General features: G+C 44.0%; 1 protein-coding gene across 6 annotated transcripts; it reads right to left on the reverse strand.

Annotated features, from left to right (window-relative positions):
* Nucleotides 1-5,447: 5,447 nt before the first annotated feature.
* LOC147430186 (dual specificity protein kinase YAK1 homolog) lies at nt 5,448-54,509 on the reverse strand. 6 transcript variants are annotated; one of them, XM_086494692.1, is made up of 19 exons: nt 53,967-54,509; nt 24,245-24,444; nt 24,007-24,160; nt 23,812-23,921; nt 23,384-23,453; nt 23,046-23,128; nt 22,886-22,964; nt 22,759-22,799; nt 20,013-20,135; nt 17,357-17,501; nt 17,102-17,219; nt 16,940-17,022; nt 8,224-8,298; nt 7,999-8,073; nt 7,072-7,892; nt 6,799-6,975; nt 6,455-6,711; nt 5,969-6,375; nt 5,448-5,890 (listed from the first exon to the last, which is right to left on the reverse strand). In XM_086494692.1, exons 1-18 carry the CDS (start codon nt 54,081-54,083, stop codon nt 6,314-6,316), a joined length of 2,790 nt encoding a protein of 929 aa, XP_086350818.1. In that variant the 5' UTR covers nt 54,084-54,509; the 3' UTR covers nt 5,448-5,890; nt 5,969-6,313. The 6 variants fall into 6 exon arrangements, with proteins under 6 accessions (XP_086350818.1, XP_086350816.1, XP_086350817.1 ...); XM_086494690.1 differs by having other exon boundaries at nt 7,072-7,913; XM_086494691.1 differs by having other exon boundaries at nt 5,965-6,375; nt 7,072-7,913.
* Nucleotides 54,510-72,089: the final 17,580 nt, after the last annotated feature.

The following is a 72,089-nucleotide window of genomic DNA, read 5'->3' on the forward strand; positions in this document are numbered from 1 at the left end:
GACTGGCTAGCCTCTCCTCTCGTCAGGCTCTCTCTGTGTCTGCGTAGCTCGAGCAAAAACAAACCCAAGCATCTCTGATCCTCGTATTGCATGACTCTAGAGAATGGTCCAAAGCCCTCTCTGAACAAGCAATGGAAGTGGCCTCGTATCTCGTAATAGACGGGGTAGTGGCATGTGTAGTGCAACTCTGTCTCAGGCTCGATGTCACACAGGGGGCATGTCCTGGCCTCTGTTGGTACTCCGTTGTATCTCCCAGTCTCGATCCGCAGCTGGTGTGAAGATGTGTGCATCTGGCCGATAGCACATCGTATCCCATGAGACAAGTGGGCGCCCATGTATCTGGGCCTCGTCACAAAACCATCAACCGTAAGCTGGAGGAGATGCTCTCTGTAGAAAGCCATCTTCGCGCCCACCTCCTATGTTGGTTGTATCCATGTCCTCCTGGTGTGTAGCTGAGTCAAGTCCTGGTGATCTCGGACTGTGTAAGAGAGAGAGAGAGAGAGAGAGAGCCCACCTCCCCATTTGATGAGCCTGGTCGATCCATGCTTGTACCTCCAAGATCCACCACCGGCAGGGGCAAAGCTCAGCCATTCATAGCAGTTGACAATGATGAGATGATAGCTATAGAGCGACAAATGTGATGAGCGAAGGACAACATGAAGATATTAGAGCAATGGTAGCTACCGAGTGATGGTGGTGATGAGCGGCAGACAACATGGAGGTATTAGCAAATCCAAAATAGAAATGAGGGGATAAAGTTTTGGTAATTGGGGTGGAGTTGAAGGATCAGGTGGAAGGAGAAGTCAATGACCTTATAATAATTAGGAGGCATCCATGCTTTGAGTTGCATCTGCAAGTTGGACCTCTTTCTCATGAATTGGCTAATCTATAGTTAATTTCTCCAAGGCTCAAATCATGTGCACGATTTTATGCATGCTCGTGCTTGTTCCTCGCCAATTGTTCCATGCAAGCACGCGCATGAGTAGTTTTGCTCATAGAGTATGTAGTTTAAAATGTTTGAAAAGCTTGAAGTTTTTGTTGCTGCAAGCCTTAGTCAAATGTTTGAACCATGTGATGTGAGTGTTGGTGGTGGGCGTTTTGTAGCTAAGACGGCAATAGGCTCTAGCCTTATGCCCTTTATTAAGGTAGAGGCTTACACTTTCGAGTCCATTATGTGCCTAGAGGAAGGCTGAGGTTCGAACTTAAGTTTGAGCTACTCATGGTCTTATTGTCTTTGGACAAGATGGAGGCTCAAATTTTTACTTACAAACTTGGAGCAAAGAAATGGCTCGAACTTAAGTTCGATCCTCATGTCCCTTACATACCTCATGAGGCTCGAACTTAAGTTCAAGCCTCATATCCCTTACATACCTGAAATAAGGCAATTGCTCAAACTCAAGTTCGAGCTTCATGGCCCTTACATACCTACAGCAAGGAATGGCTTGAACTTAAGTTAGAGCCTCATGTCCCTTACATACTTGAAATAAGACAATTGCTCAAGTTCGAGCTTCATGGCCCTTACATACCTAGAGCATGAACAAGAGATTAAGTTTGAGTCTCATGTCTTTACCTATGGGTTTGGAACAAGGTAGAGGCTCGAACGCTTCACCCTCCTTACATACCTAGAGCATAGTCCCAAGAGCTTGAACTTTAGCCTTGCTTTAGGTATTAAAAGGGACATATAAGGCTCGAACTTAAGTTCGAGCCTCATGTCCTCTATGTATTTAAGTTTGAGCATCATGTCCTCTATGTACCTAGATCAAGGTGTAGTCTTCAACTTACCCCTTCTGTACCACTTAGATCAAGGTTTATGAATTTTGAGTCCTATATCCCTTAACTACCTAGACCGAGGTAAAGGAGTTGTAGCCTTGTGTTGACATGTATCTAGAACAAGGTGAATGCTTCAGTTATACTCCTTACATACTGACATCAAGGTTAGGGCTCAAATTTTGAGTGTGCTCATCATGTCCTATTGGTACCTTAAACATGGTGGTAGCTCTAGCCTCATGCCACTTATGTACCACCATTCAATACCTAGTGAAAGGTGAAGGTTACACAAAGGGGCATAGAATAGGGGCACATAGGGGACATGAGGCTCAAGCACAATGCCTAGCAAGAGGTAGAATCTTATAGTAAACATTGACTTTTTTATTAAAAAAATGAATATATTCCTTTAAGAAGCGTGCCCATTATACACCCAAGCATTCTTCGTATATATTAGTGAGCAACGACAAAAAGTGAGGGTTGAACATAAGTTTGAGCCCCTACTCATTTACTAGTGTCTCATGTTTATAAGGCACAAAGGTTCTACATAAACACCCATTAGGTCAAGCTTAGCAAAAAATTATTGCAATTTTAAGTCCCATTTTAAAAAATGGGACTTGAATAATTCCCAAATTTCATAAATATGTCTTATAGGCAGATTGCCACCCTTCTAGTACTCACTGGATGCACCATCTTACTCTTACACAGTCCGAGATCACGAGGCTCATCTACCGGGACTTGACTCAACTAGACACCAGTAGGACATGGATATAGCCAGCACATGAACTAGGCACGAAGATGGCTTTCTACAGAGAGCATCTTCTCCAGCTTACGAAGACGTATTTGTGACGAGATCCAGATACATGGACACCCACCTGTCTCATGGGATACAATGTGCTATTGACCAGATACGCACATCTTCACACCAGCTCCGGATTGAGACTGGGAGATACAGCGGAGTACTAGCAGAGACCACGACATGCCCCTTGTGTGACATGGAGCCTGAGACAGAGTTGCACTACACATGTCGCTGCCCCGTCTACTACGAGATACGAGGCCGCTTCCATTGCTTGTTCAGAGAGGGTTTTGGACCACTCTCCAGAGTCATGGGGTACGAAGATCAGAGATACCTGGGTTTGTTTTTGCTCGAGCTACGCAGACACAGGGAGAGCCTGATCAGAGGAGAGGCTAGCCAATCTTAGAGACGGAACACAGATTTCTTTAGAACGGACACTGGATAGCCGGAGGAGTTACTACCATAACAGAGCTCACATTTATCTCACAACAGAGGGACACTGATTGACCGAGCAATTGAGCTGGGGAGATCCAGATGCCCGCGATTGCAGAGGACTACACAACATCGACGGAGGCTGCATCAGAAGATTCAGATCACTTTGGCCAGGCATGCATGACGCCCGGTCAAACTATTGACCATGGAGGATATTGATGAGATTCGCCAACAGCGGCAGATGCTGGTGGATATCCTGTGATTTAGCTATTTAGCTATCCCAGCCAGCTGCTTAGTTCACATCGAACGGCTTAGGATTCCATAGTATCTTTATTTTGTTACTCTGACTTTGTATCAGATCGACCACATTGTAACTTTTTGGTCTCATAGGTCACTTTGGCCTTTTGAAGATGTTAATGTAAAATCTCTCTCTCTCTCTCTCTCTCTCTCTCTCTCTCTCTCTCTCTCTCTCTCTCTCTCTCTCTCTCTTTGTGTGTGTGTGTGTGTGTGTGTGTGTGCATTGGCCTCTCCTCTTAGCCATTGCAATTACTTGTTCAACAGCCCTTTCCATTGGATATTAAGCATGGCACTAATCACAACGTGAATTTTTTTCTTTTAAAGATCATTAGTAACGGGGTTTGAATTAATAGTTCCACTACCTATACTAATTGATAATGAAGGATTTAATAGTTTTGTATAGTTGCATCGAAATAGTGCTTCACTAGTATCATTATTTAGTTTTTTTTGCATAATTTCGACGTAGATTTTCCTGATCTTGTTGCAAAATCAAAGGCATACTATCAATTTTCTATTTATATGCACTTATTGTCCACTACATAAGCTTGACCATAGTCCTCAAGTTCAAATATCAGAGCTAAGTAGCTCACTGATTTCCAAAATTGTGTATAGACAGTGTGTAATGTGCAGTAGGTGTGGGAGCTACTCAGAAACTCTCCAATAATTTGAGCAAGTTGGCAACTTTGCCTTATTTAGTTAAAAACAAGAAGGGGGGATTTGGTTTGTCGTCATCTCAACCACCCTCTGCTTGTGCATGCTAACCCGCCTTCGTGTCGTGACTAGCTCATTGGCACACTACCAAATTATGTGTACACTGCACGCGCTCAACTATCTTGTCATCACCGCTGCAACCACAACTTGATCATACTATGCACTCTGCACACACGGCCAAACTATGCATTCTACGTGTGCCTGTATCTGTCTGTGCTTGTAAGAAGATCCCTCTCAAGCCGCATTGACCACATGATACCAATGTTGAGCGCATTGCCACGTTGCACTCTGCTCCTACATAACTATGATTAACTACCTTGTAAATCTTGCACATTGCAACCCAGTAAGACCTTTCTGTCACTACATAAGGGTGCACTATTATGGAAGGTATAAGAACATTGACAAGGTTTTCACATTTGGCAAACAAAAACAAAGGGTTATCTAATGTGTAAGCAATTGTGGTTTGTCATAAAACCACAAACTACATGTTTAAAGTAGAAACACGGCAAAGCCTAGCTCAACTTGCAACTAAAGACGAGCAAGCTCTTGGCGTCTTGCTCAATTTACTAGTTGACCACTTTGTGCACTATCTTGATGATTGCATCACCACACGCTAAGCATGGAACACCTTATAGACATTCAGAAGCTATTGCTAAGCGTTTCACAAATGCATTGAAAATGCAACTATACGGATTGGTCATGGAACCCAAGGAAGGTGTGTCTTCACTCATGAACATGCTCAAAAGCATCTGCACATGGCTAACTTATAACAAAAGCTCTATAGAAGATAAGATAAAATTTCTATGTTGTTAAAGGTTGTTACTTTGGGCAAATTGTGACATTGCTCAAAGAGAAAAGACCCCATGCCTAAAATTAAAAATGTCATCAACTCTCTTCAAGGGCACGAGAAGAAACTTACAGGTAGACACTAGAGGAGCTCTAATTGTCATCAACAATCGCTACATCAAAAACACCAAAAATAATTAAAAACACATTGTGGAAGAACTAGTCACCTTTCAAAATGTTGCTATGAAGTGATTACTTATCGTAATTGTGGTAAAAACAACCATGCTATAAAGTATTGTATATATCCACAACAAATTTAAATGTTGCCCCCAAGCCCAAAATGTGCCCGAGCAATGTGACCACATACATCCATGTGATTTAGCCAATATGAATATGCACTTGGTGTGTCCCATCATCCTTTATTGGGGTTCAAAATCCAGAATACCCTGATTATAAAGGCTTAGGGGTACCAACACGATGTGTTCCAAGGAAGCATTGCATGTCTAGAGACTTTTGCGTTTCGAGGGGGAGAGATTTGAATCCTGAATAGTAAAATGGCTTGTCCAAGATCACAGTTTTCTATTAACTGGTTTTAGCTTTTATCAATAAACATGGGGGCGCCCTAGCCACCACGATAGACCGTCATCATAACATGAAGAAAAGAACTAACCCAAAGACTTTCATACTTTTGTTGCTATTCTTTCATATACAATTACATATAGACATGCAGTTTCAAACTACAAATGTTTGCTATGCATTTGGTCATGCATATAAATATTATGTGCCAGTGTACATCGTGTGTATAGAATATTTCGTAAACTAAGGGATCTGGACAGGCATGATTCAGCTCATCAGCCTCCTCATTCAACGATAAAATCTCCTGCAAAAGCTGCCAACACTTCCACCACTGTTTCTTTACTGGTTCTAAAATGTCATGTGCTTAAGCTGATAAATCGTAATGTGCACCCATCTCTCGACTTGAGTTGCCAAGTAATAAGAGTATGTGTCACAAAATGATGGGACTTTTGAAAAAGCCTCTCACCAGAAATTGCCCGTTGATTTCCTTCATTACCACACTATAGGAGCTTTGCTGCAGTCTGAGTACTGCAATAAGAAATATATTTTCAATTTCCAAGAGAGAAAAAAACAAACAAATGACTTTTTTATGGTAAAAATACCTACTGTAGCCTTCTTTGAATGTATCCATGCAATGGTAGATATCATCATTCAACAGGTGGAAAACAAGAAGCTATTTAACACGAGCTGCAAATCCCACGTCAGATAAATTTTTAATGGCTGGCAGGTACTGGGCATGGTCAGGATGCTTAGGCCAAACAATGCTCTTGATATTTGATGCTGAGTAGTTTGCCGTCCATTAAAATCTGGAACCCTTTACGGCATCACAAGCTGGACAGTGACAAGCTATTAACTCGAAATCAATCCCCCTTGAAAATTGCACTTGATACTTGATGATGCTGAGTAGTTCGCTGGCCATTTTAGTCAGAACCCATCCACGGCAATCACAAGCTAACTATTCTTTGTAGACAATGTGGGTGAGAAAGCCCCAGGCAACCCCACATTCATTGGCCCTGTTTAATTAACACAACAGAACTCGTAAAGCTTATTCGTACTGCCCTCAGAAGCCTCTAGCTCAAGAAAATTTATTACCTTGGAAGAAACTTTGGCTGCTGCCAAGATTCTGGTGCACAAAATGGGGCAGTTGTTCATAAAGGCTGAGATTAAATGATGAGTACTGATGTAACTGCTGCTGCTGCTGCAGTAAAATTTGTGTCGATTGTTGCCCAAGACGGCTGGGAGAAATATGCTGGGGGGCTTGATGAGTCAAATGCAAATGCCTCAAACCCCATCCATAGTCAGGAGTTACATGAGAGCCACCCTCCAAGTAAGGGAAATGGCTACTCTGTCTGCACAGCCAATTAAGAATAATGGCCAGTTCAAATCGAGCACTAAGTGAGTACTTCTATTCTGTAAAAGACCATTAGGAAATGCACCTGTAAGCAGAAAACTGTGGTCCATCCTGCCGCGTCACATAGCTGGAAGCTGTACCTCTAGTGGGATTTTCCACATTCAATCCAACTAGCCCTTCCTGTCCACTACGTTCTCCTGGAGAGATTTGAATGCTGCCATGCTGAGTCTCGGCTTCATCACTCTCTAGTAGCAAGTCCTCACTGCCGATGAGATACAGGTTCAGAAAAAATTGAGCATCCTTAACTTAGAGAGTTTTGCAATTTGTAATGATACACGAGTTGGGTTCTAATAAACACCTGAAATTCGGATCCCAATTGCTGGCTGATACATCGTCCCCTGCTGATTGAGCGTTTGAGATCAACGCGCCCAGTGAACCTGTTGGATAGGTTGGTGGTTTACTTGCTTGGGTCTGCTCTAAGACTGGGCCAGACATCATCTCGCTTCTTGCCCTTAATTGTGCTCCATGCTCCGAAAAGCTACGAGGAGAAGTCAAGGGGCTAGTGCCTTCATTATAGGAACTAGGGAGAGATCCCAACTTGTGAGCGAGCGTGTTTGGGTGAATGCCATTCCAGGTTATACTTGAGCTCTCAAAACCTCCACTTTGGCCTCCGGTGCCCACATTTGATGCAGATACAAGTGATCCGAAGCCCCTCCTCTTATTGAACTGCCCCAGTGCAGCTACCTTACCTAGAGAAGAAGCACCACCACCACTGCTACGGGCTGGTGAGGTGGGTCCATACCTGCCTGGAGACCCAAAGGATGGAGAAGATACTGACGAATGTTGAAGGTGAGAGGTTGGAGAAGTAAAATTAGATGGAGTAAAATTAGATGGGCTTACACCCAAAGACATTTCTAGAAAGTTACTTGATGGGCTCATGCCCAGATATGTATGCCCCACTCCTTTATTTGCAGATATATGACCCACATGCCGCCATGTATCTGGACTTTCTTCACAACATGGATGCAGTATTGCAGAGGGCGATTGATGGTTCAGAAAATCTCTAGAAGGATCACCAAAGCTTTCCACAAGACTATCACCATAACTCCCATAAGTTTCTGCACTACCATGGCTGCTTCCATAGGATAAGTGATGCCCATAATAATGTGGACTGCCAAACTGTGGAACCATGGCATTCACCTATTAAACAACTTATTAGAAAATCAAATACCTTGAAACAGAAAGATCATATGAAGAGTTTAGTACAGTACACCCAGTTCTGCACCTGGGGTGAAAGACCGGCACCGAGCCAATGACCTGAAACGGGATTATGATCCACATTCATTCCTTGATAGGTGGGCTGAACAGAAGATATTATGAGAAGCATTACATTCCGGAATGCATACATCCTGGTTAAAATAGCATATCATGGTTTGACTACCTATGAGTGTTTACCAATTTAGAAATTGCAACCCTGAGGATGAGAGAGCAAAGGATCCCTAGGACTTACCATCCGTGGAGCCTCCAATGGTGGCTGAAATGAGCCTGTAAATTGCCTTTGTGTCACAAAAGGGTGCTGTGCTGCCTGACAACAGAGATCTCTCCTTGTTAGCAGCTTCAACAAAATGAAAAAATAGATCTAAAAACATGGTATACTCTACATCGTTACAAGGCATTAGCTATGAACGTGAACCACAAAATTGGGCAACGACACTGAAATTTCTGGCTATTCAATAAACTAAACTTCACTTTTCACCATAGGTCTAAAGGTTAAGTAATAAGAGTAAGATTCAAGCTTGTGAAATCCAAAACTGACTATCTTTGGGTTCTGGCTTTCTGGCTTTTAACTAACCAAATACTAATTGACTTGTTGATATCTTTGCATGAATCCGATTGATAAGTGGCACAATATCATCAATCAAACACAAAAAGCTGCGGTGTCTGTGGATCTAGAATAAAGAAATAGAGGTAAAGCACAGTAGCAACATAAAAATTTGTATTACAGTTGGTACATAGAATGACGTTGTCAGGAGTTTTTTGGAGCAAGGGATTGCGCATATGTACATATACATGCATGGTGCATCAAATAAAGAATTGCCCATTTTTCAGAGCCAGGTGGTTACGTGGGGCCCACATGTGTACAGGTAGGACAGGGTGTACATAGTGCATCGATTTTCACTATTACCAGTACCACTGTGTTTTTTCTACAATAAGGAGGAGTTGGTAACGCATAAAACTTCTCGAGGAAGCTATCCGCAGGCCGACGACATGAGGTAAGCAGGTGCGTCAGATGGCATCGAGTGGCGTCAGGAGGTCGAACGGGGTCAATACTTGCACGCAGAGAAGTATGGACACGACGTGAGTGTTTTCTTGTGATACTTATGCAGAAAGGTCATCATGAGGACCACTTTTTGGGGCCACTTCAAGTGGTTGCGGGATGCATTATTTGGAAAAATTGAGTGCCAGGTGTGCGGATGATGCAAAAAGGTGACAACTATGCACTACGAGGTCAGTTTTTGGCCTGTTCGGGGTCCGTTTGAGGTCATCTAAAAGGCCACGGGTACCCAACTAATAAAGCTAAGTGTGGGAACTGAAAAAACGGAGAGAAGACCAGAAAAAAACGTGGAGAAGAGAGGAGGAACAGCCGCAAATGTGTTTTTGCTATTTTTGGAGCATTTTTTGGCCCTAAACTGCTCATCCGAGGTTGGATTTGAGCACTGTGACATTGTAGGGTGGGGTTTTTGGGCGTTCCGGACGCAATGGCGCTGTCCATTTTGCCAAATTCCTCACAGATTTTCTATTGTTTTTCTGTGTAATCTTCTCCGGTGAGTGAAGCCTCTGCTTAACTTTGTGGTTGTATCTGGTGTATTTCCTCAATACTGTGTAAACTATTTGCCCCATTGGTGTTGGGCTGAGCTTCATTGAGTCTAAACAACAGCAATTTGCCTCCTTTGAGTTGAATTGAGAGTGTGTGTGTGAGTGTGTATGTGTGAGTGTTGAGTGGGCAAGTGGAAAATCTCTCTTCTCACTCCGTCTGTGTGTTTCTTGTCTCGGCCAGGCTGGTTGTGTAAGCCGAGTGGTGCCCCATAATGTGTGTGTGTGTATCATCCCAAGAGTGTGTGTCGGGTCTTTTGAGCCATTTATGCTGTTATGCTGCTGAAATTTTGGCAAAATCAGAGGTTAAGTCAGGTGTGCCTTCTTGGGAGCTTCATGGTTGGCTTTAATGGATGATCAAAATGGCCCTCAATTCACTCCATTTCATTTAACTCAAAGAATCCAGATAAATGTTCATGTGTCCAGGAAGATTTTTTTCCAGCAGCGCATAGTCTTTATGTTCAGGCCAAGAAGATTACGAGAGATCTTGGAATGTCCTTTGCCTGTTGTAATTCCGATGATCAACTATGAAAACTCATTTGATGTGCATGTGTTTGTCCTTATCTAAAGTTGAGCTCCATTGAAGTTTCTGGGGATTGGGTAGTCAAAAGTTTTGGGTTCTTGCACGTGTGTTCAAAGGGGTTCTCAAAGCATTGTAACTTGGGTAGCCATGGCTTTCTCTTATCCGGAGTTTCATGGAAGAAGTGATGAAGATGTGGAAGATTTTTTGGAAAAGATGAAGGTTGTCTGCATCATGACCCTGCGCAGATGTTACGTCTTCTCCAAATTTGTTTGAAGAGTGATGCACGAGTCTGGTCCAAAACATTTGAAGAGGAGTTGCGTGCAGCGGATCCACCTGTAAGATCGAGTTGGGACAATCTAAGGCATGGGTTGAAAGTGGAGTTTGTGAAGATAGAAGATCCTGACAAAATGTGGCAAGAAGTACAAGGTTTGGTGCAAAAGGAAGGTGAGCCAGTAGATGCGTACATACGTAAGTTCTCATTGGCATGGGAGCGGATGTGCAAGGCCTTAGCACCACAGGTACCCCCGCCTGACATGATAAAGAAGGATAGGTTCTTGGCTGGTCTTTGGGAGAATATACGTTGGAGAGTGGAGCTAAAGAAGCCTAGGACATATGAAGATGCACTAGAGGTAGCATGGAACAAAGAGTGGAAGTTGAGGGAAATGAGCCAGTTAGGGGTGGAGTCTTTGCCCATGAGGTCTGAATTTCAGCCTATAGAGTCGTTACAAGGTCGCATGTCAGAGGTTCATCATGAACCAGTGGTTCCTGTTACTACTCAGGTTATGCCAGCAGTGGTCACTACATCGGTGCAAGATGGGCTAAGGCAAGACATGAGGCAAGTGGTAGATTTGATGAAGAATCTCAGCCTAAACATGTTAGGTTAAGTGGGAAATAATCGAGGTCGAGGGAGGTTTGCAAATCAGCCAGGAGGTGAAGAAAGGCCTAGGAATGGTGTTGGACAAAGCAATGGTAGGTTTTGGAGACAGATGCCCACATGTTATAATTGTGGAGAGTTGGGTCACATCAGCCCGCAATGTGATAAGCCACCAAGGATGGGGGGAGACATGTATCCATTGCCAAGACAGGTGCTAACTAGGTCAAATGATTATGGCATCGAAATTAAGGGAGACGAAGGAACCAGTGGACTGACCCAAGAGGAAAAGGGAAAGACAAAAGTGCTAAGTGTAGTAACCTTGGAGAAGGCATCAAAGCTAGAGGATACATTAGTGATGCCTATTGAGAAGAGGACCACAGAGGATAAGGAAGGAAGAAGTGCCCCAGGTCCTAGTAAGAAGAAAGGAAAGAGCCATGAAGGCGAGGATGTCAAGGCCAAGAGGAAAAGGAGAGCTCATCGAAAGTTTCATGTTTCAGATTTTCCACTAGGGGATGGGCAATTAAGCTATGACTTGAAGGAGGATCTGACGAGCAGGAAGGCAAATGTTACTTTTGGGCAGCTTATAGAGATGGTGCCTAAGCTAAAGCGACAATGGAAGAGGATGGTTAACCCAATGGAGAAAGAGCCAGAGAGAGGTTCAGTAAAGGTGTTGGCAATGGATGAGCTACCAGACATTTGTCCAATAGTAGATGTGTGGCATAAAAGGAAAAATTTGGGACAAGGTTATGTGGATGGCGGAGCCCAAATATGCGTCATAACACACTCATGCGTTGAGAAGATGGGTCTCACAGTGGCTGGGGTGTCAGGTTTTCGGATCAGATTGGCAAACCATCAAAAAGTAAAATGCTTGTGTTGTAAAGAGCTTAGAAGTGGAGGCATATGATGCAAAGGCAGTGGTTGATTTTCATGTGATGCCAACAGGGTTGGGAGCATATCCTATTATACTGGGCAGATCATGGTTACGTACAGTGGGAGCTGTTCAAGATTGGCGACATGGTACGATTAGCCTATATGGAAAGACAGGTACCAAGAAGCTTTATAATATGGACACAAGGAAACGATTAGAGGAGCTTTATGAAGATGAGGATGAGTCTAGTGATGAAGACTCTTCCACGGTGACAGATGAGGACAGTGATAGCACTACCAGCAGTGATGAGGATGCTGATGTTGCATTTCTTTTGATGGACAAAGAAATCCAGGAGTTTGGTTTAGTTGCATTTGCGAATGAGGTTGAAGATGAAAGTGAAGGGCCTTATGAAGTGATTGAAGGGCTGATGCAAACCAAGGTTGAGTTGTCAAAGAAGCAGGAATTGATGACACAAATGATCAGTGGAGACCTCTCAGCTATGGAGAAGGATATATATTTGCACATGCTGGCTAGTTTTCTTGATTTGTTCATTACTTCATATGAAGAGATCAGAGGGTTCAAGGGCGAAGAGATGCATATAGAGTTGAAAGAAGGTGCTAAGCCAGTGCGGCAAAGGCTAAGAAGGATGGGTCAAGAGAAAATGGAAGCCTTGCGAGAAGAGGTGGACAAGTTGTTGAAGGCAGGGTTCATAGTCCCTGTGGAGACCACAGAATGGGTGAGTCCAGTTGTAGTCAGTCCAAAGAAGGATGGGAAGTGGAGAATTTGTGTAGATTTTAAACCCTTAAACGCAGCCACTAAGAAGAACCCATATCCTCTTCCATTCATCGATCAGATCTTGGATTCAGTGGCAGGTTATGAGAGGTACAGTGTGTGTGATGGTTTTTCAGGCTATTTTCAATTGAAGATTGCTCTTAAAGACCGCACAAAGACCACTTTTATTACACCATGGGGCTGCTATTGCTACACAGTATTGCCATTTGGGTTGTCAAATGGACCTTCCTTCTATCAAGAGAGAGCAAATTGGGTGTTGGAACCATTCATTGGTAGTTGTGTTAAAGCTTTTATGGATGACTTCTGTGTTTATAGCAGTAGAGTTGAACACCATGAGAAGCTGCAGATGGTATTGGCTCGATATGATGAATATAGAGGACAACTAAATCCAAAGAAATGTCATCTAGCACAGCCAAGGGTGAAGTTATTGGGCCATATGGTGTCAGAAAATGGCATTGAAGCTGATCCAAATAAGGTTAAGTCTATTATTCTTCTTCCATCACCTACGAGTACGAAGCAATTGGCAACTGCTATACACAAAGTGAAGTACATAGCACGGTTTATTCCATTGTCTTCGCAGCTTCTTTATCCATTACAGCAAGTGGCAAATCATGATCCATTGCAATGGGATGACAAGTGTGAAGAAGTGTTTCAAGAGGTGAAAGAGGTGTTAGGGGGGTTGTCAGCCATGCAGGCTCCTGATTGGGAGAAAGTGTTTTATGTAAATCCATCAGTAGGGGATGATGCCATTGGAGCCATGCTATTGCAAAAGGGAAAGGGCAGCCATTATATGAGGCCACTGTATTGTGCAAGCCGAGTGAAGTTGGTAGCGGAGAGAAAGTTCTCGGAAGTAGAGCTAGTGACGGCCAGTGTAATATTTGCTTGTCGACGATTTCGTCATTATTTGCTACCACGGCCTTTTGTTTTCTTGACGAGTTATGCCTTTTTGCCACAGTTAATTAATGGTACTAACATGTCAAATGTGGTGAAGAAATGGGTAATTGAGCTGCAAGAGTTTGAGTTCTCTTTTCTAGTGGAAGATAGTACAAGGGCTACCCTAGCTGATTTGTTGACCTACAAGGAGAATCCCCTTATTGTTAAGGAAGAGGTGGTGAGAAAGGTAGTTGAAGAAGTGCCACAGATCAGCAATGCACATGTGTTGTTCTTTGATGGTTCATACAGAAAGAGCCATGATGCAGCTTCAGGGGGTATAGCACTTTATGATCCAGAGGGGAAGCTAGTATGCAAGAGAGGGTTCAAATTGGATGCTCGTAGTAACAATGAAGCTGAATATGCTACTCTGGAAGCCGGATTACACATTTGTTTGAAGCATGGGGTTCGAAAGTTGAGCATAAAAGGTGATGCCTTGTTAGTGGTGAAGCAAGTGCTGGGTGTGTGGAAGAGCAAGAACACGTCATTGAAGGAAATGTGCTTCAGAATTAAAGGCCTGTTAAAAAAGTTCGAAGCATGGATCATCAGACACATTGAACGTGCTCTAAATGGAGAGGCACATGAAGCAGCTCAAGGCATGATTGGGGAGCTATTTGTGTTGAGGACCACTTTACCTCTTTATCATGGCCGGGAAAGTTTGGCTCAAGAAGAGGAGTTTTTGCTAACAGGAATCATTCCAAAGGAGATTCAGAATTCTAAGAAGTATGGCTTTGTGCGTAGAGCATACAGGTACAAATTGATTGGTGATGTCTTATACATGAAAGGGACTGATCTCGTGTTGAGATGTGTACCTTGGCGGGAGGAGCTTTACAGAGTGTTGGAAGAGAATCATGAAGGCGCATGTGGTGGCCATTTTGCTCTAAAGATCACCTTGCATAAGATTTTGCAAGAGGGGTATGTATGGCCTAGTTTGCACAAGGATGTTCACCATTGGTGTAGGTCTTGCAATAGGTGTCAAGCATTTGGGAAGAGAGTGTTGAAGCCAGAGCTACGAAAAACCATTATGGCGTTTGATGTGTTTGAAAAGTGGGAGATTGATGCAATAGGCCCGTTACCTATCACAAGCAGGGGCAAAAGCTATATCTTGACGGCAGTGGACTATCTCTCTAGATGGGCAGAGGCTATAGCAGTAAAACAGATCACTGCAAAGGATGTGGCAAAATTTGTGTATGATGAAATATGTTGCAAGTTTGGGGTGCCATTAGAGCTACTTTCAGATAAGGGGCCAGGATTTAGAGCTAAACTGCTAGACTTCTTATGCACAAAGATGAAGATTAGGCACCAACATACCACTCCTTATTACCCGCAGTGTAATGGCTTAAATGAAAGATTCAATGGTGAGTTGGTACAAATTCTTTCTAAAGTGACAGAGCACCAAGGAAAGAATTGGGATTTGGAATTGCCTAGTGCATTATGGGCTTACCGTACTTCGGTGAAGACAGGTACAGGGTTTACTCCATTTCATTTGGTGCATGGAAAGGAAGCACTATTGCTTGTGGAGGTAGAGTTGCCTGCGGTCAAGATGTTAGAGAAGTTGCTTGGGCCGCCTAGTGATGCATTTAAAGAGAGGCTCTTGCAGTCACAAGAGGTCCAGTTGGATAGGATGAGCGCATTGGAGCATTATGGGCAGATGTAGGATAAGGCTTTGGCAAAGATAAATGAAAAGGTCAAAAGTAAGGGTATCAAGAAACATGACTTGGTTTTGCGCTACAACAGTAAGCTGGACAACACCTTCCAAAAGAAGTTTCAAATTAAGTGGGAAGGCCCTTTCAAGGTAGTGGAGTGTTTTCCAAATGGCACATATCAGCTGGCTAACCTGGATGGTGTTCTACATAAGTCAAGGGTAAATGGATTGCGTCTTAAATTGTATCATGCTAGATTGATGATGGTGGAGCAAGATGAGCTGTCTGTGGATCAAGCAGTGTTGGTGAGGGATGAGGAGACCTGTGATGCGGCGAGTCTCATATCTCTCTTTGCTGCTGCTGATCATGAATGATCTCGCAGACTAGGGGATGGGCAAATTATGTCAGGAGTTTTTTGGAGCAAGAGATTGCGCAATGTACATATACATGCATGGTGCATCAAATAAAGAATTGCCCATTTTTCAGAGCCAGGTGGTTACATGGGGCCCACATGTGTACAGGTAGGACAGGGTGTACATAGTGCATCGATTTTCACTATTACCAGTACCACTGTGTTTTTTCTACAATAAGGAGGAGTTGGTAGCGCATAAAACTTCTCGAGGAAGCTATCCGCGGGCCGACGACGTGAGGTAAGCAGGTGCGTCAGATGGCATCGAGTGGCGTCAGGAGGTCGAACGGGGTCAATACTTGCATGCGGAGAAGTATGGACACGACGTGAGTGTTTTCTTGTGATACTTATGCAAAAAGGTCATCATGAGGACCACTTTTTGGGGCCACTTCACGTGGTTGCGGGATGCATTATTTGGAAAAACTGAGTGCCAGGTGTGCGGATGATGCAAAAAGGTGACAACTATGCACTACGAGGTCAGTTTTTGGCTTGTTCGGGGTCCGTTTGAGGTCATCTAAAAGGCCACGAGTGCCCAACTAATAACGCTAAGTGTGGGAACTGAAAAAACGGAGAGAAGACCAAAAAAAAACGTGGAGAAGAGAGGAGGAACAGCCCCAAATGTGTTTTTGCTATTTTTGGAGCATTTTTTGGCCCTAAACTGCTCATCCGAGGTCGGATTTGAGCACTGTGACATTGTAGGGTGGGGTTTTTGGGCGTTCCGGACGCAATGGCGCTGTCCATTTTGCCAAATTCCTCACAGATTTTCTGCTGTTTTTCCGTGTAATCTTCTCCGGTGAGTGAAGCCTCTGCTTAACTTTGTGGTTGTATCTGGTGTATTTCCTCAATACTGTGTAAACTATTTGCCCCATTGGTGTTGGGCTGAGCTTCATTGAATCTAAACAACAGCAATTTGCCTCCTTTGAGCTGAATTGAGAGTGTGTGTGTGTGAGTGTGTATGTGTGAGTGGAGTGGGCAAGTGGGAAATCTCTCTCTTCTCACTCTGTCTGTGTGTTTCCTGTCTCGGCCAGGCTGGTTGTGTAAGTCGAGTGGTGCCCCATAATGTGTGTGTGTGTGTGTGTATCATCCCAAGAGTGTGTGTCGGGTCATTATAGAGGCGTTGGGTGTGTTTCCATCCCGCTCACAACGTTAGTGCACTCATCACACCATCTACCACATATCAAAAACTGACAATGCAGAACAAATTTTATCCCAGAAGTAGAAAACCACTGTCAGACGAGCGTAAAAAATAATTTAGGAACCAAATATCTTCTGTTAACACCAAAAATTGCACCCAAAAGCACAACCAATGCAACCTGGCGTGGCGTCCATCGCTTTGACGGATCAAAGTTAACCAGACCTTTGATAAAATCCAGAAATACAAGACGTTTCTGAACCTCTGAAAATGCCAATAAAACAAGCAATGATCATGTAGGAATCTTTGGATAACTGATTTAACATGAGCTCAGTGTGTCAACCTTCTTCAATCTCTTCTGGCTGCATGCCCTTTTTCATAGGATAGCTCAATATTATCATCTCCAAATCCCAATCTTCCGAAAAATAATGTTTTCCAATCGCAGGCCGTATTGTTTCCCTCTGCAACAAACACGCAAAGAATTGATTGAATGCAGCTTGCACTTGGACTACTCAAAACGCAAGCGGTCAGAATGTCAGACCTTGCAAGCAACTGCACCAATGCAACTGAAATCTGAGAACCAGTTTGTGTCACTAACCTTCTCATAATCTTCTGGAGATAGAAACTGATAAGCAGATCGGTGCCCCTCTGAATTCTCTGAATAACGAGAAGGTGCTCCTGTCTGCTTAAAATATTTGCTTGTATTTTTTGAGTTTTTGAGTATGTGATCAGGTGGCCTTCCTCTGCCAAAAAAGAAGTGACATTCAGCATTCAATACACATTATTGGCGAGAAAACCCTTGCACAAAGAAAACTTAACATATGAATGGGAAATGCCCTTGTTGCATAATTACGCCTCAAACTAAAGTGGCTCGGCCAATTGTCAAGACCTAGCTCCAACAACCCATGGGCCCTCTCAGGTTCAGCAGAGAGGCATAACAAATGTACAGCTTAATACACAACTTTATGATGTCATCAACGTACTAAACAGGAGAAGGGATGCAGAGAGACTGATACCATTGCTAAACATCAATTTAAGAAACAAGTACTATAAGACAGACTCACAGGGGGACAGGGGGACTGCCCTGTGGGACGGAGGGACGCCAACCCCGAACAGGAGACTGATGGGGACGGACAGGGGATGGTCGGAATCCCCTCTACTAGTGGGAACGCAGTCAGATGAGCATCCCGAGGACGGCCAGTTGTGAGGGACAGTGACAGCCTGGTAGAAAACGGCCAGCGGTCAGTTTTTGCAAGTTTTATAGAACTTTTTAGAGACATTGGGGGGCACTTTTGGGGGTCCCATGTGAGGGGCCTTAACCCACTTCCTTAGGCTATAAAACTAATGCCTCAATGTGCATTCTGGAAGGCTCCCAAGCTCAAGAGTCAAAGCTTCAAGCCTCTATGCTCAATGCTCATTGTGGCAGGTGTGTGTTTTTGTATGCAGAGTCCCTGTGAACCTGTTTCCCCTTCCCACGTGACTATGCTACAAGAGATTGGAGACAGATCAACACTATTCATAGTTTCATAACCAGTATCAGAGAGGAGTAAAGATACTACTAGAAATTCTTTTTAGCAAATCATTCATATAAAGACAACTATAAACCAGACTCACCATCTTGTACATTCTTTTGCAGCCTATACATTATGAGGTGTGAAATCGGCTGGCCATTTGAACAAGCGAAAAAAGCACTCTAGCCATCACCAACTGAACAAGAACAGCAAAAACAGAACTTGACGAGCACTACACTCAAGACACAGAGGAGCGGAGTTCCCCTTTCAGAAACACTAGCCTCCAAATCGGGTGCCCTTGGTGATATTTCTTTCTTATAGATCAACAGGAAACATATGTTCTATCTTTGCGCCAAGTCAGTTTTGCAACTGCCGGTTGCAAATAACAAAGCTTTCTGATTTTCTTTTGGGCTCTCAGTCGCTAAAAGTGGCCAGGGCGCCAATTGTAAATAGATTATGTGAGTGGGCTTACAAGGCAATTGCACACACAGTAGAAGAAGCCTGTGTTGGGCTGGCTGCTACATCATTAGTTTGCGTACACAGAAGTTAAAACTCAACCAACACTAATAACAGTTTGCCCCATGCAAGCATGCAAACATTAACACTACATAGACAGAAAATGCTGCAGTCCATCTCTTGGCTCACAAGAGAGAAACACATGACATAAAGTAATCACATGGCTCAACAATATGTCCAGCTCATGTACCATGCTCAACCATGTCACAATGTTTTAGCACATGAACGCCTAGTATGCCAGCCCACATACCCTCACTAATCATGCATTTCACTGTTAAACAGAGGATCCCTTGATATGCCAGCAAACATTTCCTAATGTCTTCCACGCCCAATGTCTTGCAATCTCCTCAGACGCCTAGCATGTAGCACAAAATCATTTCTTTGTCAAAATCCAAAGCGGCACAGTTTTTTCCTCCTATGTGCTCATCCCTCCTCAAAGAAGGCCCATGTGTGAGCAGATTATCCAAAGCCGTACAGCCATATTTAAAGCCTGCCTGGCCCTATGTTCTGAACCCATGTGTCTCCACCTATGCTCTAAAGTAGATCCACAGTTTGACCAAGTAGTGGGCAATTGTGTGGTCATGCAATTCTTGGGATTGAATCATGGAATAATAGTATGCTCTCTTCAGATAATTGAAAACCTCTCACATACAGCACATTCCCGTGCACACAACCAGCTTTTTGTTAAATAGCGTTTCCCCTGCTTTTCCAACCAAGCAGACTCCTTCAATCAGCAGCATTGAATGTCGCTATGGTTCAGAGCCTTTCAAAAGGGATGGACTGTATTCAACTTGAGTGGCAAGCACCAGCAGTGAACACACCAGGGACAGATAGTTCAGTACTGTCTGGATATTCCCTGCAGCTAGAGCCACCCAGGCTACAGTCTTGAACCTTAGTATTCAGAAATTCTCTCAGGACAATGGTCCTAAGGTTAAGGTTTGGGTTAATACGGGTCAAAATTTAGGGTTTGTGTAAAGTTGTAAATTGAATGGGGCTTGTTCCCAGAAATTTCATTAAATAATCTTGGTTTGAACTGCCTTGAGAGAAGTTTGTAGAGGTAAGTAAAGGCACAGCAGCAACTTTTTGTTGGGTGGTTCCTTCATAGCTCACATCAGCTGCACATGTTTAAGTGTGCAAACTGCTTCATATGCTGAATCTGCTCCTAGCAGAAATTCAGATAGACAAGAGTTCAAAAAGCAAAAATAGTTTGATATTAGCAACACTGACCGAAGAATATTCATCATGCGCTGAAGAAGGTCATACTGAGACTGAGCAGGAAAAAGAGGTAAGCCCAAGAAAAGCTCAGCAGCAATGCATCCAAATGACCACATATCAATAGCAGCTGTATATCTGTACCTTGTCAAGATTTTGAAAAGAAGTACAAATTGCAACAAACAGCCTCTACTTTAAAAATGAAGCAATAAGACCTCTCAAATAACAAATAACAGAGTTTCATCTACTTACATACTTCATATGGTCAAAAAAAATCTCAACTTCTGAATTGAAAGGGGCTAAATTTGTCTACTCAAGAGATTTTTAATCCATTCATGAAGAATAATCAAGAGAAGGTTTGATCAGCCTAGTGGGATGCAAGGTGGAGTCTAGTGGACTAGAACAGAACAACACATCCTATTGCAAGCTTCATAGGGACAAACTCTTCACCCAAATACTCAAACCCAAGGATAATTAGCATAGCTCTCAAGTGCACGTTCTACAAAAAAATTCCCTCTCTTCCACACAATCGCACAAGAGCTAAGACTTCAAAAGTAACAAGGAAACTCTCCACTTTGACCATATGGACTTTAAAGCAGTGATACAGTAGATCATACCAAATAGTGCTAATGACGATTCCTGATATCATAGAGAATATGATTCTGCCAGTAAGGCTTGTGCCTAATAAACAGAGATTGGAGAAGGACGGGGCTCTTGCGCTTGTAAGAAATTTATGTAACAAAGAAAACCCCTTCCCTCACTAACAATGGTCATGGGTGACAATGGCTACAGATGGTGCCTAATGATACTTGGATCCCTCCCTGGCCATGTTTTATTTGAGAGGATGTGTGCATGTGCGTGAGTGCATGCATCAAGATCTCCAGGCAGCACAAAGTCAAGGGGAAAACCAAATGGATCAGTGCAAGTACCGACATATGTACAGACATGGAGGGTAGTCAAGGGGAAAACCAAATGGATCAGTGCAAGTACCGACATATGTACAGACATGTTGAGGATGATGGATCCATGCAGTGCTGCACAAATCTGCCCAAGGCATACTGCAGTCCCAAACCGTAAAACTCTACCAAGACGACATCCTTTGATAACGACCCCAACTGACTAGTGGCACTCACCACCAAGACAACATAAGGCTTGACTACCTTGCACAATAATAAAGACAGCCCATACTGAAAATATTGAGTACTAAAAAGCTGAATCCATCACAAGGAGAGGGCCGCATTAAACTTGCATAGAGATCTTCGCAGCATCAGGACAAGCCAATGAAGACATAAAGAGAAAAACCACCAAAACTGGTTGAGGGGTCTCTCTTTGAGAAGGTCTTGTCCTTCTCGGTTGAAGGTTTGTATGCAAAATTCCTCGACATCAACTTGTTCTTCGACTTTGAAGATTTCTATGCAAAGGCCATGCAATGTGGTTATCATGACAATTGGCAGATTCTTTGTTTGAAATCACGGTTGCATATGCTCCTAGAGATGCTTTTACGCCCTGTGTTTTGGCAGCAGATTGTTGATGTATTGCCTGATGTGGATACTTGGATTGTTGGGGAGACTTCAACGATAAAGACTCACATGATAACTATCAGGCTGTTTTCCTCTCCGCATCTCACAGGTTGAGCATGATGCATGGGATAGATTTCTTCTTGCGATCTCGGCAATGGATGCCTAGCACATGCCTTCATTTACACGCCCTCGTGGCTCTCGTGGCTCTCTACATTTTTCATGGGGTTTCAGAAGCAAAAGCCGGTGCCTTTTAGAGCGCTATGACAGATTCTATATTGATGACTAGGCTGCCATGCGAAGGGGTGCAGATACATTACCCTCGAATCATGCTCCTATTTTATTGTGTTTTACTTTTCAAACTTGCTTGGCTGCACGTCGTGCATATCCCTGGCATTGTTCATTCTGACTCCTTGTTGAAAGAGCACCTACTCTCGCGATGAAGTACTCCTGGGGAGCTTGTTACCTTCTAAGCTCATTGTTTGTGGTTTGCTTCAGGGCAATAAACCTTGGAAAGTCTTTCTGTATCATGTTGTGGTGCACATGATTCTCACATATGGTGCGTTGGATGTAAGCAGCGCATAGGATAGATCTTTGAGGTCTCTTGGGATTGTTCCTACGACGTTGAAATCTCTCTTCTCTTCTATCCAATATATATTTATCGATGCTCCCTTGTCTCTTTCTCACTGCTCACCCTTTAATGTTGTTGGGGACAGATTTGGGCGATTCCTTACATAGAGTGAACTGGCTCTGTTCCTGCAAATTTTGCCTCTGTCTTCATCTTTGTATGTTTTATATTGGTCCTCTACAAAATGTACATTGTTGTTTAGTTGGGGTTCTTTGACCACCAGCATAACTTTTTTGAAAACTAACAAAATTACACATTAGAGACGGATCTTCTAAAGGCCGAACTTGGCCTATGAGACATATCAATGTACAACCGTGAGATCTCTGTCATCCCAAAAAAAGGTCATCCCAAAAACATAATGACAAACTAGATGGAAGCTAGAACTGGACCTGAACCAGGGTGACTGACAAGTATACAACAGCCATGTTTGAGGTTTGAGGTTTCCCAACAGTAACCCAATATAGCATTACCTTTATTTTATTTTAAAAGAATGAAACAAGCAAGAAGTCTTGATCGTCCAAAGTGGAAGATATGCACAAATCACCCTAGATGCCACATAAATATGTGTAAGTCGAATTAAAACTCCATGTTCCTGTGTACTACTTAGAGAGGATACTCATGCCCAAGTACAACCTCAGGGGAGCGATAAAACCGGCTCTGCAAAAGCGGAACCAAAGTACGTAGGTGAAAAACAGTTCCAGCTAACTAATATGTTGTGATCCACCAAAAATGTTAAATAGTACCTGGATGTACGAATAGATAGTTCGGTACTCTCTACAAGCAGATCCAAAATCAATAATCTTGAGTTCAGCTGATGCAAGACTGCACTACCAGAAATAGGAACTCCTCAAAAGCAGACCAAAAAATAGAAATGCAAAAAATGTGACAAAAAAATGCACCAACCATGTAGTAAGCAGAATATTCTCTAGTTTAAGATCACAATGAATTACACTTGCATCACGAAGAACTGAGAGTGCTGTCAAGATCTGCAGCACATCCCTCGTGTTACAAACCAAGAACCATATGAAAATAAAGGATGTGTTAAAAAAGAATGCAAAGTACCATATATCCTTCACAAAGACAACCTAGTTCAGTCAGTAAATTCTTAAAACAAGTCCATACTCTCCATTTGAAATCACTCTATCAAGGGTTTATCATTTTGCAAAATGTTGTAAATACTTTATTTCATAGTACTTAGCCTTAAGGCCAGCATGATTTTCCAAAGCATCACGTGAACATGCCTGTTTGGAAAAACTACGAATGAGGTTCAATGAGATTCCCCTGAGGTTATTGGCCCTGAGCAGCTCAAATCTAGCATAAATACACATAATTGGATCAGTCCAACACACCATTGAATAATTAAGCTTCAAGCCAATAAAGAGAAATGAGATAATTCAGATTGTAAGGATACTGCCAAAAAGAACCTAACTCAATGCAAACACCACATCAACCTTGCAGTTCTTGGGTGTTTCAGAACAGGGCTTAAGATAATATATAGAACGTTCACAATTAACAACTGTCCTTCTCACTGTAAAAATCCAATTGTGTTGCTTATTGATAACAATCTAGTAAGAAGCTGAACACCAATTTGGACCTATGCACAGATATTCAAACTGATAAAAAATCTTTTTAAATAAAAGCAAAACAGCTTTGCGACTGGAAAACTTACAGGTTCAGACCGAGCATTTCAAAGACCATGCATAGATGCTCCTTATACATGAAATGCTCAAAAATGCGCACAATGTGGTGCTTATCATCTGGATCATATTTTCCATTTAGCTGCAAACAAGTCAAACACATCCCTTGAGTGTCTCAAGGCCATGCAAGTTCATTGCTAACTTCTGATCAGCCAAGTAAAACTTACCAAATTTAAGATTGAAATCTCTACAATGGCTTGTTGCCGATATGCTGGGTGATTCTTTATGACCTTTATGGCCACAAAAGAGTTTACCTCGTCTCCCCAACATTTAGCGACTTGCCCAAAAGTTCCATGACCCAGAAGATCCTTGATAATGTATCTGCAAACAAGAACGCAGAGTATTTGCATCAACAGTATCAAAAAGATGTGGCTTACGACATCAACACCAAAAAAAAAAATCAACCTTCGGTTAGTGTGCTCATTAACAAGAACACCATTCACTGCAAGAATAAGATCATTGTTCTCATTGTCAAGACCTCCATTTGATGCAGGAACAGATGGATTCGTCAAAAATCTTTTGGGATTCAGGGTGTCTTCATAAGAAAATGATGCATTGCAACACTGAAATGTTTGAATGATATCCCTGGTAAGCTTGACCACAATCTGCACAAGAGATGCAAACCGAAAACTTAAATGACAAAACTGACTCTCTTCTCCCGAGTTTCAGTGATGCAAACCCCGAAAAGGGGTACGTATTCAGTAAATATAGACACAATAATGAAGACTTTTAAGTTTTCTTCTCTAACAAGGCATGTCATAACTGTACAAAGTCACACACCTAATACGATGCCCCCAACATATCCCAAACCTTAAAAACTGGGGATCGTTCTTGAACTCTGACCATGTCTCCTCAATGTGCACATTGGAGAATGTTATGTCCCGGTCATAGGAGAGGGGATCTAGTCTATGACACCGTCAGGATGGGGGTCTAGTGTTCGGGCAGACGTAGTGTGAAATCGGTCAGTGGGGCTGGTCACTTTTATAAAAGCGTAGATCATCGATCCCTACTGATAGAGTGCCAGTGGTTAGCCCGTGAGGCTAGGAATGTGCGAGGTCAATTGGAGGAGGTGAGGCAAGGTGGTATGGGACGCCCGGTCTTACAAGTGCAGACCTAAGTCCTCAGACGTTGCCCAGCAAGGGGGTGCTAGCGGATGGTGTTTGTGGTCGGCTAGTTAGTCTGACGCATGTCCATAGGCGGTCGAGGTAGCCAGGAGATCCTCCCTGTTAGTATGTTTCATGGTATTAGAGCCGGCTTGGCTACTGCGGGACTTGTGCACATCTATGGAGCAGTGTAAAGTCGGATAGTAATGATTTTTCAAATTTTACAGGAAAAATCAGAAATTTGACAATTTTAACTGCTGATTTTTTATAAAATCAGAGTGTTTGCAAGTGCTTGGGCTAATTTCTTAATAAAAATCAGTATTTGGAGTATGAGTTCCAATGTTTCTGAGTAAAAACCAGAGAATTTCAGGGTCTTTGCATGTGCTTTTGCTGATTTTTGAATAAAATCAGAAATTTCAGCATTGTATTGCTCAGTTTTGGTAGAAAATACTGGTTTTTTCATTGACCTTGCTAAATTTTTGCAGAAAAACAGCTAATTAGCCTCTCTCATCTGATGAGTTTGCTGAGAGAGAGAGAGAGAGAGAGAGAGAGAGAGAGAGATGAAATGAAATGAAATGTTATATTAACCTCTTCAAAAGGCCAAAATGACCTATGAGACCAGAGTGTTACAATGTGGTGGATCCGATACAAAGTCAGAGTAGCAAAAATGAAATGACAAAAGGATGAGGTATAAATACTATGAAAACCTAAGCTGGTAGGTGTGAAATAAGCAGCTAGCTGGGATAGCTAAACCACGAGTCACAAGAGATCCAACATTGGTCGCTGGCGGATCTCATCAATCTCCTCCATGGTCAGCAATCTGACCGGGCATCGTGCATGTCGGGCCAAAGTGATCCGGATCCTCTGATGTAGCCTCCGTCGATGCTGTGTAGTCTTCCGCATTCGTGGGCGTCCGGATCTCCCCAATTCAGTTGCTCGGTCGATCAGTGTGCCTCTGATGTGAGACAACAAGATTTGCTGCGGTAGTTAGCTCCTCCGGGTGTCCAGTGTCTGCTAAAAAGAAGTCTGTGATGTGTCTCTAGGACTAACTGACCTTTCCTCTCAGCAGGCTCTCTCTGTGTCTACGCAGCTCGAGCAGAAACAAACCCAGGCATCTCTAATCCTCGTACCTCATGAGTTTGGAGAGTGGTCCAAAACCCTCTCTGAACAAGCAGTAGAAGCGGCCTCGTATCTCGTGGTAGACGGGGCAGTGGCATGTGTAGTGTAACTCTGTCTCAGGCTCCATGTCACACAGGGGGCATGTCTTGGTCTCTGCAGGTACTCCGTTGTATCTCCTAGTCTCGATCCGCTGTAAAGATGTGCGTATCTGGCCAATAGCGGACCGTACCCCATGAGACAAGTGGGTGTCCATGTATCTAGGCCTCATCACAAAACCATCCGCTGTAAGCTGGAGAAGATGTTCTCTGTAGAAAGCCATCTTCGTGCCCAGCTCCTGTGTTGGCTGTATCCATGTCCTCCTGGTGTCTAGCTGAATCAGGTCCTGACGGATGAGCCTGGTGATTTCGGGCTGTGTAAGAGTCATGGAGGGTGCATCCACTGAGTACTGGAAGGGGGGCAATCTATCTATACTGAACCCATGCGCCTGGAACCAAGATGTCGTCTCCCCATACGAACATGCTGTATCTCCTTGCATGGCTAATTGTTGAGAGGACTCAAGTGCGAGGCGGGCGTATCTGTCTTTGGAAAGTGCCCACATGCGGTGTATGAAGGAGACAGATCTAGTGAGCGCCTCAACTACTAGTGGGGGGGCAGCTAGCTCTGCTCGGATAATGGCACGTGGTACTAAGGCCTTGGCTCTAATGAGCCTTGAGATCATAGAGACCAGGGGCTTCTCCATGTCCCCCCATCCATTAGTCCGACCCGCCCTCCCGTGACGATCCAATGAAGGCCCCCATATCTCAGCTCCATAGAGCAATGCAGAGGCCACTAGCATGTCAAAGAGCCAGAGTTTTGTCCGAGGCTCTTGAAACTGAACCTGTGAACACATCCTCTCCAGTCTACCCAATGCCGAATGGGCTCTGGTCAATCTAGTCTCTGCTACTCTCCCCAATGAAAATGCTGGTCCACTAAAAACCACTCCGAGGTAAGTCTAAGCATCTATATACTCCACTTTCTCCTGGCCATATGTGAATGCGAGCACTGACCTCCTGATCCATTGTGGGGTGGTATTAACTATCATGACCTTGGTTTTTCCAAGGTTGACAAACAAACCACCTTCATGGGCAAACCTATGCAAAGCATCCAAGTGACGTTGCGTCCCTTCCGGAGAGTCGGAGATCAACACAATATCATCAGCGTATAACAATAGCGGGATCCATATCCCCGCCAGCGGTGCACCTCTATCCCCATCTCTCTCAATGTAGTCAGAAACCTCATCCACATACATAACAAATAGAGTAGGAGAGACCGGGCAGCCCTGTTTTACCCCAATAGTAGAGTGAACCGTTGTAGAAAGACCCTCTGAAGTGCATACATGCCCTACTACTGATCTGTGCAATGCCATGATCCCCCAAATGAACTCTATGGGTACTCCCATCTCCTATAATCTGCGCATCGGTCTAGCTCTGGGTAATATGTCAAATGCTTTGCGGAAATCCACAAAGCTACAATAGATCCGTCTCCCACGGGATCTGCCCTCCTCGATGGCCCTGAGTGTCTAGATATAGTCAAGAGTAGAAAAACCTCTTCTGAATCCTGCCTGCCCGGCTGCACGCATTCCCTCTCTCTCTGCCCATCTACTCAGCTGCTGCTCAAGAATGGATGCGTACAACCGTGCCAATGTGTGTCCAATCATGATAGTGCGATAGTTCCCAGGCTCCATAGGGTCTCCTGATTTGAAAATAGGTACAATCGTAGATAGGCTCCAAGTATCAGGCAAGCCCTCGCACATGGCACGGTTAAACATGACAGCTAGAAGCTCTGCTAGTAGATCTTTGCCATGCATGAAATGCTCAGCCACCAAGCCATCGTGATCATATGCTCTCCCAGTCCTCATCCTAACAATAGCCTTCTTCACCATCTAGGCGGTGAAAAAAGCACATGTGTGTGGGTATGGGTCGGGGGGGTTAGGAAGGGGGACTGTCCAGAAACTGTGTACAAAGCTGATGTGTATTGACCCCAAGTCTCTGTAGAGGTAATGGCAGGGGGGGGGGGGGGGGGGGGGGGGGGGGGGCAGCTCATGAAAGAGACGCCAAGACTCACGTGAGTCCTGACTCAAGAATAGTTGGTAGAGATCTTGCTCTAGTTGGGCCAAAAATGCCCTCTTTCTCCGCCGCACCAGACGTAGGAAGTCAATCTGTGACTGTTTGTGAGTGATGTCCCCCAAAAGCACTTCCCTCTGAAGTCTAGCTCTAGTCTGGCGGCATTCCTCATCATACCAGCTGTTCTGAGGCATGCTCCCAGAACGGCGTCTATGCTCGGGCTGGGTGTGTGGATATGCCTCTGCTGCTGCATCATGTAATGTCTGTGTCAGTATACTCGTAAGCTCCTCCAGAGGTCGCCCTGGCTCTCAATGCTTAGATGTCTATAGATCTAGTCTATGTATACCGAATTCGTCTCCTACGTGAAGGTATAGCGAGTAGGAGCTGCCACCCGTGGATTGTGTGCTACACTGAACAGGAAAGAGATGGTCAACGACACAATAGCATGATCCACAGCCACCCCAATAGGTCTGGGCCCAACTATGAGATCCTGGATACTAGCGATGAGGCTTGGTTGTGCCATGACATAATCCACTGTGCTGGCTCCATGTCTGTGTGGAAAGCATGTGAAGCCTCCCGCATCGAAAAATCTCTGTAGGCCATTCAAGATGGCCAATCCATGTGCATCCCCCATGTCTATCAGGTGCCGTCCATACTCAGTATGTTCCTCATCTTGTGATAGTCTGGATAGGCCAGTCTCTGCAACATCCAACTCTCTCAACATCTCATAGAATACTGTCTGATGATGTGCAGTCCGAGCATAGAATGATAATGTCGCCATCTCTAGAGAATTCCCATATGTCATCATCCAAAATGGAGAAGAGGGACTGTCCTCTGGGTGGTGCATATACGGACGTACTCGGGGGAAAGTAGCAAATAGCAATGTAGAGATATCTGCCAGTCTCTGCTCTCAATCTCACCCACATGTACCTAGCTTGCTCATCCCTGCGAGCTATATGTATCAATAGCTGCAGACCCTCCCTGAATAACACTGCCACTCCTCCTTAGTCCCTCCCTCTGTGATCTGATCGCGCCTCCTGTCTACAGGCTGTCTCCCATCTGTATCCACTAATGTGAGGCATAGATTGTCCAAGGGCTTGATGTGTCTCAGAGTAGAAGATGATGTCTCTCCCGTTAAAACTATCCTCAAAGGCACCCACATCAAGGCGCATAGATCCATCACAATTCCAGGCAGCAACTTTTGGTGTAGTCCCATAGGTCTCGCACCGTCATGTGGCGTGTGGCTCTAGTATTACCACTCTTCCATCTCAATAGAAAGCAATCTTGCCTTTTTCCCTTGCCGCTCTAATCTCCCACATTACCTCCTGCATATGAGCGATCTACGAGAGGGTAAGATCATCCCCGAGAAAGATGCCTGTCTTCTTGAGAGTTGGCCTTTTCTTCAAAAAGTCCTTCGCTTCCATGGACGGAAACCGAAGAATGAGTGCCCTTTCTTTTGAGCTTTCCCCATTGCTTCCATTTTTCTTGTTGCCCACTCTACAAGCTCTTGTGTGCATCGGTTCATGAACCCCCATCAGAGCCACGAGTTCTTTTACTTCTTTGTCCACATTATCTTTGTCTTTAAGGCCGCAAATTCTTACATGTACAGCGCGCACACGTCTTCTTTGCTCCTCCTCTAGTGTCAGATTGATAATAGTAAGTGTGTGCGTGGATGTTATCTCTTTGCCTTTCCCTTTCTTAGCAACCTCGATCCATTTCTCGGCTTCGTCCGCCTTCTACTGGGTCTTGGTAATAACATCCACCCAAGAGGTCGTCATTTCTTTGTGCTGCTCTTCTCCTTCTTTGATGGCCCGTACTTGCTCTTTGATTGTGTTTACTTCTTTTATCACGGAGGGTTGCAATTCTCCTTCTTCAAGCATGTTTCTTGATCGTGCTTCAACGAGATCCTTCTTAAGTGACGCGATCTCTTCATCTTGGGCTGTCACTCGATCTTCCAGTGCATTCAATTTACTTTCTTGGATCAACACGCGTCCTTCGAGCATTTGTATTGTGCCCAACAGGTTGCGGTTCATCTTGGTGATGGTTTCCGTCAGCTCTTCTTTGCACTTTTGAATGTTATCCTCTAAGGTGTCGGCTTTAGCATTTTGCTTCCTCATACTCAGTTGCCGCCAAAGGGACCCCACACTATGCGCACCAACTTCCCTTTTTTTTCCCCTCTCTCTCTCTCTCTCTCTCTCTCTCTCTCTCTCTCTCTCTCTGGCAGGTTTTTCTTTTCCCCTTCCTCTCTCTCTACACATGTAGGTTTTCTCTCTCTACGGGCTCTCTCTACGTCCCTTTTCTCCCCTTCTTTCTCTCTCTACGATACTTCCCCCCCCCCCCCCTTTCTCTCTCTACGCGTTAGGTTGGCACGAGGGAGCAAGGAGCGGGGGCAAGTTCAGGGGCAGCGCGAGTGTGGCACGAGGGGCAGGGGCAACGGGAGGACAACAGGAGAGAGAGGGAGTAGGGGACGGGGGCACGGGTAGCGCGACACAAGGGGGCGGGGAGCAGGGAGCGGGAGCAGGGGTAGCGGGACAGAGGGGGCAGGGAGCACGGAGAGAGAGAGAGAGAGAGAGAGAGAGAGAGAGAGAGAGAGAGAGAGAGAGAGAGAGAGAGAGAGAGAGAGAGAGAGAGAGAGATGAAATGAAATGTTATATTAACGTCTTCAAGAGGCCAAAGTGACCTATGAGACCAAAAAGTTACAATTGGTGAATCTGACACAATGTCCGGGTACAGAAATACAAAGAGCTGAAAAAACTAAAGCTGAAAAGAAGTAGGCGGAGAGAGAAATGAAATGAAATGTTATATTAACGTCTTCAAAAGGCCAAAATGACCTATGAGACCAGAGCATTACAATGTGGTGGATCTGATACAAAGTCAAAGTAACAAAATGAAATGACAAAATGATAAAATAAAAATACTAGGGAATCCTCAAATGGTAGGTGTGAACTAAGCAGCTAGCTAGGATAGCTAAATCACAAGTGACAAGAGATCCAGCATCGGTCGCTAGCGGATCTCATCAATCTCCTCCATGATCAACAGTTTGACCGCAGTGGAAGAAAACGAGGAGACCCTTGTTCCTGAACAGATTTTGGCACATACGGATACGAAGAAAGGTAAAGTCCGAAGGCGGTTCTTGGTTAAGTTCAAGAACTTTCTTGCATTTGATGCGAAGTGGATGGAGGAGGAGGACCTGGCAGATACTCCTCGGGTTGTGAAACTTTACCTCGATATTTTGGTTTAGCATAGTCTACTCCAAACGGAACCCAGAAATTCAGCTTGGCCGAAGATCTGGTGCAGTGGGATGCACAAGAGGGGAGTTACTTTGCTCCTTTGTCAACAGATGCCTTGATTTTGATACTAAAGTCATTGATGTCTCTTTGAGCTTCAGGGATACTGAGAGCTGACAGTATTCTGCTAGATGACTTTATGAAATGGAATTCCTGATAATGATACTGATTTGTTCTTGACTTCTTTTGAGTGCAGGAACTGATAGCTGAAATGACTGCAGCATTTTGGTGTGATTGATTCCGAATAGACATGGTTGCAATAGGGGTTAGTCAATCGGACATCGATGAGGTCCCGATTCGACCTAGATGTGATTGCTAGCTACACTGCCGATAAATCATGGTCTAAGATACGAATGAATGTTGAATGTCCTGTGATGTCTGGTGATGTCCTGTGATGTCTGGTGATAGCCTGTGATGTCGTGTGATGTGACTGTCGATTTTGTACATGTGCTAGATGTGTGTTCCTAGTACGTAGGTACTAACAGTCAGTGTCTGCTAAGACGGTTTATGGCTTTTGTCGGTTTTGCAGGCGTAATCGCGGTCGATTACAATGCGTTCAAGAGGGGGGTATGTCACAAAGTGGTGACGTGGCTACGGACAACAGAAACCCTAATTTCTGCCAGAAACCCTAAAATTTTGCTTTTTCTCTACGCAATGAGAGAGAGAGAAAGAATGCTTTTGCTTTCAAGTTTTGACTCTCTGTGAGAGAGAGAGCAATTACTTTTGATTTGAAGCTTTTGGGGCTCTCCTTTTGGGCATCCCTTGTAACCTTTAAATTAGTGGTGAGGGCCTCACTTCTCAGAGCATCTGGATGCAGAGTCTGAGAGTGAATCCCGAGCCACTCTCTTGTACTTTGAACTGATTAATACAAAAAGAAATACCGAAAGGGGCGCCAGTCTTTGGGGCCAATATCTCTAGGCACGGAACTCTGCGGAGCCAATGCAAATCTATTGTGATCTGTGAATTGTTTTGAAGTGGTTATTTGGTGTTGTCGCAATTGATTCTTGACTTGGAGTGTCCAAGTCTGTTACAATATTCCCTTTTCGATGCTCCTGTCACCCATTGACGCATCGGGAATATCCGTTCCCCAGTCTCTCCTACTGAACTAATGGTACAACCCCTTCACGATGCTTAATGTCACCCATCATATGACACATCACAGTGTTTCCGTTCCTGATGGCTTTTAATAATTTCAAGTAAGAAAATAGTCCATTTAGCAACACTCAATCCAAAATTCTCTCCAGGGATTCATAAAGTTGAAGTTACCCCATCTGAAGAGTGCCTTGAGAAGATTTCCTCTTCACCAAATGTTTTGCAGCTATTGAAAAATAACCAGAAATCTTACATCGCATGAAGAATTTTGAAGATCAATCTCTTATTGTAGTCAACCTGATTATGCCAGATTCCTCTAAAAATTCTTTGAATAATGCAATGACATAGGATTTAGCAGTCAAAGCAAAAAGGTTTCGCATGAAGCAAAGGTTCAAGACAAAGGTTTCAGATAACTCAAAGACTGAAGATTTTCAAAGATTCAATGCTTTTCCAGAGTTCTATCAACATCAGAAGTCATTTCTTTAACCGAGGCACTGATTTTAAATGGGAGGGAATGTCACGATTGTGACTATGTTACAGTATTACACCTAGTCCTAGTTGCAGATACGCAAAGTGCCATGCCAAGGAGAACCCCTATGCTTGGATGGTCACGACCCTTCGCTCAAGAGACATGCCTCTTCGCCAAAAGCCACACTCCTTCGACGACTGGTACCCCTTCGCTCTACGATTGCGACTCTTCGTCCAATGGTTGCAGCTCTTCGCCAAAAGGATGTGTCTTTACATCTAAAGTCATGTCTCTTCACCATGAGACGTGTCTTTTCATTTGTCTCTCTTCGTCTCCTATATAAGGAGCCTATTGTACTCAGTTTTCAAGCATTCAATCAATCAATTAAACACACATTTAGTCTCTTGAGTCTCAGTTTGATCTTAAGTATGAAGTTTTAAGTCTTAAATATAGGATTAGCACCACTAATCCTCACAAATCATGTGATCTTCAAGACGTGAAGGAGGCAACTCGCTTGGTACTCCTTACATATTCAACCTTCAATCATCATTCAGTTCTTTCAAGAAAATCGCGTAAAGAAAATTGGATTTCATCAAATACAATCTCTTTGCCCTTTTCATTTGTCAAAGTCGCTTTCTTAGCCCGATAGTCAACCTCAGCGTTGTTCTTGTGGTACCAAGAGATTCCTGGGAGGACATCACACCCTTCCAAAGGCATGATATAAAAGTCTGCGTGCCCTAAACACCCCTGACATTGCAAACTCAGTTTGCCAATGATCAGTGTAATGGCAACATCCCGGTGCCGCTAGAACTGCCTCTGCCTGTGGCCTCAGCCTATCGGGCATAATTCCAAGTCGAGCCGCCAATTCAAGTGAAAAGAAGTTGGTCTTGGCTCTTCCATCAAAGAAAATGAGGGCTTCTTGATCTTTCACTTTGCCCCATGTGTGGCAAAGTTTTGTGCTTTTGTTCATCTGATTCGGGCTAGTCCCCACACAATGTGGTACCAGTTCTACTTTCATCTTTCCTTTTCTTCCGCACGCGGCTGCTGCTCTGTAACTCTCAAGTTTATCTTCTGGTGGTCCTTTGGTTCATCTTCTTTTCAAGAGTTCTTGTCCATCTTTTTTTGCGAGTACAGGTTCCGTTTTTCTGCACTCGTATGTCCTTTCGACTTCTTCCCGACCTGAGAGGAGAAGCAATTGCCATACACCATCTCGAGTAAATCTTATCAATCAGGTAATTCTTCAAGTGTTTTTCAAGTCTCGGGTCTATGGAGTACTTGATCAATCTTATTCACAGATGTGTCAACCTGCGGTTTTGTACTCCACTCTGGCAAAATTTTCCACCAAGAATCTGTCCAAATATTCATTTCGTTTTTTTAGTTCCCGCGGGATTTTAACTTTTCTTTTGCCTACCCCCCTAAAGGTGTTATCTTTGTCAGATTCTCCACGAGAACCCATGTGTAATTTATCGAGAGAGTCGATACGGCCTGGCGGAGTTCCATGCCCAGAGGTACTGCCCCCCAAGACTGTCAGACTGTCGCCCCTTTTGGTATTTCTTTTTATATTAATCTTTGAGCAAAGTACAACTCCCGCGGGTGCTCGCTCTCAGACTCTAGATGCCCTAAGAAGTGAGACTCCCCCTTGGGTTAATTTATTCTTACAAGGGATGCCAAAAGCAGAGCCCCAAATGCATGTAAACTCAAAAGCAAAAGGTCCAAAAACAGCCAGCACTGCTCGCAGAAATCCGGATAGTAATGCCACGTCAGCAGCGTGAATCGCGGGCGTCCGTACAACTACCATGTTAGCATTCTTTACGCATTATTTTAATGCTAGGTGTCCCTTTTGGGCACTTGGCAGTTGTCCATAAGTTGAAACAACTTATAATCTTCAGTTATAGGCCTCTCGGATAGGCTCTATAAGTTGGTAAAACTTTATCTACCCTTTTGTCTAGGAGTTGGCTCTCCTTTTGTTCCGGTGTGTCCAAGTGGTCATGCCATGTCATCACTTTGTGACAGAATGCCAGTGCTGATCTCCTAATCCACTATGGGGTGGTGTTAAACACCATAACCTTGGTTTTGCCAAGGTTGACAAACAAACCACTATCATGAGTAAACCTGTGCAATGCATCCAAATGACGTTGCATGTAAGGATTCTAGGTGCTAATCCTTAATTAAGTACTTAAACTCATGATTAAGACTTAAGAAACTGAATTGTACTTGAGACAAGACTTAGTAGACTTTGTGTTTTATTGATTGAATGTGTGATACAAGGGCTCCTTATATAGGAGACGAAGAGACATAAATGAAAAGACACGTCTCTTGGTGAAGAGACACGACTTTAGACGTAAAGACACATCCTTTCGACGAAGAGCTGCAACCATTGGGCGAAGAGTCGCACCCGTAGAGCGAAGGGGTGTGACCAGTCGTCGAAGGAGTGTGGCTTTTGGCAAAGAGACACGTCCTTTGGGTGAAGGGGTGTGACCATCCAAGCACAGGGGTCCTCCTTGGCATGGCACTTCGCGTATCTGCAACTAGGAGTAGATGTAATGCTGTTAACATAGTCACAATCGTGACATTCCCTCCCTCTTTAAATAAAACCCAGGGTAGTTGTAGAAACTCCGGGAAGAAGGAAATGTATTGTTGTTGTGCTTCTGCATCCAAAGCTCTTTCTGTTAAGTCCCACGTCATGGCACTGTTGTTGACCATGACTATTTTGCCAAACTGAAAACTGATCATATCTGCAGCTTGATAAGTGTCTTTGTCAAAGTCTTTTGTAACTTCGAGCTTTGTCCAAGAAAAGATTGAATCTGTATTTTCTTCGAGTGAAATTATTGATAAACTGACTTGAGTTGTCTGTTGAGTGACGACCACTGGTTGGAAATCTGTAAGGTACTCCATTGGTTTGTCTGGAACAATAAAATCCTCCTGAAGGGATGTCGTAGACTGAGACAGAGTAGTGTTCGAAGATAGATCCATCTGTAAATGTTTATCACTGGAACAAGTTGTGTCCAAAGATTCATTTGCAGCGACTAAAGGCGTGCTGCAAGAGTTTGTATCTACTTTATCCTTTGCACTGCTGAAGATAAGGACTGAAGTTTTCAAGTTTGAAGAATTATCATTCACCATGGCATCTGGTGTCTGTTTAGAGACAAAGACCGTATTCTGCAACGGCGGTGACGAGGCAAATTTTCCTACCTGGATCATGGCCAAAGAAGGGGTTATGTGCTTGTTGGTTGTCACATAAGAATTGGAATCTTTTGAATCTTCAACTTTCTCAGCGTGTATTAAGGCTTCCAATTGAGAAGGGGGAGGTCGAGGGAGTTGTCGCCTCTTAGACCTCTGAAGGATCCTCTTGCACAAGGAAAGGATCAATAAATCTTCAACTTTACCACCATCAGACAAGAAAGACTTAAATGTAGGGCATGGCTCGCGAGGGGGAACTTGTCAAGCGTCGCGGCGTTCACGACCGAGTACTCAACTAGGGTCGGATATCTGTGCCACTAAGTAAGCCCATCTTGATATCACTGGTGATCCTTTGGAAGCTTCGTATTGCTGCTTTTGTTGCTGAAGATTCCAATAAGAAGTTTGCTGCTTAGAATTGTAACTTTTCCAAGAATATTCATGCTGAGACTTTTGATGCTCGCACGAAGGTACTTTGCGTCTAGTTGTCTTTGAGAAACCATGCTTTGAGAGAGAAAATTTGAGTTCCGAAGGCTTTTGTTTGAGTGGTTCTTCCTGGTCGACCACTGAAGCGTCGGAAGAAGATGCCTGTATTGTCTGAGAAGCTGTTGAGTGACTCTGGGAAGCGTTTTGCGTCTGCATCTGCTCGAAGCAAGTGTGAATTGATACGAGGCTCTTGGAAAGTGCTACCATCTGCTTTTTGAAAATTGTTATCGGGTCCTCGAGTAAAATATTGTCGTCGCCATCTTGTGATTCGGCCATGCCGACTGTTCAGCGAAAGTAACTGTTTCTCTGAATAAGCTGGGAGCAGAAACTGCGTCTGGAACGGGTTTCGGCTTTGGAGTCGGGGAATCGAGAATAATGATAACCTCCAAGTCGAGTTCGGGCTTTCTCTGGAGTGTCTAGAATGACAATGATCTCCTGTGAAGGACGAGGATTCACCGGCAAATCTTCTTCTGGAACCTCGTTTACATATGAGAGGTACGGCAAGGGCACATCGAATAATTCGTCTGCACGCGCAAAGTGGTGGCGGAGAGTGTGCCAACGCTGAGGGAGAGGGAGCGAATCGGGGAGGTGGCTCGCAGAAGAAGCAAAACGCTGCTGCTAGTCATTTCGTGATAAATTTTCACTTTACTGTGGTGTCCAAACTTTATTAAATCTGGGGCGGTCCGGCCAATTTTGTTTTGGCCGGTCACTTTTTTTTTAAAAAGGCCTATGTTTTAATAATATGGTGCGCTGCTGAGTTTAATTCTTGGGCGCTGCAAGCTTTTACGTAAAGAAGCCAGCATGGAATTGTCAGCAGCGTAAACTTTTAAGCCAGCACAACAGCCAGCGATTGGTGAGGAGACGCATGGCTGAAGGGTGTGTAGGGAAGAGACATGCGAAGAGGCACGAGAGGGTGCGATCTTCTGTAGGGGGTGCAAGACTTTGGGCAGCCACCAACGGGTAGAGGTGCCAAGAGGTGAGAGGGTGTGTCCCTTCACCAAGGAAGGCAACACATGAAGAGGCATGCGCGGAACGAGCACCTGCTACCGGGCCACGCCTGTAGAGAATCAGCAAGCACGTGAGCCCAAGCTTCGCGTAAAATGCACGTCATCTTTCTGCAAGGCAATGTTTGCTTCGGGAGCGGGTGAGGTTAAGTACGTCGGCTAGTATCCATCAGGAAAGCCCACCTTTCTTCTGCTTCCATACAACTGCGGGAAGGGGGGGGAGAGGGTAGCCAGCGAGGGTGAGTGGCTCACAACCTTCGGGTCCCGGGAAAAAATTTGCTCTGATACCACTGTAAGGATTCTAGGTGCTAATCCTTATTTAAGTACTTAAACTCATGATTAAGACTTAAGAAACTGAACTGTACTCGAGACAAGACTTAGTAGACTTTGTGTTTTATTGATTGAATGTGTGATACAAGGGCTCCTTATATAGGAGACGAAGAGACATAAATGAAAAGACACGTCTCTTGGTGAAGAGACACGACTTTAGACGTAAAGACACATCCTTTCGGCGAAGAGCTGCAACCATTGGCGAAGAGTCGCACCCATAGAGCGAAGGGGTGTGACCAGTCGTCGAAGGAGTGTGGCTTTTGGCGAAGAGACACGTCCTTTGGGTGAAGGGGTGTGACCATCCAAGCACAGGGGTCCTCCTTGGCATGGCACTTCGCGTATCTGCAACTAGGAGTAGATGTAATGCTGTTAACATAGTCACAATCGTGACATTGCATCCCCTCTGGAGAGTCAGAAATCAACAAAATCTCATAAGCATATAACAATAGTGGAATCCATGTCCCTGCCAACTGGGCACCTCTATCACCATCTCTCTCAATGTGGTCTGAAACCTCACCCACATACATACCAAATAGTGTAGGAGATAGTGGGCATCCCTGTTTCACCCCGATAGTGGAGTGAACTAAAGTAGATAGCCCCTCTGACATACGTACATGTCCCACTACTAACCTGTATAGGGCCAATATCCCCCAAATCAGCTCTATGGGCACTCCCATCTCCTGCAACTTGCGCATCAATCTAGTGTCAAATGCTTTGCGGAAGTCCACAAAGCTGCATAAATTCGTCTCCCATGTGCCCCTCCCTCCTCAATGATGGCTTTGAGTGTCAGAATGTGATCAAGAGTAGAAAAACCTCTCCTGAACCCTGCCTGCCCTACAGCTTGTACACCCTCCCGCTTGCCCATCTACTCTTTGCTCAAGAATAGATGCCTACAACTGTGCTGGTGTGTGTCCAATCATGATAGTGCGGTAGTTTCCATGCTCCATAAGGTCTCTTGACTTGAAGATAGGCAAAATAGTGGATAAGCTCCAAGTATCAGACAGGCCCTCACGCATGGCACGGTTAAACACCATTGCTATAAGCTCTGTAAGCAAATCCCTCGCATGTATAAAATGCTCTGCTACCAAACCATCATGATCATATGCTCTCCCGGTCCTCATCCTATCAATGGCCTTCTTCACCATCTTAGCGGTGAAAAAAGCACATATGTGTGGGCATGACTCAGGGGGGTCGGGAAGAGGTGGCTGTCCAGGCACTGTGTACAAGGATGATGCATACTTGCCCCAAGCCTCTGTAGAAGTGATGGCATAAAGCAGGACCACATGCACACCCTCAATCTCTTGCGCAAAAGACGATGACGTGGCAGCTATACGGACGCTCGCGATTTGCACCGACATCTGGCATTTTCGACTGAAATCTGGCACTTTTGTGCGTCTGTTCGCAGACCGTGCATGCCCAAACACTTAGTGTAGATGCATATCCTCTCGTTGCACACAACATGATCATAAGCATTCCCATCAGAATCCATCATAATCTTTCAAGGGAATTTTCCAGTGCATTTAGCCTATTTTACCTATTTTTGACATTTTTCACTTATTAATTTAAGTGACTTTTGTTGGAAAGTAGGTAGGGCAAATTGGGTAAGATAATATATTAGCAAACCAAGCTTAGCACTATTTGGCAGATGAGCAAGGAGAACACAGGCCTTGGGCGACAGGTTCCCCCTCTCTCTCAGCAAGACTCCCTCACCCTGGGCAATTTCCCCTCAAGCAGGTCCTAGCGATTTTGGTTTGCATCGCCTAACCTCCCTCAACATAGCGTTTTCAGCAGATCTTCACCGCCAGTCCATCACAGGACATGGCGTTTTCAGCAGACATCCATCGCCAAGCTTTCATCCAGCCTAGCGTTTTTCATACAGGTAGTATCTGCTGCAGATTTCAGCATTTGGCGATTTTCAGCAGGTTGTTTTCAGCCCATTTCCACAGCCAATTCAGCCCACAGTAACAGCAGATTTTCAGCCATAAAGACCAGCAAAATCAACGTTTTCAACAGTCGCAGAATTCAGCCAGCAGCGTTTTCTGGACAGCAGATAAAGACCATCAGATTTCAGCCACAACGTCGGTCTCGTCACCCCCATCGTCAACATCGACCTAGTCTAGACTTGCATCAGTTTCATGCATACACGTTGTACCAGTTTGTGCAATCAATCGTAGACCACTCTCTCCAACGAGAGTGGGGCCTTTGGAGGAGGGTTTTACAACCGTCTTGGTGTCGTATTTCTCTTCTCTCTCTCTCTCTCTCAGTCTCATACACTTGCACTGTCACGTGACACATACAACCCTATGTGTCTGTGGACAAGCTGTAACAGACTTGGACACTCCAAGTCAAGAATCAACCGCGTCAGCACCAAATAACCACTTCAAAACAAGTCACAGATCACAATAGATAGATACCACTGTAACAGACTTGGACACTCCAAGTCAAGAATCAACCGCGACAGCACCAAATAACCACTTCAAAACAAGTCACAGATCACAATAGATGTACACTGGCCCAACGGAGTTCCGTGCCTAAAGATATTGGCCCCAAAGACTGGCGCCCCTTTCGGTATTTCTTTTTACATTAATCAGATCAAAGTACAAGAGAGTGGCTAGGGTTTCACTCTCGGACTCTGCGTCCAAATGCTCTGAGAAGTGAGACCCTCACCACTAATTTAAAGGTTACAAGGGATGCCCAAAAGCAGAGCCCCAAAAGCTTGAAAGCAAAAGCAGATTCTCTCTCTTTCTCTCTCAATGAGAGCCAATAAAAAGCAAGTTCTCTTTTCCTCTCTTTCTCCCAAATCAAAGCAAAAAAGTAGAGATTTGCGTCGCTCAAAATTTCCCAAATTTCTTTTTTATTTTTTTTTATCTCCACGATTTCCGGAAATTAGGGTTTGTGGCAAAAATTAGGGTTTGCAGGTTTTTCAGGGTTTCTGCTGTCCACCACGTCATCACTTTGTGACACAAGCTACAGCACGACAAGGGTTCAGTCGGTCCAGTCAATCTAGATTTAGAAGTGATCTGGCACTTTTGTGAGTCTATTCACAGACCGTGCATGTCCAGATACTTAGTGTAGATGCATATCCTTTGGTTGCACACAGCATGATCATAAGCATTCCCATCAGAATCCATTAAAATCCTTCAGGGGAATTTTCCAGTGATTTTAGCCTATTTTCCCTATTTTTGACATTTTTCACTTATTATTTTTAAGTGACTTTTGTTGGAAAGTAGGTAGGGCAATTTTGCTAAGTTAATATATAAGCAAACCAAAGTTAGCACTTTTTGGCAGAAGAGGCAGCAGGAGCACCGCTCAACAGGCACCTTCTCAGCAGGAACCCCCAGCAAGGCCTAGCGTTTTTGCTACGCAGCAGAGAGGCTAGCGTTTTGCATCAAGACCCCAGATCAGCCAGCGTTTTTGCATTTGCAGATTCCCGGCGACAACAGAACCACAGATCAGCCTAGCGTTTTGCATTTGCAGGACATCCGACGACAGTAGATCAGTTTTCAGCCCTAACGTTTTTTATTTGCAGATCAGCCCCAATGTTTTGCAGATTCTCCGCGACCGAACCTCAAGTACCATCAGCGTTTTCAATTTTCAGCCTTTAGACATCGCAGAAGAACCCCCGAACCTCGCAGATCTCACCTTCCCGCAGCAGTTCCTCGCCGCGCGGTCAGATTCCGCAAGGTTTACAGTTTCAGCCCGGAAAACGCAGATTTCAGCATCTGCTTTTTTCAGCGCGTCGTCGTCGTCGTATCGTCGTCATCGACATCGTCACCGACATAGAGTCAGAATTCAGCAGATAGAAGATTTACAGTTTTCATCCCTTAGCATTTTTAGATTTCAGCCCGTCTCGTCGTCGTCCTCATCGTCGTCGACATCGTCAGCAAGTCCAAGCATTGTAGAGATTTGTGCAATCATAAGTAGACTGCTCTCGCCATAGAGAGTGGGGCCTTCGGAGGAGGGTTTGACAACTTCCCGGTGTCGTATTCTCTTCTCTCTCGGTCTCTTAGTCTCATACACTTGCATGCACAGTGTCCATTCACTTGTTTGTGATCATAGCACTCTCTCATTAAGAACGGAAGGCTCTCCCTTCCATAAGAACAAAAGGAACCTTGAGCACAGTTCGGAGCACTCATCTTGCGCAAAGTTCAAACATTCATTCCGCTGCACCTTACATTGGTATTAGAGCTTTCGCAGTGTTCTGTATCACTTTTGCACGAACCCAAGTTCGCTTGGGCGTGTCGATTCCTAATCATGTTTTTGAAGAGTGACAGGAATCCCAGGAAAGAAGGGCTTGTCCAGCCTCCCCTTGTGCCTCTTTTCACTCATTGAGAGCGGACCGTGTACTAAGGGCTGGCCAATCGACGTGAGGTGGGAAAAAGCAACCTTGGTGTGAGCGCAAGGCCGCCAAGGGGTGCGCCCGCGGAAAAGAGTAGAACTCGGGTGAAGAGAAGATCCTTCTCTAACACAGATTGCAAGCGAAAGAAGAACCTCAAGACCCGCAAGAACCTCAAGAACTCAAGAACCCCAAGAACCAAGACCCCCAAGAACCCAAGTTCCTCGTGAACTTAAGAACCCAAGACCACAAGAACCCACGACTTCAATGGATGGTCATCACTCGAAGCGGAATGGATACTTCGCTTGGAGGTGATGAGCATGAGAGAGGTGAAGAAGAATTTCCCCACCAAGGAGTTTTTTTCTGACCCTCCCCGTTCCCCATCTACGCCAAGGATTGCACCGGATCCTATGGAGGCTTGGTACAAGACGATGATGGCCATGATGACAACGTGGCACGAAGCAAGAATGGCAACCATGGAGCGTGAGCACGAGCAATTACACTTGGAGGCCAAAGAATTTGATCTCAAGTACGCAGAAAGAAAAACAGAATTGGATCGCAAGAACGTTGTTCATTCTTCCTCTCTCATTTCTAATGTGCAGGCGAAGATTAAAGAGATTCGGGAAAAGGAGAGTCTCTTAGTCTCTTCTTCTCCCAAGCATGACACACAAGATTTGCATGATGATAAGCATGATGAATTGCATGATAATGATGAGCATGATGATTTGGATGATAAGGACAAGCATGATGATTTGCATGATGATCAAGATGTGATTTCTCACAAGCATGATGATTTGCATGATGATCAAGATGTGATTTCTCACGAGCATGAAGACGATGTGATTGTTCACAAGGATGATGAGTTAGTTGATGCTTTTTCTAGCGAAGCTAACCTCGTTGCAGATTCGATCAATCATGAAGGATCGATCTTGGCTCTCAAGACTAGGTCCAAAGCACCCCCTCAAGAAGAACCGATCTTGGCTCTCGAGCCTACATCCAAAGAACCCTTACAGGAAGTACTACGTGTTCGCATGATTGGTCAACACGCATTGTTCAAGTGTTTCATTTGTGATCGTTTCCTGTATTTTCGTCAACATCTTTATGTGATCCCTTTTCCTAGGCATGACATATTGTACGTTGAGCATGTTTCACTCATGAATGAGCACAAATGTATGCGGATTATTCATGAAAAGCTGAAAAGTATGCATTCAAGGAAGTCACATTCCATGTCTCTTCCTTGGCATGACACATTTGTAGAAAGAGCACATGGAAGTATGAGTACCAAATGGGTATTTCCGTTGTGAATTGCCATAGTTGATTGCTTTAGATCAGAAGAGAAAGATTCGATCTCATTGTTTGCGTGTGTGTGGTGAACGGTTTGGCACTCCGTCTATTTGTTCATCTACATTGCATGCAATCTTTAGAAAAGACGAGTTTTTCCAATCACTTAACATGGAATAGGTATGTTCATGTTTTTGTGTTGGAAATGGTTTCAAGAATTTTCAGCCATGGAGATTCTTGAAGAAGAAAGAAGCATGACTCTAGACGAAGTTGAAGCATCGAAGGAGCCACAGAAGACTTTGTGTCGCTTTCGGCGCAGCCCAAAGAAGCAAGCGTTGCAGACCTTTATGATGTTCAAGTACCGCACGACCAGAGTGGGCCGGCGAAGAGTCCCTTCCGGGATTCCGAATGCTATTGGCAATCTCCCTCGACGCCATATAGTTCGGTACCAGTACCTCACTTTGAAAAGGAGGGGATGTCACATACACATCCAACCCTATGTGTCCGTGGATAAGCTACAGCACGACAAGGGTTCAGTCAATCCAGTCAGTCTAGATTAGAAGTGATCTGGCACTTTTGTGAGTCTGTTCGCAGACCGTGCATGTCCAGATACTTAGTGTAGATGCATATCCTCAGGTTGCACACAGCATGATCATAAGCATTCCCATCAGAATCCTTCAGGGGAATTTTCCAGTGATTTTTGCCTATTTTCCCTATTTTTAACATTTTTCACTTATTATTTTTAAGTGACTTTTGTATTTCGCTAAGTTAATATATTAGCAAACCAGAGTTAGCACTTTCTGGCAGAAGAGGGCAGCAGGAGCACCGCTCAACAAGTACCTTCTCAGCAAGAACCCCAGCAAGGCCTAGCGTTTTGCATCAAGACCCCAGATCAGCCAGCGTTTTTGCATTTGCAAATTCTCGGCGACAACAGAACCACAGGTCAGCCTAGCGTTTTGCATTTGTAGGACATCTGGCACGACAACAGATCAGTTTTCAGCCCTAGCGTTTTTTTTTGCAGATCAGCCCCAATGTTTTGCAAATTCTCTGCGACGCAAGGTTGTAAGGTACGTAGTATTCGGAACGTGTTCGGTACGTACTGTACGTTGTACCGTATGGATTGGGCCATAAGGTACGTAAAATTCGTAGTATATTTTTTAAAAGCTAAAAATACAAAGAATTTCAAATTTATGTACAACCTATCTAGTTTAAAAACATTGCACAATACTTAAACATAGCCACAACTTTCAAAAAACACCCCACAAGTTAAGTAACCTGTGGCTCTTCCCTCCTCCCATCTCTTGATTTAGCCCCATTGTATATATGTTGTTTTTTCATTGGGAGAGTCTCCCCACCATGCTTGTTGTAGCCCTCTCCTGCAGAGGTGGATGTAGCCCTATGGGCAGTTTTCATTAACTAATAGAAGGATCTTTTTCTCGGAAAAAAAAAAAAAAAGTTAAGTAACCGCAAGATAACTCTGCAACACAATTAACGCACACTTCAAAGTTGAATACAAAACTTGCAATCTTTCGCGAGGTCAGGACTCTAGAGTACCTCCTTGCAGACTCCAAACACAAAGGGAGGGAGGGAGGGAGGGAGGGAGGGAGGGAGAAAGAACCTTATCGGCGGCGGCAAATCCTACCTTGTTCTCTGTGCAGAGACTCTGTTCTACTCTCTGGTTCTCTGTTGTGATAATAACCAGTATAGGATAGGTAGACTTATTAAAGGCCTCGCCCAACCAGTCCGACCATGGGGAATAGGCACCGTCAGCGAAATTTATTTATCTTTCGATGTCTTTTTTTTTTTTTTTACACTGGGTACGTAGGTACGTACGGATACCGTACGGACGTACCGTACGGTACGGAACCAGACCATATGTACGTACGGAAACAACCTTGCTGCGACGGAACCTCAAGAACCATCAGCGTTTTCAGTTTTCAACCTTTAGACATCGCAGAAGAACCGCCGAATGTCACTAGCGTGTGACTACTATCTATCCTTTTTGTTGATTTCTTTCTTATTATTTATTTACTTTCACTCTTTGGAAACACCCCTCGGGAAATCTAACTGCCCTGCATTGCATAGCTAGTGTGGAACTGTCCAGAGGGAGTCCAGGCCTGAGGGCAAGAGAGCACTAAGGTTGGACAAGGACTATGGTTAGCCAAAGTGGGGTCATTGACTAGCCAAAGTGGAATCCTTTGCTACAGAGGCTACATTTCAATTCTAGGTGTGGCTGTAGTGTACAAAGGGGGTCAGATGACCTAGAAAGATACAATGGCAGCATCTCCTAAAATTTAGGGAACTGCTATTTTGGGACTTGAAAATGTGTTCGCGTCATTACCTCCGGAATGACAAGGGGAACATTTTATAACTCTGCCACGAAGTCAACTGGGCGACCAGTTGGGAGATTTATAAGCGACGAACCCGAAACGGGAAAATAGCTTGTAAATGCGCCAAGTGGCACATTTCTGTGCACTTTCCTCATGCAAGAAGAAGTGGCGCTGAATTTATAGCTGGGAGGCTCATTTTGCAAGTTTCTGTCACAGGTTAAGAGCTATGGAATGCTTCCTTTCCCTCCTATGTACAGTGCGGTGCCAAGAGTGATGCCTTGCACGCTACGCACTGCCCTCTCTCTCCCCTATGGCAATATGTTATGCCCCTCTAGTGGGCTTTTCAATTGACAAATGTCCAGTTGTGTGGGTTCATGCGCGATTGCCGAGGCAAGAGCCTCTTGCACAGGTACTCGATTAGCTAGCAGCTAATCCCCCGTAGGTACAGGTGAATTCGGAGAGGTTTCACGCCAGAAATCTCGTCCGATTCAAAGGGCAAGTAACCCTACAGGTGCGCGAGCTCAAAGACTTGCTACGGATGCGACCGGCACGCGAAACGGAGCCCGAAACAGTAAATTACAGCCTGCTGTGTATTTTTGCAGGTTTAGGGTTTTGGCCCTAAACGGACCCTAATACCCCCAGGAGGTTCGGGGACGCGAGGGGCCACTGTACAAGTGATCTGGCGCATTTTCGGGGCTGAAAACAGAGAATTCAGCGTGCTGCAGATTCTCGCCAGGTTTTGCAAAGTGCCCGTATGCGTCGGGAAAGTCATTCAATGCGTGGGAATACTGACTGTGAAGGGTCCTAGTACAGTTATGCTGCCGAAATCGGGCCGGAACAGTTGAAATTCAGCCAAGCTTGTGCGGGGCAGCTTGTAGGGAACCACAGCGTTTATTCCCTCTTTTAAACAATAAAGAAATACCGAAAGGGGTGCCTAAGTTAGGGGCCAATCTGGTGTCGATCTTCTCATACAGGTGCATTCTAGCAGCCTGTATCCCTTTCCCGTTTGTTGCGTCTTGAAAGTACAGGTAAAGTGGGCGACAAATTTAAATGGGTGAAAGCAAATAAGGTTTAAGTCTAAGGTCTACCACCCTTTTCGAAAGTACAGGCCGATTTCACCGAACCTCGCAAATCTCACGTTCCCGCAACAATTCCTCACCGCACGGTTAGATTCCGCAAGGTTTACAGTTTCAGCCCGGAAAACGCAGATTACAGCATCTGCGTTTTCAGCGCGTCGTCGTCGTATCGTTGTCATCGACATTGTCACCGACATAGAGTCAGAATTCAGCAGATAGAAGATTTGCAGTTTTCAGCCCTTAGCATTTTCAGATTTCAGCCCGTCTCGTCGTCGTCCTCATCGTCGTCGACATCGTCAGCAAGTCCAAGCATTGTAGAGATTTGTGCAATCATAAGTAGACTGCTCTCGCCATAGAGAGTGGGGCCTTCGGAGGAGGGTTTGACAACTTCCCGGTGTCGTATTCTCTTCTCTCTCTATCTCTCAGTCTCATACACTTGCATGCACAGTGTCCATTCACTTGTTTGTGATCATAGCACTCTCTCATTAAGAACGGAAGGCTCTCCCTTCCATAAGAACAAAAGGAACTTTGAGCACAGTTCGGAGCACTCATCTTGAGCAAAGTTCAAACATTCATTCCGCTGCACCTTACATGCATGCACAGTGTCCATTCACTTTGTTGTGATCATAGCACTCTCTCATTAAGAACGGAAGGCTCTCCCTTCCATAAGAACAAAAAGGAACCTTGAGCACATTATGGAGCACTCATCTTGAGAAAGAACAACATTCATTCCGCTGCACCTTACATTTTGTCTTTTAAACACACGCACTCAAACAATACACACATGAGAGAGCACATGTAACAATTCCCATTTCAAAGTACTTTTTAACACAAAGTCATCCAGCAGAATATTGTCACCCCGTCAGTATCCTTGTAATCTAGAAATAAATCGGTGACTTTATTCCATCGAGGTAACATGTGACAAAGGAGCGGAGTAACTCCCCTCTTGTGTAGTCCACACCACACCACATTCAACCTGCTACTTCATCAGATATTTGGTGCTAAACCAAAAGCTTCAACATAAAGCTCTAATATCTAAGGAGTATCTTCTAGGTCCTCCTCCTCCATCCACTTGGCATCCATAGCCGGATAGTTCCCGAACTTGACCAAATACCCGAACTTGACTAAATACTGGTGTGTCAGCTTACCTTTCATTTTCCTTTTCTGGAATGAGAATCTCCTCTGTCTCTTCCACTTCAAGCTGCTCCTCTGGCTCCCTGTCCTGCGCTTCACCTATGAAAGGCCATTGCTATACTCTCCCAAGATCGGCTAGGAATAGGTAAAGGTTGCAGGAGAACAGGTGCCTTATGTCGATCATTGAGAGAATGTTTGCCCATTGCATGTGCTTTTCGGATAACTTTGATTGCGTTAAGAAGTATCGCAAGGTTTGATGATCTGTATGGACAAGAAAATCAGCACCTAACAGGTAGTGCTTCCAACTAGAAAGCGCATGAATCACGGCCAGTAGCTCTTTCTCATAGATTTGCATAGTCTTTTCTGGCCCTTGCAAGATTCTGCTTTCATAAGCTACTACCCGACCATCTTGCATTAACACTGCCCCAATACTATTGCCATACGCATCACACTGGACTTGCGAGCGATACATTTACATGAAGTTTGTAGCTTTTTTGGTTTATGTTCGTATCACAGGTGGTTTGTCTGAAAGTTTGCGGAGATTGCTTCTCCGTTACACGTTTTGACACAGAAAGGGGTTCCTTTTTCTTGGGAACCATAGAGATTGCAACATTCAAGACTCCAAAGGAAAAGTTGATGATTGGTCTAGTGTTGATACTACCAGATTTATAGAAACCATTTGAGGTCCACTCTAATGCGTGTGGTCGCAGCTTAGGGGCATATGAGAGTAGAATGTTCTCGCGACTAGAGTGGGTTGCACAAATTTACGAAAAGGAGCTGTCGACAATCATCCGTGCTCTTACTCAAGGGTGCCATTTTTTGCTCGGAGCTCGGAATAAAGTGGGCCTGTTTACTTAATCGGTCGATGACTGTTCGAATGTCATCATGTCCACTCTAAGTCTTGAGAAGATAAAAATGAAGTCCATTGCTATACTCTCCCAAGGTCTGCTAGGAATAGGTGAAGGTTGTAGGAGATCAGATGCCTTATGTCGATCAAACTTGACCTTTTGGCACACCAAGCAATTGCAAACAAACTCCTTCACATCCTTTTTGAGCCTTGGCACAATAGAAATACTCTCTACACCTTTCAAGGTGGTATCAATGCCACGATGGCCTGCAGAAGGTGGACAATGACACTCTATCAAACCTTTGTTCTCGACCCTTGAGTAACATATAACATTGTTTTCGGTATTAAATAACATTCCTATAGAGCATAGCTTGGAATTGTCTCCCCACTCTGCAAACCGGTCAAAGATATCTCCAAAATCTGGATCTGTGCCATATCAATCAATCATATCCTCGAGTTCTGATGGTGAATTGCTAAAATAGCTAATGTTCTGTGGCTTGCGAGACGTCGTGTCTGCCACCAAGTTCTTCTTTCCCTTAACATGGACGATCTAAAAGTGAAACCGCAACAAAATATTTGCCCATCTCATTTGTTTGTCCAAGAGTTGTTTCTGGAACAAGAAGTATCTCAAACTTTGGTGATCGGTGAACTCTTGAAAATCTTTAGTTTCACATAGATATTCCCGTTTCAAGAGTCTGTTTTGGAGGGCAATACGGGAGAATATAGGCAACAAGCATAAATTCTCGTCCTTGTTTCACCCAAGCAGATGGGCATTGGAAGATAGCCAATTGAGTGGTCTTGGACTTGTTAAAGTCGTACATCTCTGATCAGAAACCTCAATGGGAGAAGTATTTGCCCTTGGTGGAATTTGCCTACAATAACACAGTTCATATGTCTACGGGGAAGGCACCATTTGAGATTATTGAGGATGTCAGGAAGGTTCCACCCATTCTCAGCACCAGAGAGAAGATTTTGCTCCAAAATCGCATTTTTAGAATGAAATCCGGTCAACCAATATTCGCAAGATCTGGACACTGCTTTTGCCAAGGTACAGGAGGCTTTGGAGAAGTCTCAAGCACGGCATAAAAAGGCGCATCGACGTGACTTGCAGCTGTAGGAAGATGATTGGATTGGATGCTACGGTCTAAGAGGGCATGCCTATGGAAACGGAAGGGTAAGGAGAGGCTTTCCCCAAAGCTAAGTATGTGATACTATGGACTTCAGAGTGAAGTTACTAGATACTCGGAAGATTCACAATGCATTTCATGCGAGTCTAATGAGACCTTTCGGAGGTGAAGCGCCGGACAGGGAGCCAGATGAGTAGCGCGAAGTGGAAGAGACAGAGGAGATTCTCATTTCAGAAAAGAAAAATGAAAGGAGGGCATACCTACGGAAACGGAAGGGTAAGGAGAGGCTTTTCCAAAGCTAAGTGTGTGGTAATATGGACTTCAGACTGAAGTAAGAAGATACCCGGAAGATTCACAATGCATTTCATGTGAGTCTATTGAGTACTTTATTTTTATCTTCTCAAGACTCAGAGTGGGCATGATGACATTTGAATAGTCATCGACCGATTAAGTAAACAGGCCCACTTTATTCCGAGCTCCGAGCAAAAAATGGCACCCCTGAGTAAGAACACGAATGACTGCCAACAGCTCCTTTTCATAAATTTGTGCAACCCACTCTAGTCGCGAAAACATTCTACTCTCATATGCTACAACATGGCTCTCCTACATTAAGACTGCCCCCAGACTGCGACCACACGCATCAGAGTGGACCTCAAATGGTTTCTATAAATCTGGTAGTATCAACACTAGACTAGTCATCAACTTTACCTTTGGAGTCTTGAATCTTGCAATCTCTATGGTTCCCAAGAAAAAGGAGCCCCTTTCCGTGTCAAAATGTGTAATGGAGAAGCAATCTCCGCAAACTTTCAAATAAACCCAAAAAAGCTACGAACTTCATGTACATTCTTCAAATCTAGCCAATCTCTAATAGTTTCGACCTTGGTCGGGTCCATCTTTACAACTTCCGCAGAGATAATGTGCCCCAAAAAATGTCTCTCTCGCAAGTCCAGTGTGATGCGTATAGCAATAGTACGAGGGCAGTGTTAATGCAAGATGGTCGGGTAGTAGCTTATGAAAGGAGAATCTTGCAAGGGCCAAAAAAGACTATGCAAATCTATGAGAAAGAGCTACTGGCCGTGATTCATGCACTTTCTAGTTGGAAGCACTATCTGTTAGGTGCTGATTTTCTTGTCCATACAGATCATCAAACCTTGCGATACTTCTTAACGCAATCAAAGTTATCCAAAAAGCACATGCAATGGGCAAACATTCTCTCTTATGTGTCACGTGCAGCGGAAGAGAATAAGGATTTGCTCGGATCTAGTACTCCGCACACAAACACAAGGGACACTTTACTTCACTTGAAAGAACTGAACTAAACTGAAAGAAAGAGAGAGACGAGAGAGAGAAAAGAGACGAAACAAGGATGTCGGGTCCCAACCCTCAAGGGCCCCCTTGCTCTATTGCCAGAGCAAGTACTTTCTTTATTCTTGCACAAATGCGACTACAATGATGCTGATGCTGAAGGGTATTGATGCTACTGAGGTACTGAAGGGGTCTATGTCGAAGAAGACGATGTCAACGACGGGTTCTATGGGTTCTATGTCAAAGATAAGGAGGTCGACGACGAGGTTATGTCGAAGACGATGAAGTCGACGACGAGGTACTAAGGGTCTTTGTCGATGACAATGAAGTCGACAACGGTACTGTGTCGAAGATGGTGAAGTCGACGACGGTTCTATGTCGAAGACGGTGAAGTCGACGACGGTTCTGTGTCGAGGACAGTGATGTCGACGACGGGTTCTATGTCGAAGATGATGATGTCGACAACGGGTACTGCTGGTCTATGTCAATGATGATGATGTCGACAACGACGACGACGATAGTGACTGTGACGATGACGATGATGGTGTCGTCATCAAGTCCGGGACTGCGATGACGATGACGAAGGTGTCGTCGTCAAGATAGGGATCTGCGATGACTTCGACGACGATGACGATGGCGACAACGATGATGGTGTCGACGACGACAGCATCAAGGCTAAAAACTAGAAACGCTGGGCTGTCCGCTGAAATCTGAAAACGCCAGGCTGATCTGGATCTCCTTCTTCTTAAGAAAACGCTAGGGCTCCTGTTGAAGTACCGCCTGCCTGTTGGGTGCCTGCCTCCTCTGCTTCTTCTGCTTCTACTGAGTGCCCAATGGGTTCTTTTATAGATCTTTAGCAATTTGCCCTACCTACTTTCCAAACAAACTTACAAAAAAATTCCAAGTCACTTTTAATAAAATGACTTATAAGAGGTGGTTCACGCGGTAAAATTTAAAATGCCTACATGATTAAATGACTGTTCTTGTGCAAGAGAGGGTATGCGAGTGTGACCGGCCTGGGCATGCACGTCCTACTAGAGGCTAACAAAGTGCTAGAGCCACTAGATGGTTGAGTCAGTCGGCGCTGAGATCCGAGCAATAAAAGGTTGGCTAGGCTTAGTTCAAAGTCATTTAAACCCCACACGACACTTATAAGTTGGTGGGTACTAGGAAATCAACTCAAAAGAGGCAAACTGGACGACACATGGCAGTAGGAGTGCAACCTGCAGGCCACACACTCTCCAGAAGCCTCATCCATAAGCGAGCGTCCATTTTTTATGGGGGCTGAATTATGGAGTTCATTAGTGACTACAGTGTGTGTGTGTGTGTGTGTGTGTGTGTGTGAGTGAGAGAGTAGTAGGTGCAGGTGATCATAGCTTTAATGGAAAGCTTGCCTTCTCCCTTGTCTCATGTAGCGCGACGATTTGCTCTTGCGCATCTCTACAGGAACCGGATTAGCTAATTGCTAATCCCCCACATGTACGCACAACTCCATCGCAAAAGATTACGAAAACGGAGAGTTTTCTTGCGTGAAAACTCGGAGAACTGTCCCATGTGTGCGGGAGCACCTAAGACAAGCAAAGGCGTGTTCGCTCCCCCCAAAACGATCCAAAACAATAAATTACACCTTGCTGTGTTTTTCTACACGTTTAGCTCCTATTGCAATGCGTCGCTAAGGGAGCCTCGTGAAAGCCTTGGTATGCTTAAACAGGGCTTTGGGTACTTGACAGTGACAAAACAAGGAATTACAGCATGTTGCAATTGACCTGCAGCTCACCGGAAAGCTTCCAAAATGCGAGGGAAAGTGTCCTTGACATGTACTTTTATCCTACAGGGGTTTTGCAGCGAAATTGGGTCAAAAACCTGCAATTACAGACATAGACAGGTGTTGACAGCTTGGTGAGAGTTAGGTGAAAGCATTCGGATCATTTATTTGCGATAAGAATAAAGAAATACCAAAAGGGACGCCAGTCTTTGGGGCCTACAAAGTGTCGATGTCTGCTTGGAAGCACTTTAGCTCCCAAGCCGTGTTTTCGTTTGAAGTGTTAATTCAAGTCACAAGTTTATTTGCAAAGTGTCTCTGTGTCGTAAAGTTTTTCAAGTAAAGATTCGGGCGAAAGCTAAAGTCTACCGCCCTACGAGCCAATTTCACCAAGTATGGAAATTTTCGGAAGCAATGTGTGAAAGTCATTCCTCGCGTGCAATAAGCACATACATGAATTCCCTCTTTGTATCAACGCCCTTGAAATCCACATTGCTACTTGTAGCATGGAATTTTTGGTAGCAATGTGAGAACAACAAAATTTTGCGTGCATATTGCTACTTGTAGTATGGAATTTTTGGTAGCAATGTGGGAACAACAAGATTTTCCACGCACATCCATGAAACAAGTCCATCCTCACAAACTGTATCGATCCACTTGAAATCTACACTGGTACGTAAAAATTGAAAAAATATGCAGCTGAACAAATGACTCACTGCCAAAGCCTACAATAAAGCTGCAATTGCATGTCCTCTTCACTCACCGGAGGATCAGATTTCAATCGTCGGCGACCTCTGAGTTGCTGTTGATCCACTGACCCGTATGCTCGGAATGAAGGTCTCCATTTTACTTCATCCAGGGTCAACTCTGAAGAAGTCATGGCTGCAAAGCTCTGTAAGGGAGTGCTACAATACAAATTGCTGGAGACGCGACAAAGGGAATGGATGCTTGTCTGTCATGTGTGGACGTCAGCACAACTGCAAGCAGAACACTAATCTGTACTGCGGAGGACAGCTCCGTTTCTGGAAACCATGGGATTGCTATTGACTACTCTGTAAAAGAACAGTTGAGAAGGCCCCCACTTATTCTAAGCGATCATTCGTCCACAGAAAGCTGCTTTTGAACTCCAAGCAACCGTTGGCTCTGTTGAATCCGAGAAGCATAGAAGATCGCCTGACAGAAAATTCTACAAGGTCCATGGGAGCATGGATAACGACAAGGATATTGCGTGCGCAGTGCGCGCGCGCGCGCGTGTGAGAGAGAAGGTACGCGCTAGCGTGTGAGTGAGGGTAGGGGCAAAGCAACACTTTGGGCACGTGGCAATGCTACCAACGAGGAATTTTGAGACTTTTGAGTTACAAAAATCATTTCTGGCGAGAAGCCCTACAAGCCTTCACTAGGATCCGCCGGATCAGCGAATTCACCAATAGTGTGCAGGCTTTCACGCTGGATTCATTAAAATGAAGAAGTGATGTGAGGAATCTATGAAGATTCCGAGTAATGGAATTGGAGGAGAGCCCGTAGGGGGTAGGGGATAGGGAGTGGGTGGTCCCCACTTCAAAAAATAAAATAAGCAAGAATCTTCTACGATGCTAACGGGAGAGTGAGCAGAAAACAATGGATGTCATGGTTTAGCCAAAGCAACAGACGTTGCTTCGCCTTGCATGCACAAGGCAAGGGGACTATGAGTAGGCGCGCATGAATGGAAGGGTGAGGAGACGAGGAGGGATAGTGAATAGACGCATTCATGCGAGGAGGGAGAGTGAGTGAGGATAGGTATGGAGAGAGGCATAGGCATGCAGGGAAAACATGACAATGGTTATGTATATGGGTGATAGGTTGAGCGGCCATTGGTCCTCATCTAAGTGGTTAGAGCATTTCGTAAGGTGTTAGCACCTGTGGGGAAGAGCTCGAAACCTAGTAACCCATTTTAAATTGTGTTGTGAAGCCATCGAGACTCCTAGGTGGAATCTCCTAGATCTATGAATATATATAGAAAAGAGCTAGTAGGTGGAGGGAGAAGTTGGTTGTCTCCCATTGGCTATTGCTTGTTGCCGAACCTACCAAGCATTGGGCAATCCCCCCCCCCGCCCCGGGAAATGATGCTGTTCCTCCACACTTTTGAGCCAGAAATGCAGAGAAAGGACTTCAAGTGAGAGAAGACCACAACAAGCAGATAACAAACCAATGGGAGGGATTGAGAGATTGTGCAAAGATCCTACCTCATGAGCACAATGAAGGTGGAAGCTTGGGAGAATTAGTGTCAACGGATCCATCTGAACCTAGATTGAGAGCGAGAGGTAGAGGCACCGCAATTTACACAAGGTAAAGCTTTTGCCACTAACCAAACCTGAGATGGTGCAATAGAAGATGGAAGAGTGAATCTTTTCATGCCTTTGAGAGGTGGAGGCACACACGGGTTCCAAATGTGAATCTAATAGAGAGGAAAACATCGCACCTGCTACAATTTTGTGGGAGGATGAGGAGCACTCCAATCCCATGTGGGGAAACAAAGAGAAGCAATGGAGATTCCAATGAGGGCAAACCTTCCTATGAAGAATCGGGAGAGGACCATGGAAAGCCTTCAGCAGGGGATCTCTGTAGATCCGAGTATAAGAGACACCTTCAAGTGTCATCCAAGGCACCTTGTCAAATACTCCAAGGACCTAAATTATGTGAAGTATATGAAGAGTCATTCGATTGTTGAGGTTTATGATAGATGGTAGAAGGTCGTCTATACTCTGACCAAATCAACAATGAAGACCAAGGCAAAGCTAGATGCAGAAAAGCAAAAGATATACTCACAAGAAGAGTTTGGTGAAGCTCTTGAGCCGATAGTGACGAAGCTAATGAAAGTTAAAAGGCACTCTTGGAAGGGTGGTAAGTCGCAAGATTATGACAATTATTTGGGCCAAAAATTTACTTTTGAGGAGGCAAGCGGACCAAAGAAGTTGTTCGTTTTGACGATGATCCCAATTCTTCTTTGTCTTTTGATAGTTCCAACAGTTCTTCCTCTAGTTCCAGCGAGAATGAGAAGAAATGAAAGAAGTGAAGAAGGAACAAGCAAAGCAAATGGAAGAAAACCAAATCAATAAAAATGTCGAGAAGGCATAAAAAACAATCTAGCAGTTCAAAGAAGGAAACAAACTATGCAACGTTTGTAGTGGTGTTCAAGTTTGTAGGGAAAGTTTGGTTGCATTGTCAAGGGTACTTAGGGTATGAGGACTTTCATGTCATGCCTCTTGAGGGGTGTGATGTACTTTTGGGGATACCATATTACCAAGGGAACAGTTTCATGGTTGAATATCGGACAATAAAGGCCACTTTGAAAAATGATAAGGGTAGAGATAGCCACGATCCATAGAGATCCTCAGTTTGCAAGCTTGTTTTGGTGAGCACCATGTGAGAATGTGGGCACTATGCTCCAATTCTCATTGTCATTTCATCCATAGACAATGGGAAATCAAAGATAACCAATCCAGTGGTTTTGGACTTGCTTAAGGGCTATGTCTTTGAACATATTTCTTAAGGGAAGCGATAGTTGTCACAACAACATAGAGGCATAGAGATGACACTTAAGGGTGTTGAGAGATACTTCTATTAGCTAGGGCTCAAGAAGTAGTGGACGAGCTCTCTTTCCTTGAGCTCTAATATCCTCTCTCTCTGCCATTGGCTAAGTTGATCTACTCCAGTATAGTTGCATATAACTTGGTTAGCATATGGCCACCAACCATGATTGTGCGATAGTTGCTAGGTAGCGTAGGATCTTCTGTCTTTAGTATGGGCACGATGGTGGTAGTGCTCCAGCTCTTAGGAAAGTGTTTAATCATAATTCAAAACCTAAGGCATGACTAAAAAATCACATTTTTGTTCTTCAAACATGTCATTTCGATGGCTCCCATCTCAAGTCGAGTGGGGCTACTAGTGGCACTGAGGGGCCTACTACTATGAGCTACCAGCATCGTAAGGGAACATTCAACAGTAGCGCATGAGGAGCTCCCCAACAAGGAGTTGAAGGTTACCGTATGGAGGCTACGAGAGACGTTGAGGCCTACATGTGTACATGAGGGCTCTTCTCGAGACCCACACAGAGAACCAACATGTAGGTTTAATCGCCTTTTACATAAATTAATGTTGTGCACATAAGTACACCATTTCCTCACAAAATTTGTAACTTGTGGTAGTAGTTGGATTCCTCTTCTACAATCAGCAGACATTACTCAGTCACCAACGGACGGCGACATCACACAGCAAGACCATTGTCGAGAAGTTTCTGGACGAAAGTAGTTCATTGCCAGAAAAGTGTCGAGCCTCTTTCCCTATGGATATGCCAAAAACAAAGATGAAAAAAAAAATCAAACTAAAACCGCTCAAAAAAATCCTCTGCAATTGCATTATCTCAGAAAACATATACACGAGAGAGCTCTAGGCTCTTGATGCTTGTATAAGTGACTCTCATTGCACAAGAGCTAAATAAACTTGGTACAAGCTTACACAGTGATTGTTGAAACCCTTGATACCGCTTTTGCGAGGCTCGAAGAACCCTTGAACTTACTACGCAATCCTTTCACTTACTTCTTGAAAACTTGCACGCACTTATCGCTACAGTTGAACCCGCCCTTCAGTTCTTGTAATAATTGCCTTGAACTCATTCTATGCTCATTTGATCTCTTGTATATGATTTGTTGAATTTATTCATTTTCTCCCTTGCTTATCACTCTGAGATTTCTTTCTTTCATGCCTTCACACACATGCTTGAGCTCTCATATGGCTACCCACTTCCATGTTAAAAATCTCCCTATGTTGTCACAATTTTCCCCCTTTTATAGCTTTGGGGGACTGATTTAAATAGCCGGATGCCTTAATAGCCTGCAGGAAGTGATGCTTGTTGATGTGGAAGCTCTTACATCGAGTCACACAAAATTGACCACCTTCGGTGTCGGAAATAATTTTTTATGCCTTGAGAGAAACTCCCATATCTGTGGGGATGCATTAAATTATTGTGTGCCCAATGGTGAACATTCCAAGCCTCTAACAAACTCTCATCGTTGCTTGTGTCACTGCTACCATGCTTCATATTCATGTTGGTTTGTTTTTAAAAAACCCCCTTGGGCGGCCATAAAGTGGCCAAAGACCCAAGCTCTACGGCCTTTGGGCAACCACTTAAACCTTCCAAGCCCACAAGCATTGCCCAAAAAAAACCCAATGTTGAGCTCATATTGATGCTCTTCCCTTTCATGGTCAAAGTCAACCAAACTTTATATCTCCTATGACAAACCCCAAAAGTCTTCACATAAGTGTGCGTGCTTTGGATCAAACTTCTGAGTTTAAACCTCATCCTGAACTCTAGTCAATCTTTCGGCCGCGGTCTCTCAATGGACAAAGGTCAAGTTTCCAAAGCCAAGGCCAAACCCAATGCTTTGATGTTTTCCAAAGGTACCCATCCTTATAATGCTAAAAAAATTTGCCAAAAATTGAACTGCCCAATTGCCAAAAGAAAAAAGACTCAATTCTCATGAATTTTGGAAGCCTTGTAGCGATCTTCGAAGACCTTTATTCCAAGGATACATTGTTTGCTACACTAGTTTCTTGCAAGATCCAAATGGAATTCCCCTTGCTTAATCCTTTGCAAGGTCCAAATGGAATTCCCCTTGCTTAATCCTTTCTCCTTTCTCAACTAGTTCTCTTGAACTTCTAATTGATTCAAGCTAAGATGAGACACACTTTCCCCTGAACACTAGCCCCTTAACAGGCTATCTTGAATGCCTAATTAGTTCAAGGGCTAAGTTGAAACGCATCATTCTTTGGACCAGTCCGTTTTTTGCATTTGTGGCCTAGAAGTTGCACGATATCCACCTCCTTTGAGCTTGCACATCCTCCAAGAAGAAGATGCGTTGCCATTATTACAAAGCTAATGACCACTTGATTAAGCAGTGTCCTAAACTTAAGGCAAAAGAGGCCAAGAAGAAAGAGACTAGTTCCACTACAAGTGCAGTTATTGTAGAATCTTTTGTGAGAGGAGATTGTGATGCTGGTGTAGATACAGAGTGGGAATTTAGTGCAAAGTGCACTTTACTTGATGTGGAAAGGGCTGAGAATGAGGAGGCTAGAGGTATGTTGGAATTAGGGTTGCAGAGAAACGCACACAGCTTGGAGAAGACGAAGTAAGCTCAAGGCACACAATAGAGAGTGTGTTACTTAGTGTGCAATGGAAAGATAGATAGCCCTAGAGTGATGGGCGTATATACAATGCACGGGGGAAAAAAGCTCCTAAAGAGGGAAAAAATGCCCCGCCGGTCCTAGTGTGTTCACACACATCACTACCACATGTATATGGTAACAAATCCCCCCTAGAGTGATGCGGTGAACGAGAGCTGGCACATGAGTAAAGGGAAGTGCCATGCCCTGATGACATGATCAGTCCACAAAGGGGAGTAAGCCCAAAGCTTCGCGGAAAGCTTCAAGCTTCTCACGAGACAATGCCTTTGTGAAAAGATCTGCAAGGTTGTCATGTGTTGGCACATAAGCAAGGCTGACATCAGCAGGATCGCCAGTATCATGTAGACTCAACTTCAAACCTGTTTCCATGGGAGTGGCAATAGGTTTGCAATCCTCAAGTCCAAACTTACATAGCAATGTCTCTATGTAACTTTTCTGACACAAGGCAATACCACCATCACACTATGTAAACTGTATGCCCAAATAATGATGCAACAACCCGAAATATTTCATCTTGAAAGTAGCATTCAAATAAGCCTTAAATTCAGCAATATGTCCCTCATTTGGTCCAGTGATCAGCAAATCATTGACATAAAGAACCACAATGAGAAGTACATCACCCTCACGCTTTACATACAATGTGATTTCTGTTGGACTGTTACGAAAGCCTCGTTTAACCAAATGAGTGTCAGCTTTCTCATACCAAGCACGAGGAGATTGCTTCAACCCATACAAAGCCTTCTTACATCTGCACACTTTGTCCTCTTGTCCTTTTATGACAAAACCCCGAGGCTGCGTTACATAAACTTCCTCAAATATGTCACCATTCAAGAAAGCAGTAACAATGTCTGATTGATGTACATCCCAACCAAAATGAGCTGCCAATGCACATAGAAAACGCACAGTAGTCATACGACAAGTGGGAGCAAAAGTCTCTTCATAATCTATGCCTTTTTGCTGTGCATACCCCTTTGCAACAAGTCGAGCGTTATGGCGATCGATCTCACCATCCGGCTTGCGTTTCAACTTGTAAACCCACTTCGTACCAATGGCCTTTTTGCCAGGAGGCAAATCACATAAAGTCCATGTGTCATTTTCTATAAGTGCATCATATTCTGATTGCATGGCAGCCATCCAATTTTCTAAATTCTGTGCTTCATCAAAATACAGAGGCACCTCAACATCATGTAAGCTAGACAGAGCCAAAGCATAACAATCTGATGCATAAGATGCATGGCGAGATCCTGAACGAGTACGACTAGAAAAAGGTGCATACAATTTACTGTCACGCAAAGTGTGCACCAGCCATTTTGGCATACCTCTAGCCTGCTCATTTTGAGCCCTTTCCTCATCAAGTACATCATGTACATCTGCATCAGTAATAGGCTGATCTAAAACATTTTCAGAAACCCCCATAGGCTGTACATTTGCCTCATTGGAACTTACGTTCGTATTTCCACCACTGAAAAGAGGCAACAAAGTGTCATAAATGTCCTGTGAGGTTACATTATTGTCTCTAGTACATGACAGCAAGGGCTGAATAGAATCTTCCACAAACACTACATCCCGAGAAACCAGAATACGTTTTGTTTGCGGATGATACAACCTGTAACCTTTGCTTTCAGCACTATAACCAACAAAAATACATTTGACAGCCTTATCATCCAATTTTCTGCGCTGCACTTGTGGCACCAAAGCATATGCCAAAAAGCCAAAAACACGCATGTGCTCAATAGAAGCTTTTCTATCATGCCATGCTTCATATGGAGTAATAGACTGCAAACCTTTCATAGGACACCTATTAAGTACATAAGTGGCACACATAATGGCCTCAAGCCAAAAAGAATGCGGTAAAGCTTGACTTTTGACCATACATCGTGCCATTTCCTTCAGTGACCTGTTTTTCCTCTCAGCAACACCATTTTGTTGAGGTGTATAAGGCACTGTACATTGGTGTTTTATCCCACGACTAGCCAGAAATGCATTAAATTCATGAGACATATACTCCCCCCCTCGATCGGAATGGAGGGTGCCCATAGTACATTTCGAGACATTTTCAGCCATAGCCAGAAATATGTGTTTGAAGCACATAAAAACTTCGGACTTCGCTTTAAGCGGAAATACCCATGCATGCCTGGAGTAATCATCAATGAAAGTCACGAAGTACAGGTAATTGCCCAAGGACGGAGTTTGCATGGGCCCACAAACATCACTATGCACAAGTTGCAACCTGCATCTAGCCCGAACTGAACCATCCTTTGGAAACTTAGAACACTGCATCTTACCCAAAATACAGCAATCACAAACATGTTTGACAGGTGCTTCAAGAGGCGGCAAAGAAGCAACCATATTAGATTTCTGCAAACGCAACAAACTGGCAAAATTTAGATGACCAAAACGTGCATGCCAAAGTTTTGCGTCTGAAATAGCCCTTGAATCTGCAACAACATTTGCAAAATTTTGTCCACACTTGTCATACAAAGTGAGCTTATACCACGGCACAAAAGGACAGATGCAAGAATTTCATCACCAAAACTGAGATCATGAACTGTACATCTGTCATCCACAAATTTGACTACAAGTCCAAGTCTAGCAAGTGCGGATACAGACAAGAGATTCTTCTTGATCCCAGGTATATAAAGTGCATCAACAAGTGTGAAGGAACTGCCAGTAGCAGCAGTGAACACAATCTTTCCAACTCCCTGAACTGGATAAGAGGCGTTGTTGGCAGAAGTGACTGAATTCCCATGAGGGATAGACTCGAGAGAGGTAAACAATTCATGATGTGAGGTAATGTGCTTTGTAGCACCACTGTCGAAATACCACACATGTGAATCTGCAGCAACTGATAAGCATGCATCATGGACAACAGGATTGTAAGTGCACTCTGCACTAAAAGCCCATTCTGCATCAACATCAGCATTACAGTCTCCTTTTAGAGAAGACTCAACAATGGTTGCATTTGTAGTGGAACCAGCATTTGCAGTGGAACCACCCTCTTTCTTCTTAGCCTCTTTTGCCTTCAACTTAGGACACTGCTTGATCAAGTGATCATTGGCTTTACAAAAATGGCAACGCATCTTCTTTTTGCCCTTATCACCAGAATTTCTAGACGAATTGTTGCCAGCAGAAGCATTAGGAACAAAATTTTTGCCACTCGCAGCAGAACCATAAGAAGTGGCTGCATTACTGTTACCACCTTTTCTTTGAGAAGCAATAAAAGCCCGTTCAACTGCACGCTGCCTAGTCCTGTTTTTCCTAGAAAGTGACTCTTTCAACAGCAATGTGCATAATGCATCAAACTTGACAACTTCAGGATTTCCTTGGATCATCAGTCTCCAAGTACTAGCAAAAGTCTGGTAGGAATCTGGTAAGGCATGAAGAACAGTCTGCACAAGGGAACTGTCTGAAATGACTTCACCTGCAGAAATAAGTTGCTCATTGATATCCTTGACACTAGCAAGGAAAGTGTCCATATCATCTTCCTCATGCATAATCTTCGACTCCAGCTCTTTACGCAGCAAAGCAATTTTAGCCTCATTGCGGCTTGCATAAAGACCTGCTACAATATCCCAAGCCTGTTTTGCAGATTTTGCTGAACGGATGTGAGGAACGATGGTGCGCTTCACAGACAACGCAATCAATGCATGAGCCTGCACATCCTTAACATCCCAACGAGCTTGTTCTGCCGTAGGCAAAACAACTCTAATAGCTGCAATCCTTGCAGCAAGACCTACAACATCCTCAACATCGCCTACATCCTCAGAACCAGGACGTACATCAATGCCCTTCACAATGTTCCAGACACCCTTTGACACAAGAACATGTTGCATCATATAAGCCCACATAGGGTAGTTGTCCCCATCCAACCTGTCGTTAGCAGCAAACATCTTGAACACATCTGTGTTGTTGTTGTCAGCCATGGTAAATGTTGCACCTGATGTGAAAACTGCCCGAAAATAGGAGAAATGGATCGGGAACAACCTGTGATATATAGCACAAACCATAGAAGACTATAAGGCACCTGTTATGCAGAAAACGGCATTGGGAGAAATTCTGCACAAAATGACGAAATAGCCTGTGCAGTATTGCCTGTAGTGGAAACGGAGGCCTAAATGAGCCCAAATCAAAATTCTGAGCAGACCAAGCTCTTCGAGCTTACCCCAAATATTTGTCGACCTGCGAACGCTCGCCAAAGCTCACTGAAATCGGAGAAAGTGAGCAGGCGTGTGCTGGAGCAGCTGGCGACTAAGCCCGGGAGGACGTGACCTGCTCTGATACCAATTGTTGGAATTAGGGTTGCAGAGAAATGCACACAGCTTGGAGAAGACGAAGTAAGCTCAAGGCACACAATAGAGAGTGTGTTACTTAGTGTGCAATGGAAAGATAGATAGCCCTAGAGTGATGGGCGTATATACAATGCACGGGGGAAAAAACCTCCTGAAGAGGGAAAAAATTCCCCTGCGGTCCTAGTGTGTTCACACACATCACTAACACATGTATATGGTAACAAGGTATGCCAAAATGGCTGGTGCATACTTTGCGTGATAGTGAAATGGATGCACCTATAGTCACACTCGTTCAAGTTCTCGACATGCATCTTATGCGTCAGATTGTTATGCTTTGGCCGTTTCTATTTATGTGATATGGAGGAACCTCTTTCTTTTGATGAAGCACAAAATTAAAAAAATTGGATGGCTACCATGCAATCAAAAATATGATGCACTTATAGAAAATGACACATGGACTTTATGTGATTTTTCTGATGGCAAAAAGGTCATTCGTACAAAGTGGGTTTACAAGTTAAAACGTAAGCCAAATGGTGAGATTGATCGCTATAAGGCTTGACTTGTTGCAAAAGGTTATGCACAGCAGAATGGCACAAATTATAAAGAGACTTTTGCTCCCACTTGTCGTACAATTACTGTTTGTTTTCTATATGCATTGGCATATCATTTTGGATGGTCAATCAAATGTAGTTACTATTTTTTAAAATGGTGATATATTTGAGGAAGTTTATGTAATGGAGCCTCGTGGTTTGTCAAGAAAGGATAAGAAGATAAAGTGTGCAAATTTAAGAAATATTTGTATGAGTTGAAGCAATCTCCTCATGCTTAGTATGACAAAGCTAACAATCATTTGGTTCAATAAGGCTTTCATAACAGTCCAACAAAAAGCACCTTGTATGTAAAGCATGAGGGTGATGTATTTCTCATCATCATTCTATATGTAGATGATTTAATGATACTGGTCTGAATGAGACACAAATTCTGAATTCAAGGTAATTTGAATGCTACTTTCAAGATGAAAGACTTGGGGCTTTCGCATCATTATTTGGGGATACAGATTAAGCAGTGTGATGGTTGTATTGGCTTGTGTCAAAGAAGCTACATAGAGACATTACTATGTAAGTATGGACTTGAGGACTACAAACCTATTGCTACTCCAATGGAAACAGGTTTGAAATTGAGTCTTCATGATGCTGGTGAATTTTCCGTTGTCACTCTTTATCAGACTACTTTTGGGTGCCTTTATTTAAGTATGCAATACGAGGCACGGTATTCAGTTTGCAGTCTCATAGGTCAACAAATTTTTGCATAGCCCAGGGTCTAGCATTGGAAGGTTGTCAAGAGGATATTTTGCTACTTGAGTGGCACTTTACATCTTGGGTTGTTTTATCCCAAGGGGGGATCGTTGCGCCAAACTTACATGTTGTTTCAGACTTAGATTGGGCTAGTTGTTATGACATGCCAGTGTCCACAACTGGTTTTTGTTTCATGCTTGACAATTCATGCATATCATGGTTGAGCAAGAAGCAACCTATTGTGGCCACTTCCAGTTGTCAGGCTAAGTACAAGGTAGTCTTCACAGCTACAAATTGAGTGTTTATGGCTCACACACCTTATGGCTAATTTGGGTGTTGGGGACATGCATTGCCAACATCATCTACACTAATAGTCAGAGCGCATTGGCAGTTGCAAGGAACCCAATTTTTCATGCTCGCACAAAGCACATCAAAGTGCATTTTCACTATGTCAGAGAGAGACTCTTAGCAGGAGAGATCGACTTGGCTTACGTGCCGACATGGGACAACCTTGAAGATCTATTCACAAAGGTATTGCCTCATGAGAAGTTCAAAGATTTTCGCAAAGCTTGAACTTACTTCCCTTTGTGGATTGATCATGTCCTTAGGGCACGTCATTCCCCTATACACTAGGTGCTAGCTCTTATTCACCACATCACTCCTAGGGGGAACTTGTTACCATATATATGTGGTAGTGATGCGTGTGAATACACTTAGGACCGTTGGGGCATTTCTTCCCTCACTAGGAGGTTTTTCCCCCGTGCATTGTATATATGCCCATCATTGTAGGGAGAACTTATCTTTCCATTGTGCACTAAGCAATATAAACTCTATTGTGTGCCTTGAGCTTCTTCATTTTTGTTGGAATTAGGGTTGCAGAGAAACGCACACAGCTTGGAGAAGACGAAGGAAGCTCAAGGCACACAACAAAGCGTGTATTGCTCAGTGTGCAATGGAAAGATAGATAACCCTAGAGTGATGGGCGTATATACAATGCACGGGAGAAAAAAGCTCCTAAAGAGGGAAAAAATGCCCCGGCGGTCCTAGTGTGTTCACACACATCACTACCACATGTATATGGTAACAAATCTCCCTTGGAGTGATGCGGTGAACGAGAGCTGGCACATGAGTAAAGGGAAGTGCCATGCCCTGATGACATGATCAGTCCACAAAGGGGAGTAAGCCCAAAGCTTCGCGGAAAGCTTCAAGCTTCTCACGAGACAATGCCTTTGTGAAAAGATCTGCAAGGTTGTCCTGTGTTGGCACATAAGCAAGGCTGATCTCTCCTGCTGAGAGCCTCTCCCTGACATAGTGGTAATGCACCTCAATGTGCTTTGTGCGAGCATGAAAAACTGGGTTCCTTGCAACTGCCAATGCGCTCTGACTGTCAGTGTAGATAGTGTTGGTAGTGTCCTGTCCAACACCCAAATCAGCCATAAGGCGTCTGAGCCATACACACTCAACCGCAGCTGTGAAGACTGCCCTGTACTCAGCCTCACAACTCGAAGTGGCCACAGTAGGTTGCTTCTTGCTCAACCATGATATACATGAACTGCCAAGCATGAAACGAAAACCACTTGTGGACACTCGCGTGTCAAAATAACCAGCCCAATCTGAGTCCAAAAAAGCATGTAAGTCTGGCGGCAATGATCCCCCCTTGGGATAAAACAAGCCAAGATGTAAAGTGCCACTAAGGTAGCGAAAAATCCTCTTGACAGCTTGCCAATGCTTAGACCCTGGGCTATGCATAAATCTGCTGACCTGTGAGATTGCAAACTGAATATCCGGCCTCGTGTTGCATACATAAATGAGGCAGCCAACAACAGTTTGGTAAAGAGTGACATCAGCAGGATCGCCAGCATCATGTAGACTCAACTTCAAACCTGTTTCCATGGGAGTGGCAATAGGTTTGCAATCCTCAAGTCCAAACTTACATAGCAATGTCTCTATGTAACTTTTCTGACACAAGGCAATACCACCACCACACTGCTTAAACTTTATACCCAAGTAATGATGCAACAACCCCAAATCTTTCATCTTGAAAGTAGCATTCAAATCAGCCTTAAATTCAGCAATATATCTCTCATTTGGTCCAGTGATCAGCAAATCATTGACATAAAGAACCACAATGAGAAGTACGTCACCCTCACGCTTTATATACAATGTGCTTTCTGTTGGATTGTTACAAAAGCCTCGTTTAACCAAATGAGTGTTAGCTTTCTCATACCAAGCACAAGGAGATTGCTTCAACCCATACAAAGCCTTTTTACATCTGCACACTTTGTCCTCTTGTCCTTTTATGACAAAACGGTGAGGCTGCGTTACATAAACTTCCTCAAATATGTCACCATTCAAGAAAGCAGTAACAATGTCTGATTGATGTACATCCCAACCAAAATGAGCTGCCAATGCACATAGAAAATGCACAGTAGTCATACGACAAGTGGGAGCAAAAGTCTCTTCATAATCTACACCTTTTTGTTGTGCATAACCCTTTGCAACAAGTCGAGCCTTATGGCGATCAATCTCACCATCCGGCTTACGTTTCAACTTGTAAACCCACTTCGTACCAATGGTCTTTTTGCCAGGAGGCAAATCACATAAAGTCCATGTGTCATTTTCTATGAGTGCATCATATTTTGATTCCATGGCAGCCATCCAATTTTCTGAATTCTGTGCTTCATCAAAAGACAAAGGCTCCTCAACATCATGTAAACTAGACACAGCCAAAGCATAACAATCTGATGCATAAGATGCATGGCGAGAGCCTGAACGAGTACGACTAGAAAAAGGTGCATCCAATGTACTGTCACGCAAAGTGTGCACCAGCCATTTTGGCATACATCTAGCCTGCTCATTTTCATCCCTTTCCTCATCAAGTACATCATGTACATCTGCATCAGTAATAGGCTGATCTAAAACATTTTCAGAAACCCCCATAAGTTGTACATTTGCCTCATTGGAACTTACATTCGTATTTCCACCACTGAAAAGAGGCAACAAAGTGTCATAAATGTCCTGTGAGCTTACATTACTGTCTCTAGTACATGACAGCAAGGGCTGAATAGAATATTCCACAAACACTACATCTCAAGAAACCAGAATAGGCTTTGTTTGCGGATGATATAACTTGTAACCTTTGCTTTCAGCACTATAACCAACAAAAATACATTTGACAGCCTTATCATCCAATTTTATGCGCTGCTCTTGTGGCACCAAAGCATATGCCAAACATCCAAAAATACGCATGTGCTCAATAGAAGGCTTTCTATCATGCCATGCTTCATATGGAGTAATAGACTGCAAAGCTTTCGTAGGACACATGTTAAGTACATAAGTTCAAGCCAAAAATAATGCGGCAAAGCTTGACTTTTGACCATACATCGTGCCATTTCCGTCAGTGACCTGTTTTTCCTCTCAGCAACACCATTTTGCTGAGGTGTGTAAGCCACTACACATTGGTGTTTTATCCCACGACTAGCCAGAAATGCATTGAATTCATGAGACATGTACTCCCCCCCTCGATCGGAACGGAGGGTGCCCATAGTACATTTCGAGACATTTTCAGCCATAGCCAGAAATTGTTTGAAGCACATAAAAACTTCGGACTTCGCTTTAAGTGGAAATACCCATGCATGCCTCGAGTAATCATTAATGAATTTCACGAAGTACAGGTAATTGCCCAAGGACGAAGTTTGCATGGGCCCACAAACATCACTATGCACAAGTTGCAACCTACATCTAGCCCGAACTGAACCATCCTTTGGAAACTTAGAACACTGCATCTTACCCAAAATACAGCCATCACAAACATGTTTGACAGGTGCTTCAAGAGGCGGCAAAGAAGCAACCATATTAGATTTCTGCAAACGCAACAAACTGGCAAAATTTAGATGACCAAAACGTGCATGCCAAAGTTTTGCATCTGAAATAGCCCTTGAATCTGCAACAACATTTGCAAAATTTTGTCCACACTTGTCATACAAAGTGAGCTTATACAGCCCACGGCACAAAAGGCTAGATGCAACAATTTCATCACCAAAACTGAGATCATGAACTGTACATCTGTCATCCACAAATTTGACTACAAGTCCAAGTCTAGCAAGTGCGAATACAGACAAGAGATTCTTCTTGATCCCAGGTACATAAAGTGCATCAACAAGTGTGAAAGAACTGCCATTAGCAGCAGTAAGCACAATCTTTCCAACTCCATGAACTGGATAAGAGGCATTGTTGGCACAAGCGACTAAATTCCCATGAGGGACAGACTCGAGAGAGGTAAACAATTCACGATGTGAGGTAATGTGCTTGGTAGCACCACTGTCGAAATACCACACATGTGAATCTGCAGCAACTGATAAGCATGCATCATGGACAACAGGATTGTAAGTGCACTCTGCACTAAAAGCCCATTCTACATCAACATCAACATTATAGTCTCCTTTTAGAGAAGACTCAACAATGGTTGCATTTGTAGTGGAACCAGCATTTGCAGTGCAACCACCCTCTTTCTTCTTAGCCTCTTTTGCCTTCAACTTAGGACACTGCTTGATCAAGTGATCATTAGCTTTACAATAATGGAAACGCATCTTCTTTTTGCCCTTATCACCAGAATTTCCAGACGAATTGCTGCCAGCAGAAGCATTAGGAACAAAATTTTTGCCACTCGCAGCAGAACCATAAGAAGTGGCTGCATTACTGTTACCACCTTTTCTTTGAGAAGCAATAAAAGCATGTTCAACTGCACGCTGCCTAGTCCTGTTTTTTCTAGAAAGTGACTCTTGCAACAGCAATGTGCATAATGCATCAAACTTGACAACTTCAGGATTTCCTTGGGTCATCAGTCTCCAAGTACTAGCAAAAGTCTGGTAGGAATCTGGTACGGCATCAAGAACAGTCTGCACAAGGGAATTGTCTGAAATGACTTCACCTGCAAAAATAAGTTGCTCATTGATATCCTTGACACTAGCAAGGAAAGTGTCCATATCATCTTCCTCATGCATAATCTTCGACTCCAGCTCTTTACGTAGCAAAGCAATTTTAGCCTCATTGCGACTTGCATAAAGACCAGCCAAAATATCCCAAGCCTATTTTGCAGATTTGTTTCCAAAAAATGGTTCAGTTTGGGCCACATGCAGGTTGCAGCTTGTGCATAGTGATGTTTGTGGGCCCATGCAAACTCCGTCCTTGGGCAATTACCTTTACTTAGTGACTTTCATTGATGATTACTCCAGGCTCGACTTGTTGCAAAGGGTTATGCACAGCAAAAAGGCATAGATTATGAAGAGACTTTTGCTCCCACTTGTTGTATGACTACTATGCGTTTTCTATGTGCATTGGTAGCTCATTTTGGTTGGGTTGTACATCAATCAGACATTGTTACTGCTTTCTTGAATAATGACATATTTGAGGAAGTTTAGGTAACATACCCTCGCGGCTTTGTCAAGAAAGGACAAGAGGACAAAGTGTGCAAATGTAACAGGCTTTGTATGGATTGAAGCAATCTCCTTGTGCTTGGTATGAGAAAGCTGACAGTCATTTGGTCAAACAAGGCTTTCGTAACAGTCCAACAGAAAGCGCATTGTATGTAAAGCATGAGGGTGATGTACTTCTCATTATGGTTCGTTATGTAGATGATTTGCTGATCACTGGACCAAATGAGGGACATATTGCTGAATTTAAGGCTAATTTGAATGCTACTTTCAAGATGAAATATTTGGGGTTGTTGCATCATTATCTGGGCATACAGTTTACATAGTGTGATGGTGGTATTGCCTTGTGTCAGAAAAGTTACATAGAGACATTGCTATGTAAGTTTGGACTTGAGGATTGCAAACCTATTGCCACTCCCATGGAAACAAGTTTGAAGTTGAGTCTACATGATACTGGCGATCCTGCTGATGTCACTCTTTACCAAAATGTTGTTGGCCACCTCATTTATGTATGCAACACGAGGCCAGATAACTAGTTTGCAGTCTCACAGGTCAGCAGATTTATGCATAGTCCAGGGTCTAAGCATTGGCAGGCTGCTAAGAGGATTTTTTTGCTACCTTTGTGGCACTTTACATCCTAGCTTGTTTTATCCCAAGGGGGGATCATTGACACCAGACTTACATGCTTTTTCGGACTCAGATTGGGCTGGTTGTTTTGACACGTGAGTGTCCACAAGTGGTTTTTGTTTCATGCTTGGCAGTTCATGTATATCATGGTTGAGCAAGAAGCAACCTACTGTGGCCACTTCGAGTTGTGAGGCTGAGTACAGGGCAGTCTTCACAGCTACGGTTGAGTGTGTATGGCTCAGACGCCTTATGGCTGATTTGGGTGTTGGACAAGACACTACCAACACTATCTACACTGACAGTCAGAGCGCATTGGCAGTTGCGAGGAACCCAGTTTTTCATGCTCGCACAAAGCACATTGAGGTGCATTACCACTATGTCAGGGAGAGGCTCTCAGCAGGAGAGATCAGCCTTGCTTATGTGCCAACACAGGACAACCTTGCAGATCTTTTCACAAAGGCATTGTCTCGTGAGAAGCTTGAAGCTTTCCGCAAAGCTTTGGGCTTACTCCCCTTTGTGGACTGATCCTGTCCTCAGGGCATGGCACTTCCCTTTACTCATGTGCCAGCTCTCGTTCACCGCATCACTCTAGGGGGGATTTGTTACCATATACATGTGGTAGTGATGTGTGTGAACACACTAGGACCGCCGGGGCATTTTTTCCCTCTTTAGGAGCTTTTTTCCCCTGTGCATTGTATATACGCCCATCACTCTAGGGCTATCTATCTTTCCATTGCACACTAAGTAACACACTCTCTATTGTGTGCCTTGAGCTTCCTTCATCTTCTCCAAGCTGTGTGCGTTTCTATGCAACCCTAATTCCAACATCCTTCTCTCTCTCTCTCTCTCTCTCTCTCTCTCTCTCATGCAATAAGTACTACCCGTGCATTGTCCTATCGATATTGTAGAAGCTTTACCATCTCTTCAAAAACTCTCTTTTGACTCCATCCCACTTCAAACTCTTGCTCAAGCTGGGCAATCACAAAAATTTTGTCAAGCTCGAGGTGATCTTTGCATTGCAAGA

Source organism: Adiantum capillus-veneris, chromosome 22 (genome assembly GCF_014529385.1).
Source record: "Adiantum capillus-veneris isolate H3 chromosome 22, ASM1452938v2, whole genome shotgun sequence".
Lineage (NCBI taxonomy): Eukaryota > Viridiplantae > Streptophyta > Polypodiopsida > Polypodiales > Pteridaceae > Adiantum > Adiantum capillus-veneris.

Coding starts and splice junctions, on each gene's coding strand:
- LOC147430186 (XM_086494690.1), bottom strand. CDS start 54,083: ATGACTTCTTCAGAGTTGACCCTGGATGAAGTAAAATGGAGACCTTCA. Junction 24,161..24,244: donor AATGAGCACACTAACCGAAG/GTTGATTTTTTT, acceptor TCTTGTTTGCAG/ATACATTATCAAGGATCTTC. Junction 17,502..20,012: donor CGCATGATGAATATTCTTCG/GTCAGTGTTGCT, acceptor CTTTTTTGGCAG/AGGAAGGCCACCTGATCACA.